Source organism: Catharus ustulatus, chromosome 2, assembly GCF_009819885.2.
Source record: "Catharus ustulatus isolate bCatUst1 chromosome 2, bCatUst1.pri.v2, whole genome shotgun sequence".
In the NCBI taxonomy this organism is placed as follows: domain Eukaryota; kingdom Metazoa; phylum Chordata; class Aves; order Passeriformes; family Turdidae; genus Catharus; species Catharus ustulatus.
Genome location: NC_046222.1, coordinates 74,354,231 through 74,426,319, shown reverse-complemented (window position 1 = coordinate 74,426,319; position 72,089 = coordinate 74,354,231). Strand labels below are relative to the sequence as shown.

Genomic DNA, 72,089 nt, shown 5'->3' with positions numbered 1-72,089 from the left:
TTTTGTGTGTCAGAATTCAGGTTGAGTGCCACCAGGAGGTGCAGCAAGTTGGGTCACTGTCATATAAGCTTTAGAAAACCTAGGGAAAATCAACAATATGGTCATACTTTTGTTTTTTATGTCATCTGTGTACCTACAAAGGAGGCTTTGCCTCAATCAGATGGAGCAAATGTGATTCAGCACCTTCTGCCCTTATACCCCACTTATCAGGGGTGACTCAGTGCCTCACTAGATTGAAGGGTATCTTTCCAGGGATGCACATGATCACATGTGCTAATGACCACAATCTTATATCTCACATATGGCTGAGGAATTAACAGATCATTAGAATGATGCTTTCATTACCAAAAATATGGTTCAAATTTTGGACTTCTGGGTTATTAAATCCTCTCTTGAACTGTTTCAGTTCTACACACCAGTTCAACCTTATGCATCTGTAATTCACCAGGGAGGAACTAATGCAGTTTATTCTTGCAAGGCATTGCACAGAATACATGTCTATGCAAACATGAATTCACAGTCATTAGGGCTGAAATTGCCACACAAATCCCATTCTGAACTGCTCTGCATTGCTACACCTTGCAGTATTTGCCAAGGAAAGCCCAATGTTTGCAAAAGATATGTAAAAGGAAGATTATTCTTACTGAATACTGGATAAGATAGGAATAAAGACAAAAAATGATCATACATGAAAAGGATTACTTACTGCAGTGGAGCCAATTTACTCAAGAGAACGGATGGAATTGCAAAGGGAATGCATTATTTCAAATAGGATTTGGAGGAAGGCTAACAGGTGCTGGGGAGCACTCAGGTCAGACGAAGACATCTGCTAGAGATGTCAAGAGCACAAAGGTAACTCTGTGTCTGGGAGTAGAGGGTAGGATAAAAATGACAACTGAACAGGAAATGTGGAAGACTGGGACTGCAGAGGTACATCCCAGCAAAGAAACAGGGTGTCAGATGGCAGAGTAAAATACAAACAGACACACAAAAACTGTGAATGCTGACACTTGTGAGGAGCCTGGGGGGAAAAAAAAGAAATTAAAAAGAAAAAAAAAAGAAACAGGTGCACTAGAAGGCTGGATGGCTGGCACAGAAGGATGGTGATAACCAAAAAGCATTTGTAAAATGTGACAGGATGGTAATATTAAGGTAGAATATCCTTCCATCAGTCTTTATAAGTGAATGAGATGTCTTTTCAGATGCTTTCAAGCTCCTGAACACATTATAGACTTTACTCTAAATGCAAGCTGACCTATTGGCTACATTGCAGAGGAGATCTGATAGGATGTTTTCAATGACTCTGTGACTAAAATATAGAAATGACCAGTATAATATAACACATGGGCAGATCAGCTTGCACAGATGAAGCAATTTATATCAGCAGTTCTGTGAGCTTTTAAGTCATTGAAAGCTGAACTTTTTTCTTCAACAAATGGGTGACTACATTTAGTAAAATTACAGTAAAAGCATACTGAAACATATGTATTCATACATTTAAATGAGTGAAAAAAGGAGTTAAAATATGAACTGCCAGAGCTTTCATGCAATATACTTTTGTTTAGTACAAAGACACAGAATCCTTTCAGTTAATTGCATGTTTGATCATCAATATCCTGTCTTTTGAAAGCAAATACTCCCACGTAAGAAATTCAAATAAGGTACTTCTGAGTATAGAAGCTTTCAGCTGCTTTCAATTTACTAATTTAGGTTAGTCCACGTGTTGGAGCTCATCTTTATCACAACAAGACTTAAAAATAACCCGTGTGATGAACTTTAATAAAATGCAATAAACAGAGCCAACAGTGTAAATTGAAAGTAAACACATAGGATCAGTACTAGTATCATATGATACAACAGGATTTATGAAACAGATCTCATCAAAACACTTGATTAGTTTCAAAACCATTCATATCTAGAACATGTGCAAATTCACACTGTCTACAAGAGAATTGCTTTTACAATAGGTGAGCACAATATTGCTCCTGATTTCTGTGCAAATAAAGATTCATAAGATAAGGATCCATTTCCACATATCCTGAAGCAAAAGTCCCATTTGTAGTAGTGGTACAGGACAAGGTGACCAACCAAACAGTCTCAAGGTACCCCAGACACCCTTCTCAGCTTACAAGCAGGGGTTCCTCCTTCCTGTAGGTGATTCTTGCTCTTTCCTTTGTCCACACAGGCAAAGGAACAGTGCTTCTAACCTTAGACACTTCTTGTGATTTCTGGTGCACTTAGGCTCCGGGTTTTGAGTCTGAACCACAGTATGCATCCCTCCATGTGAAATTCATGGCCAAGAACTGCCTCTAGGATGACTGCTATTAAACCAGCCATTTCTCACAAATGGGAGTCAAAACAGGAAAGAAAGGCCTCATATTCCTGGCATGTTCAGAGAATACTCTGCTGGCCTATATGAGAACAAGTGCAGCAAGGTTTATCCAGCTCTGGGATTTGTTTCATAGATGTGACCCCAATCAGCAGTAGACGTTTCACTTTCTGAAGTAGGGCCTAAACCACAATATCTCATAGGTACTTCCTTAAAGCTAGCTAAGCTTTTCCACTTTCTACTGACTTCTGTGGGTCTGCTTTCTGGCACTTTCTCTTCTTGTGGTTTGATTTCACTACTGACAGAGACACAGATTCCTCTAATCTAATGTCAGCAGGCAGAAAGATGAATGTGAAACCCAAGCTGGCCCTCCTCAGCTCCCTTCATGGTAAGCAGAGAGGTGTTTCCAGACAGAGCCACAGCCCTTACCACAACAGCCTCATCTCAAACGCCAGGCTGGATCAACTTTTAAAAGAAACTTATAAAAGAAATAAGGTAAAAGGAAATTCTGAAATATGGTGCCGTTAGAAATTTTCCTAGTTTCTACTCAACAACACAAAGAGGTTTTTAAATGCTTTACCTAGATCTTTAATACAAAGTGGATGTAAATCAGTTGGTTCCTGTGACTGTAGAATCTGAATACATTATCTTCCAGCTCAAGGCTATATAAGGCTTCCCAGTCCCAAACAATGAATATTAGAAATGGCAAGAGCCTCTGCAGCTCAGAGCCAAGCACTGACAATGTTTGAAATCAAGCTAAAAATACAGCCCCTGTCCAGATCCCAAACAAGGCAGGCAGGCAACAAATGCAGATGGTTATAGGGGATAGAATGGCATGGATGTACAAACAAGCAAGACACAACATTATGCACAACATTGCTTGTTTCTCATGCTGACGTGTTTCCCTCGTATTTCCTGGAATTTCTTACCATATTTTAGCCATTCTACATTCATTCTGAAAGAAGTTTTACCAAGTTCACAAATTCACGACAGACTGGGCTTGGCTGTCTTTTTTCAGGCTTGTGTCATGTAACTGATTAACTCAAACGGCTTTTCATCAGTCCTTGTTGAGTAATGTAGTGCCCTTTCAGGTTTCTGTTATAACCCCTTATTCACACATTCTTAGCACAATGTAAAAAGTTCCCCCATGTCCAGACTTATCAGAGCAGTCACTGCCCAGTTCTTTGTGAAACAGAGTCCTGCTTTGACTCTTCTTCCTCTGCAGAAGCAGTAGGAAGGAGACTTCAGTGCCCAGAGATCAGTGTTGGGAAATGCATTCTGTAACTTTGGAGCAAGTCCATCTTTCTTCAACTGGTCTTGTTTCTTTATATAAACTAAACTAAACTAAACTTTGTTTAACCTCTTATTCACAAACCTCTAGTGGTAGATTTCCATAGCCTCTAGTCTAGTTCAGCATTTAGTCACTCTTTATGTCAGAAAGGCTTTTGGCCAAAATAATTTACACTCTAGTTGAACAAAATTATCGAAATTATTATTTTCCAATGGAACTGAAAAGAGGACAAATTTCCTCCTTTTGGAGTTGAAATTTAAATGCTATAATCACTCTCCCCTCTTCCATTGCATCTTCTCATGTTATGCTGAGAATCAGCAAATAGCTGTAGCAAGTAAAAACTGTCACAGGTATTAAAGCCAGAAACACCATTCAGCATGTGAAGAAGTCCCACATGTGGTTTTGTTCTGTGGAATGTTCTGATAAACTGTTGCAAGTGTCTGTGTTAACCTGGTCACTGTCTGGGTACCTTGACTTTCAGCTGAGAACAACTTTTGCTTGCTCATGGTAGGATATGGCTTGTCTAAATATTAAGCGTCTAACATATAGTCAGCTAGCCTAAGCATACTGCTTTGGCTACCTCTGAATGAAGGAGGGAAGAATCCCTGGAGAGAGAGAACAATCCTTATTTCAGACCATTTCTCTTGAGTGGGATAAATCCATCACCCCTGACCACAGAGGAACCTTAAAGGACAAGTTTAATTTGGAGTGAGAGAGACTTTAAGCCTAGCAACCAACTCTGGGATCACAAATCATGCTTTGACATGTCTATTTCAGAAGGAAATAAAAAAAAAAAAGTGGTTTTCAAGTGTAGATTTTACAGGAGACACAAGAAAGTTTTTACAGTTTTCAATCCATGTTCTATGCATGTTTTATGTGTTGCTGTAGGACATCAGCAATACAGCCTGATCCTATCCAAAGTATGCTGGGGTCCCATCCTGTTTAAGCACTCTTTTTGCACAATTTTGCAAGCAGTACAAGTAGCACTTGTGGGAATTCATATGGCCTATATGGAAACAAGGAATGTGCCACATTAAGTCACAGGAAAATCTTGGACAAAACCTCAGGCTTAAAAAGCCAGAAAATAAAGCTTTTAATTTTTAATTTGCTCTGGCATGGTGAAGACCATAAGGTTAGAAAATGTTTGTATTGGTACATGGCTTGCTTCTTATAGTCTACATTGAAAAAAAAAAAAGAAAAGAAAAAAAAAAAGAAAAGCAGCCAAGCAGCTCAGCTCTTTCCAAGCCCAGAAGGATGGTGGTGGGGAGGATATTTTCCCTGCTGATGTTCAGATACACTTCCTGGCACTGCACCCTGCAATTTAATTTAGTGTGAAACTGTGCCTTAAAGCATCAGTCTATCTCTGAATAAAGAGTAGGGGATATGGTTTTGTAGCAGCACCAAGAGTTTCTTTCTTTTTTTCTTTCTTTCTTTCTTTTTCTTTATTTTCTTTTTTTTTCTTCTTCTTTTTTTCTTCCTAGTGCTTAATGCAGAGAGGAAAAGGCAGGCAGATGCATGTCATAAATAAACCCAAAGCGAACAAAGAACAGATGTCCCGAGGAACTTGCTGTCTCAGTATTTGGAGCACAAAGAAATGAAGTAAGCACAACCCTTCATAGAGGAAGTCCTTCACTTCCTCAAGAAGTTTGAACATGCCAAGAAAGCAAAACAATTTCACAAGACCAGAGTATACAGGCTTCTAATCCCATGGAAGTAGTAAACGTTCTGCCACAAATCCAGCGTCAACAGAGCTTTCCTTTAACACAGGTACAGTATAGTTAAATGATGGGCCTAATACCAGCAAGGTTGTTATCACTTTTGAATTCTGTAAGAAAGTTTTTTTGCAAGATTAAAGAAAAGATTAGAAAAAAATTATCTTGGTTGCTTCTTTTTTCTCCCCTAGCTAATTCAAGGCATTATAACATAGATGAATTTTAACATTCTGCAGACCTGGGCAAAAACACACAGAAATCCCATAAGTATTTCCAAGCACTGTCTGCTTCAAAACTCTGATTCATGGTTATTCATATACTGTAAAAAACCTGTAAAACAGAGTGAAAAAATATGCAGAGCTCACCGTACATCACAAAGAAAGATTGTAGGATCTGCTCTATATACTCTGCATTAAATGCAAGAGTTTTATTTCCCTTTCAGCAGATCCCCTGAAAACAGACCTGTGAGTGAATGCAGAATTACGGATGTGGAGCAGAGCCAGACACCTTTGTGATCCTGGGGCTGCTGCTGCCCAGCAGAGGGGCTGGAGGCCACAAGGAGACAACAGCTGGGCAGGCAGGAAACTGGAGGGAGAAACCGCTCCAAGCAGCACAGCTCCGGCCACAAATATTTACTGATAAGTGCTGCTGGAGTGATGATGGTCCGGGAACATAGACAAGGAAGGATCTGGAAGGAGACATCATATCTTTCATTAGACCTAACCACTGGAGAAAAAAAAAAAAAAAAAAAAAAAAGGCAACATTTCATGACCTAAAACTGAGCCATTACATCTGAAAGTTGCCTATTTTTTCAGAGGTATCAGTGTCTAAGTAAAAGACATTGCCTCTCCCTGCAACTCTTGGTTCATAAATATTTCCAGATCAGTGTTTTTTGCTGCTACATTTTTAATACAGCCTTCCAGAAAGCTGATGGGAATATGAAAATTAAGAAGCCACCAATCACAAGTTGGAGGGAGATGTAAATAAATAAATTGACTGGAAAGTTGTTATAAATCTAAGAACCACATGGTCCTTGCCAGTTGCAGATTTTGGACTCAGGCATACACCTGTTTTGACAGCTCTCAGTCTTGGCATGTGCTGAGGAAAAGAAAAAGGAGGGAGCTGGTAGCTGGAGTTCCTTGCTTGCCTGTCGTGGTGTCACAGCAGTTGACAGACTGGAATGCAGACAGAGCTGAATCCCACTTCCAACTTTGGTGGAAGGGGCCCAGGAAGGACAGTAGAGACATGGGATGTCCAGTGCACAGTAGAACCATGACTCCTCGATGTGTGAGTGCTACAGGCAGCATCTCTCCTTGCACTATATGTAGGGGCTCTGTTCTTATTGTCCCTAGACTGTCACTCATGTTTGTCACCGCACCTCATTTTTGATCTCTTTTTTATCTTGCCTTCTCTCTACGTCTGCTTGTGTGCTCCTCTGCACCTCCCTGCCCCAATGCATTCCAGAAACCCCTGCCCAGCTCTGCCCTTGTCCCTCTGTCTCTTCCTCAGCACATCCACCCCAGAGCCTTGTTAGCTCTTGCTCCAGCTCTGGACAAGAGCCATTGGGCCCATCCAGAGCTCCTTCCCCACCCACATGACAGCAAACTGTCCTAAAGGTGATGCTCCTGTGCCAGGGGACAGCGAAGGATGGCTTCTCATCTGCAGAGGACAGCTCCTGCCAGCCGCAGCTCCTGCTCCACCGCGCAGCCTCCTCGGGCATCACCAGTAGTGGTGAGAGGATGCAACCAGCAAAGGCAGACCTGTTGACTGGGACGTATTAGACCATAGACACCCATGCAACATTTTTTTTCCCTCACAGCCCAGATTTTCTCACAGCTAAAGGATCTCTCTCACATCACCATGAGCAGGGAGCAGTGTGCTGCAGTGGGAAGCAGAAGTGGGGAATCATGGGCGCCAATTCATTTCTCTGAGTGCAGGAGCAATGCAAGAGGCAGGAACATGCCTCAGTTTTGCGAAATGTCCAAGGAGAAACCCAAAGTACTCTGAAAAAATCAAAAACCTTTACTATATGACTTAATCTTTCCATTATTCAAGTCTCTGTATCATCTTTTCCCTATGCACACATCTTATGTGCTGTCACAGCTGAAATTATAGTTCTTTGCCCTACAAATGCCATAGAGAAAAGCTGCAAATACTGTTTGTTCTTAGAGCATGCTTTTATTTCTTCTGGTAGAATTTAAATATTTTCCTGCAATTAGATTTCAAAGGGTTAACTTACTATGATATGTAAAACAAAAAAATAAAAGCTTACAGCTCCTGAGATAGTATCAGCCCATTAAACATAGGTAAGAATATGAGAGGGAAAGAGAAGGGAACAGATATTATATATGTAAGGAAAATTAAAACTCAGGATGTTGGGCGTGGGGGGAATGTGCTTTGAAGTACAAAAGTTCCATTGTTAATGTGGGACAAAACCTCCCCAGTATGGGACAGAGATAAAAAGGAGGGAGTTTCTAACAGATCAAGGTCAACCAAGATATATGAATAACATAAATGCTATTAATCTCGTACAGCATGAATCAGAGGATTGCAGCGGGGTATAGCTGTGTGGCGGAGTTCATGGCATGAGTGTTTTATGCCACTTTGTATTAGATAATGAGTGTATTCATTACAGACTCCTACACATCATCCAAACTGGCACAGAAGGAGCTTTAAGGAGCTTGAGAGAACAAATCAAAGAGCTGGATCTAAAGCTTGGAAAGGTAATAGGGATGTTCAAATACTGCCCTAAGTTTAGATATTTGAAGGCATTCATACAATCTGACTCTGCAGGAAATAGCGTGAGAAAGAAGCCCTTGCTTGGAAAGCTTGCTGCTTACTATTTATCACACTGCCTCTGTCATAACAGCTGATTTTACCAATTAAAGAAAAAAAAAAAAAACAAACCATAGAGCAATACAGGAAAACACTGCACCAGAAAAAGTCTCCCTTTTTTTTTTTTTGTTTGTTTGTTTGTTTCTTATGGCTGAAAATTCAGAGACACAAAGAGAATCAATTTTCATCTTGGAGGGCTTAATCTAAACATTATTGGGAAGCAAGGGACTGAGCCATACTGAAGGCAAAAAAGTACATAACCAGATGTAATTCTGATTTCACGTGTTGCATTTCCACACATTTTAGTCCCCTGGAATTCCAGAGACACATGTGTTACACAGGAGAAGCTTAAAGAACAATTTATCTTGGGAAGGAAGGAAATGAAAATGCATACACGTGTGTATATAATTTTGACAACAACCTGCAACCAGATTGCTTGCAGTGGTTTGCACTTCCATTAATTTATTCCAAACAAACATTTAAGCTCAATGGCATGGATCTATGTAGCATGTTTTTCCTGATTGTTATGCTTTCAGATTTTTGAAATAAAGCTGAAATACAGTTGGGATCAAATTAAAATTCCAAAACCAACTAATTCTTTCTCCCTGAGGTTAGCAGGGTTTTCTCAGCATGAACCTAGACTTGCATTCAATTCTACATTTTGGTGCCATGTAATCAATGGAAAAGGGCAAGCCCTGTAATGGGGCCAGCACTCCACAGTGAGCACATCCAAACTTAAAAAAAAGAGATTTTCAAAGAGTGGTTAGTTGTTTGTATGCAGTAGCATCTAGAAGCTGTGCTGCATATGGAGCTCTTCTGCGGCACTCTATATATGCATATATATACATACAGATATATATATATACACACATACGTGATCTGTGTGTGTGCATGTGCTCTACCCATGCATATATATGAGCACTGTGCATATATATTCATACAATACACACTGCTTCTCTACCTGATCTTTAGGAGATACATTGTTTGATCTTCATGAAGTGAACCTGGAGCAGGGGAGGAGGGGAAAGAGAAAGAGAAGAAAGAGCTGAAATGGTTCAAGGTAAACTGCCTCTAAGGAAACATCTGAAGATTGCTCAGAGGCAATGCCAGTACTGTGATCCAGCTAATTTACAAAATGGGCTTAAACAGGACAAGAAGAATAATGGAAAATCAAAGGATAAGCAGCAGATGGGTTTCAAAACCGTCAGAAGAATTATCATTTTGTGTAGGGAAAATCAGGTGAAGGCAATAATCAGTCAAGATTTAGACCACCAAACTTTCATTGTGGCTACCTAAATCCAAGTAACCAGAGGATCCTGAAAGACTGTACTGGACAGTAGCACCAAAGCCTGAGGGTCCTACAGTCCCTCAGAGCCTCTCTGGTGAGCCTGGGATCTTTCAGAATACCTTGCCCTGCGCACAGTTCTCTCCATGAGGAGGCACCCATCTTCCACATGGGCTCTGCAAGCCGCTGCTTCCCATCCTGCAGACATTAGCTCTACTACTGAATATAACAGACCTGGGACATTAAAATGCTCTGCATCTTGAGAGAGGTGCTTGCTGCATCCAGGTCCCCACTGAGCATACCTCTGGTGTCCTTTGTGCACAATTTTAGTTCACAATTTTAGAGCATGGTGCTAATAATGCCAAGAATCCCTGTATGGGCCATTCACTAAAGACATGGTCTCATTAATCCATGTGGGTCCCTTCCAACACAGAATATTCTGTGACTTTGTGAATGTCTGTGGAGAAAGTGATTCACGCTTCACCTTCAAAGTTTACATAAAGAGTCCATGGTGAAATGAAGTACCTTGTCACTGGAAGTACCTTGCCCTGCTGCCTGGGCACCTTACCTGGCAAAGCAGGCTGCCAAGAGTGTGTGTTGGAGGAGGAGCAGTTGGGGGCAGAAAAATCTCTATTCTTCAGGCTCATTGTCAGGACATAAAGCTGAGAAGAGTGACTCAGAAATATCAGACCAGCTTCCACAGTTTTTGAGTCACTGCATTTCTTAGATAACATCCATCCCCAGTCTCCTTCCATTTCCTAAAAGTTCCTATTTAGCTACACGAAACAGGTACCCCCAGGGAGCTGCTGCTAAAACAGAGTTAGGCTGATCTAGTAAGGAAAACTAAAGCAACCTCTATTTCTGTAGAGGGAAGAAGCACCATGAGAGTAGGCACAAGAAATGGCACACTCCCGTGAAAAATTGAAGTGGGGCACAGCATCTTCTTTCCAGATCTGGAGAACAAAAATATGAATGCTTCACTTCTGACAGCAGCCCCACAAAGCTGGGAAGGCAGCAGGGGACAGCTGAACATTCACTCCTGCCCCACCATACACACACTCACCCAGAGCACAAGAACAAACAAACAAAAAAATTGTAATATTCATAGCTGCATGAATGTTTTCAGAGTTCTGAATGTAACATTTGGGGGTTTTCAGTGTAATTACTACATTACATTTATTTTGATTTGTTAGACTAAAAAACACCTCTCTCAGATGCTTTTACCTCATAGTTAAATATAGTGGAGAAGCAGTTAACATAGTTTTATGCATCACCGTGTTGGCATGGGGTTTTTATCTTTTATTGGCACCATTTTATCCCCGGAGACAATAGGAGATTGTTCTCACTGTGTGTAAAAAGATCTTGTTCTGGCAAGTAGGGTTTTCCCAGTCAACAAGTTTGGTAAGGGAGAAATAGGCTGTGTTGGGACTGGCCTGCTAAGCACCTCCTCACTGCAGCAATCACTGTGCCATTCACTGCTCACAGGGCTGCTGCAGCTCAGAGCCCCTGCCTGCAGCCCAAAGAGGTGAAGCATGGAGCACCAAACCCACAAGCCTCTTCTGTTCTGTTAGTACAAAGATGGGACAAAAGTCTAGATTGATCTGCTCTAGGCATAAACTACACCATAACTGCTAGAAACCATGTGGCAAGAAGAAAATATGTGTGCTTAGAAGCCTTTTTCTTGGCTAAAACCCACAAAATCCATATGAAAATAAAGGTTCTGGTTCCCTGATTTGGATGCTTTTGTGCACCCCTAAAAGACATACAGTATTTTTTTTTTTCACTCGTCTCTTCCTGGTTGTATAAATAGTGAAATACACAATTGGAACAGTCAGAAGCATTAGGGATAAGAAGGTATTTACATCAGAGATGTACATACGAGATTATGTGAGAATTGCAAAGTTTTATCTTCATCTTTAAATAAATATTATGCTTCTTCCACACCCAAAGTCTTGAAAGAAAGCTGCTTTAGTGTAAACAATTAACTTCCTGACCAATCATTCAATTTCTTTTGATGACTTGCTGCTGAGAAATTCAGATTCTGTGCTGTAGATTACACCTGACAAATTTTGATCAGTCAGATAATGCACCCCAAAATCACCCAGACACTGCAGTTTATTTGCTGTCATACCACAACATTTGGCAGGCCTGGTATTTCAGTTGTTCTTATTTGCAGAGGCTATAAAGTGATTTAGTTGCTACCAGGTTTGACAGCAATTAGGAACACAGGCATGACCGATGGCAGCCTCTGCTGTATATTTCATGAGTACCCACAGCTCAACCCTTCTGCAAAACATGCCTCAGATCTCAGATTACACTGGAAAATAAAGTCTAGAGCTGCAGTCAGCTTTCGAAATGTTTACTGAGTATAAGACAGAGCAAAAGTGATTACAAACCCAACCAAAGCCCCGGGCTCTGCGATGATAGGAACCGCCCAGAAGGTCAGAGCTGAACTGAGATCCTACAGCCATGACTATTTTCCAGATGAACTGAAATTCATCATCTTGCAGCAGACAGAAAATGAAAAGTTATCTCCTTGCCCTGCAGGGATCAACCTGCAGCTGCACTTCCCTCACTGCCTCTTCTCTACAAGGCCCAGCAAGCTATAGATGTGTCAATAAATTCCTTGGTTTTTTTCATTTTACTTGAGTCTTGAAAATAAACCACAGTGAGAAATTAAAAGGCATTTTTTCAAAGCAAAATGGGACTTGAAGAGGAGTGTCTTTAATGACATTGAAACAAATCAAACTGTTTTGGGGCATATGAAATGCTCAGGCAGCTGTGCCTCAGCATTATCTCCAAAATGAAGGCAGTAGTGCTTTTATTCAATAGCTAGTGTGCTGGATTTGGGAGATATGGGTTCAGGATGTGGAATCCTTAGCAGTCATCTCATGGGAGAGGATCCTGCTTGCCCTGACAAAGCAGTCCTGTTCTGCCAAGCTCTGCTCCTGGAGCTGTTCCACTCCTTTGTATAAAGTAATTACTTAAATATACATTGAACAAAGAGAGAGGGAAATTGCTTTAAGGCCTATCAGTTAGGGCACTCTGCTGGGAGGTAAAGTAAACCAGTAAATAATTCATTAATGATGTTGCTATTTGAGAGACCTAATAAATTTTTATTGGGTAAGAAAAAAGTCATCATCAGGGACTGAGAAATAGCCCCCAGACACCTTGTCGCATGGGGGTGCTGTTTTGGCATGGCATAACTGCCATGATTCAAATGGATACAGATCAAAAAAATTCCCTGCAGGTAAAGTGAGAATTGCATCTTCCCCTGGCAGGTGTTTTAGTGGCACAATTTTTGGACAAAATGGGAAGTGAAGTCTGTTTCAGAGCCTTGAAAAGGCTCCCATCTTAAAAGAAGACAGTTGCAACTAAGGCTTTTAGGGAGTTCAAGTCAGACCACATCTTTAATAAATTAAATAAACTGCAGAGTTCCTGAACTAATTGTTTTAAGTGCATCCTCCCTGCTTTATTTGGAGGCTCCAGACTCTGGGCAGGGTGTCTCCAGGTCCCACCAATGTCTGTTACAGTTCCTTTGCTTGATGGCACTGCAGCCCAGGAAGAGGTAGAGACAGACAAATGGTCTGAGAGCAACTTAGACACCACAAAAATTAATAATAAACTCCTACATTTCCTGAGATATTAGAAAGGAAAACAACTAAGATGCTCCACAATGCCACATCATATTCCCCAAGTCTTGCTGAAGCAGGAACCAGCAAACACAGCCTAATGAATCAAGTGTCATCAGGATTAATGATGTCACGGAACTTTATGCCCACAGTATTTTCAGCTTCAAACCACAGCAAAGAAAAGGAGGATGGCTAGCTCCAAAGGTAAGCTAATGCAACACAATGCACGCTGTTGGAGGATTTAGAAACTCCTGTTGTAGAAATTTGTGACAAGGTGCCCTGAGGAGATGTCCTTGTCCCATCTCTTTCCTGGCCATGGAGAAGTCTCCCTCTGACTTCCAGAGCCTGAAAACTTTGCCATCTGCTCTCACTTGAGAAAAATTCTCATTTTATCTTTTCCATTTGTATTAAATTGTTTTTAAACAGAAGAGACTTAACGTGCAGGCTGTGTGATAGTGTATGATAGTTAATTTCTCTCACCATCTAATGTTAACAACATATGGAGAGTGGCCTGAGCTGCCAAGGACATAAATCTATCCTTCCCTCCTGGTTTGTTCACTGAATCTCAATTTTTTATTACTGCACATTCCTCCACAGGACTTCATCAAAACACCTGGTGGGAACCTTCCAGAGGAAAGAATTTCACTCTTCTCAAAGAATAGCCTCCTCTTCACCCCACCCCCAGAAACAGCCTACCTCCCCCAAATCCAGATTCCCATTTCCATTGATAAAGCACATTCCATTAACAAAACTGATTCATATTTACAGTGTTGTATAAACGTCTACAATGTTTCTTTAATGTTGTTTGACTTGTGGGTGATTTCAGAGCTCCTGATGGCATGGGGCATTAGTACCAGCTGGAGCAAAACCAGTGGCAGGCAGGTATTGTGCCAGCTTCCTCACCATTTTGCCAGCTGACCTCACTCCTGACACGCCAGTTGGCTGCTGTTCTCTTCCCATGCCAAGCTATGCAGTGGTTTTGAGATGCATACAAATAAACTGTCCAACATGCTAAATAAACCGAGGTTTGAATTCAAGTTCCAGGATGAAGATATTTACACAAACCTTGAACTCTGCTGAAACCAAATTTAGGTATTTCAAGGACACTGGATACCACTCTTGTAGCTTTTATTACTTACTGTAGAGAAATAGCAGATGAAATACTGGGGATGCAAACTGTAATGACAATTTTCTGCAGAGCTGCAAATGGGCTCACAGAGCAGCTTGCTGGAAAACCATGCAAAAGGGAGCAATGCTGCAGACTTGAAATTGGCATTTTTCTTTCACTTTCCAAGTACAACTTCAAGACAAACATGGATGGTTTTGTCCTTCTCCCTGCACACAGCATTAAATGTTGCATTCTTAGGCATGTAGACATGAAAGATGGACTCTGCTTGCAATCAACCTATGCATCTGGTGTCTCACAAAGCCTGTATGTGAACAGTAAAGTGGAACCAAATCCAAGATGTGAAACCCACATCTGCCTCAGGTGAAACCAAATGTTAATCGATGCCTGCTTATTCTCCCCTTTATGTATCCTGTCTCTTTACAACATATGTAACATACGTATTTCGTCTTCACTGTAGCAGTATGAATATCTTTCAAGTCTTTCAGAGATGGAGGACTAAGCTGTCATCAGTATAGCCTATGAACTCCATTCTGTTAAAACAAAAACTTAGTATTTAAAGTCAACTGGTGGCATTTTCTTTTAAAAGTCTTTGTTGTCTATGGAACAAATCTGACCAGAGTTGCCTATGGAAGTTAACTCAGCACTATTTTTGTAAAAAATACCTGGCCTCATAACATTAAGCAATATTTGGAGTTTTTTGCAGTATTTACTGGAATATCAGATGATTAAGCGGATTATTCATTATAAATTCCTGCCATATTGTCTTGCATACTATGAACTCATCTGGATTTCAAAGAATGTACAAAGTTACATCTTCACTTTTTCAATCACTCTTATTAATTATTTTGCTTTGGATTTCAGGCTTCTCGCTCAGTTCTAGCTCTTGATCCCATTTTCAGGAATACATTATGCCTAAATAATATCAACATGCAAAACTATTATTTCAAGGAACTGTCTTTTCCTTTTATGGAGAAATTAATCCAGAGTTTGTGTTTGGAGAAAAAACCCCAAACCTGAGAGCAGCAGGTTGAGGAGGAGGAAGCAGGGCATGTTATGCCCCATCCAGACAGATGCTGGGATCTCTCCTTGCAAAGCATGACACACCAGATCCCAGTCCATAGCTTTTTCGGTGCTCGGGCGCATCTCACCTTTCACAAGCAGTGAAAGAAAGGACGCTGTATGGTGCAAAAGCGATTTTATCACTGTGTCAACATCAGTGTGGGCCCCAGCATGCAGCAAGAGATGTTTGCATTGGACCTGAGAAGTTTCTCATCAGCTAGGGCAGACAGCACACAGCACCAGTTTCACCACAAGGCCCCTGTTTGTTTTGGTGTCAATACAGCAAGGTGCAGAAATGCCGTGTCCAGCTGCTGTATTTCTCAGCTGGCGAGTTCAGGTCAAGCTCTCGCTGCCTCAGTTAGATCCCATAGAGAGGGCATGGGGAGGAGGGGGTGGCTGCAGGGCAGAGAGCACAAGGAGCTGCCTCCCATCCACACTGTTTGCCAATGTGGAAAGGAGCCTCACAAATAGGTCACTCACTAAAACTTCATACAGCTGAATTCAGGAAGCCTTCTCTCACTAGAACAATAGCAAAAGGGGAAAAAAAACCAACAAAACAGGTTTTTATTGAGCCTTCTGGGTGGGCAAAACCACCAGGGATGAAGACAAAGCTCATGTGAAGCGTTATCTCCCAGATACCCATCCAGCCACTCAGAGAGCAACTGATTATGATTGTGCCAACAGCTCTGCCATCCTTTCCATACCTCATTGCACAAAACCAAAGGAGGAAAAACATGACAAAATACTAAACAAGCCACGTATTCTGTGTTTGTTCCTTAACCAAAAACACTGATTGAGATTTTAAAAAAATCAGAGAAAACCTCAGTCCCACAAAGAAAAGTGTGTCTTCTAAACTCCCCCCTCTTCAAGAGCAAGGGGACCACTTACAAAGGCAAAGCGAAGGTTATGTGCTAACGTTGGCAGGATTTGAGGCCTTACAGCTTGTGAAACTACCCAAAGGGTGGTCTCCCTGCCTGGGCAAGGTGAGTGTATTTGGTAACACACCTTTCTTTCATGGTTGTTTGGACCCGAGGATATTTTCAGAGCTCCCTGAAACTTCCTTCCTTTGTGTGGAAACTGCTAGAAGATGGGGCATGGAGTGGAGGTGGAGCGGGCAGGCACTCCTATGTCACACAGAATGAAAATTAAATATTAACATGCTCCTTCTGCTACCTGACTGGAAGTCACACAGTCACAACATTTTAACTTGTATAGTGGTGGTGAGGATAAATTTGAGCTTACAAGTGGTGCTAGACTCTCCCATTCCCCATTTTGGATCACTTCTCATTTCATGCAACAGATTAAAACATTCAGACTTAACCTTCTAAATCACAAGAAAATCTTGCTTATTTTAGAGCAACTGATTCAGTTTTCCAGAGCTGAACAGAAGGAATCTCCACTATTTCTTAAACAATATGGAGGTTTTTCTCAGGCTTTACCTGACTGAGCTTGCAGCAAAGTAAATTTGTGGCGTCACAAAAATAGGTTTTTAGGTTATGCCCACATCGCTCAATGGAGCAGTCATGGACTGAAAGCAAGCACCAGAGCCCCAGTCTTCTGCACAGAGGAGTTTTAGGTCATTTTTGGTGCTATTTTGGACTGCTCTGGGTAAGTTCTCTCCCCCTTGACTGGACCTGGATGCAGTTCAGGCACAAAATTATTCTAGAAGAGGCTCCCAATAGGCAGTATGACTAACACAGCACCAGGTTTGACTCTATTTCATATTCTACTGTCTTGGTCCTCCAAAAGCTATCTCAGAAGTCCTAGGACAATTGAGCATTATATATATATATATATGCAGCATAGACACAGTCACTCTGCTGCAGGTCTGCTGTATCTGCACAAATGCAAAGTTGTTCTGCACCACTGGCCTGGGTGTCAAGGATCCCTTTCTGCAGCTACACTGCACTGAGTGCTGCCTTGGAAAATTAGCTTAATCCCTATTAGTGCAAGTCCCCAGGCCCCATCTGGAAAGGGTTGCCCAGCAGCTGAGCAGCACTCCTGCAACAGAATTGTTCTTTTTTGTGCCAAGTGTCTAACTAAAACTCAGAACTGGGGGAGCTCTTGCTGTTACAGAGGAAGGATTCAAGAATCAAACAGAGCTATAGCTTTAGAGGACTTGGGTGACCCCTCAAAATCTCAAAATTATTCAAGTAGCAAATAATCCCAAAATAACACCTAGAAGGATGGTTCATAAACTAAGTAAATGAGCTGGGAAAATGAAAATTTTTGACCAGTAGCTTGCTGTGTGGTACTCTTAAAACACCTTGTCAGCTCTATCATGGAAACATACAGCCCCCACAAGCCATACCAAAAAGCAGGCTGGCCATAGAAACTAGTTTATTTGGTCTTTGTAAAGAACACAGCCACTTTAATCACAACAAATACTAAAATACTGGGGGAAGGAGTCCCACAGCTCAATGGTATGTTTTGTGAAAAAAAATTTGACATCTGTATACTTGCTTCATTATGTCCTGACAATTCTTGGATCAGAAGGGAGCAAACAGCTGATCCTTATTTGCTTATGAAACAAAGTCTGTAGGAAAACAGGATTTCACAAAGCCCAAACTATTCCATTCGAAACACCACAGAGTGAAGTCGATTGCCAAATACAAGGCAGGATCCGGGAGGAACCCAGGGGACTGGCAATTCTGGAAGTTGTGGTATCCTCAGCCACAGGACAGATGTTCCCAAAGGGCAGGAACACTGAAAACCGTGGAAAATTGCACAACTGAATTTCACAGAAAGAAAAGCAATTTTCCTATAAATGAGGAACTCTTCAGCAAGTTCCAGTGAGACCAAAAGCTGTTGTTTTCTTAGGCACATTTTCTGAAAGGTACATTTTTTTGAAAGGTACTGAAAGGTACAGTTTACAGTCCCAATATTTTAAATGCTGATTCTATTGATACCAGTTTGGACACATGGCTTTGGGTGGAAAAAAGCATCATTTGACATTGCATTTCTTGATCTGGAGACAGAGTAATCCCTGGTAACTACCTTAGACTAGATGGTAAATGAATGCAAACTTTTAGGTAAATTAAATTAGATTACATGAGACCTGGGGCAAGTGATCCAAGCCCTTAAACCTACAGTTAGCTGGAAACAGGAATCATGGGAGAGTATCCAGATGCCATGTATTGAGGAGGAGGACTCATGAGGAAGATAATTTCAGGAGCAATTAAGAGTATTCACATCATCCAGTGCCCTGAGTGCTACAATGCTTAAACAAGCTAGCAGGAAATAGTAGGAGACCCACAATCCTTTTTTCAGTGTTTGAAATGTGAGCAATTAATTAGAGTTTGTACATTCTTTCCCTCCAAATGCTTTCTGCCATTTTCACTTGACAGCAGAGCAGTTTTCAGGGCTGCTCAGTAACCCAGAGACCTGGGTTACATTTCTCCTCGTGGCAGGCTTCCCCTGTTCAAGAGAGAGCTCGGAGCTCTGGGGTGCTGTGGAAGGAGGCACTGAGCACATCTCTCATCAATACTTGGTCAGTGATGACAACAAACGAGGACAATCAAGCACTGGGACAAGTCACGGTGTGGAAAACTGTTGTGCTCTGAGATTTTTAAGATCTGTCTGACAAAGTCTAAAGCAACGCAGTCTGACAGGGCTAGCTCTGCTTTGAACAGGAGATCACACCAGATTACCTCCTGTGGTCCCCTCTAATCTGAATGACTGACTGTCCAGAGAGTGTGGAAACCACTGGTCAAAAGGAAAGCAGGTAAGAAGCTGCCCAACCCTGTAAACTAGCTATAACACTCAGATAGGAATTAGGACTCTTGGGAAAGGTGACTTTAATTTATGCTAAATGTAGAAACAATCCTGAAAGCAGGAATTCAGGACAACCTGTTGTACAACCGGGCAATACACCTAAGTCTGGCTTCACAAAGGAACCTAAATGTAATACACAGCAGTCTGATACTAATTTCTCACTATCATTACTATCTCACTTGCATTACAACCAGTTATGTCAAACCTAAGCTGGTTCCACATCTATACTTCTGCATCATAATTCCCAGTAGTCCTGATGATACTAGTCACAGTCTAGGAAACTAAAGAGAGCTCTGGATGCAGCAGCCAGATCAGTTGCAAAGGATTTATTAGGTCAGGATCAGGGAGATTGGGTGCCTGTGGTAACTTTTCTAAACTCAAATCCAAAGCCAAGCTCGTAGCATGGTTGCTGTGACTAAACAGACCCAAGCACAGGCTTGGGTGCCAAACAAGACCAGGGCAGGAGTCAGTCTGTGGGATTCACCATGAAGATAAGCTGGCTCTCGATAGCTGAGAGTTAACAGTAAGGTATTATCATTTGAAGTGCAAAACAACTCTGTATTAATTAGGAGTACAAATAATACTGGACTGAATTCTATGCATTTCACAAGCCCCAAATCTGGATTAAATCACCCATGTGATTTGTAATGTGAGTTGTTTAATCACTTTTGTAACACAGATACTCTAAAATTAGAAATTCTGAAAAAGACGGGGAGTGGGACTGAGCTAAGCACTTGCACAAGTAGGAACACAGGCATCAAAAAAAGAATAAGGAAAAAATCCAAGGGAATAAGCATGCAAAAATCATCATTACTACTACTACAATTAAAAGTTTGGGGCTGAGATGCAGAAGTAATAAACAGTCGGCTGAAAGTTCTAAATCATAACAAAAGTGACTTCACTAGACTTTTTATTTTAAAAAAACCATAGCAGAAAAAACATCTTTTCTCTTGATAGCGTAAATGCATACTGCCCACACAAAAAATATAGGTAACTTTAAAAGAAGGGACCACAAAGATCAAATTCTATATATGGTACTTATTCAGCCTAAATACCATGAGTAAGTCTTTACAAAAGCTGCAGGGAAATAACAAGAAACACCAAAAATGCTGTGATAGCATTTACAAAGTTAGCTGTAAGAAACCTTTAAAGGTCATCTAGTACAACCACTCTGTATTAAGGAACATCCTCCAACCTGGCCTTGAACGTTTCAATATATGACACATTACCACCTCCCCAGGCAACCTTTCCAGTGGCTTGGCATCCTTAGATCGAGTCTAAATCTAATATCTTTCAATTTAAAACCATTATCCCTTGTTCTATCACAAGAGATGCTGCTAAAATAGTAATGTCTCATTGTTCCTGTAGGCCCCCTTCAAGCACTGGAAGGTTGCCATAAGGCAGCTGCAGAGACTTCTTTTCTCCAGGCTTAACAATCCAAATTTCTACAGCCTTTCCTCATAGGAGAGGTGTTTCATCCCTCTCATCACTTTGGCATCTCTCCCTTGGACTCACTCCAGCAGGTCCATGTCCTTCGTGTGCTGGGACCCCAGGTCTGGACACAGCACTACAGGTGGGGTCTCACAGAGCAGAAGGGCAGAATTCCCTCCCTCCCCTGCTGCCCACGCTACTTTGGATGCTGCCCAGGACACGTTTGGCTCTTTGGGTTGTGAATGCCCATGGCTGGGTCATGTCCAGCTCATCCACCAGCGCTCCCAAGCCCTTCTCTGCAGGGTTGTTCTCCATCTGCTCATTCTCCAACCTGTGCTGACACCAAGAGTTGCCCTAACCCAGGTACAAGACCTTTCACAGTTGACTTTTTGAAAGCAAAAAGTTAATAAAGAATAATGTATCTTGCCCTACTATCAAGTTATTAATTTTTCTATTACAGGATTTAAAAAGCTACAGGATATCTTCTTGCATTATGTGCCATTAAGAGAATTGAGGAAGGCAAGAATCATGTTAATGTCTTGCATAATACCTACTTGTCAGATTTAACAACTATAGCCAGCCTTAGGAATTGTACTGGCTTTATGACACCCCATTGAAGAGTCTGATCACAGAGGTAAAAAGAAAATCCCAAGAACACTTTACCCCAGACATTCCTTCAAATTAACAGCACATGCACAAAACTTCAAGTTTATTATTATCATAGAACAGATACCTTCTCAACTTACAAAATCATTAGTTTTCTTTTATATCATGAATTATATGTGTGCTCACTCTGGGAAGACTCCAGATACCAATTCAGCTGTAAGGGCATAATTGGAAGAACACTGTCTTCTGCTCAGTTCTCTATAAGGTAAACGACGATAGTGCAGAACTGAAGATACTTTTTAACCAGCAGCAATGATGAAAAGTAAAAAAGTTGACAGACTTACTTACTTATTTGGGGGACTGCACAGAACAACATACACTACGGCTTTTACTTTGTTTCTTGGGTAAACTTCCTTGATGAATTTGATTCTTAAATTCTTGACAATTCATTTTTCTTGAAACTTTCAGATTCACATCTCAAAGATGCATGAACAAAGTGACTCAGCCTCCGAGAACTGCAACATTCACCATTTAGATGTGTTCATCCTTCATTCATATTGAATGTGAAAATCAAAGTTAAATAACACGGCAACATAAATAATTTAACATGGTACTTGAAACTTTTCACTCACTGAAAAATGTATTCTATTAGATCTGATTAGTAAGAAGTGTTATTGTTCTGGTGTATGTCCCCTCTAGAGCTGTTGCTGTTACTGAAAAGCTAACATTTCCAGGAAGTAGCAGTTTTTCTTTAAAAAATGCAAGTCTTATGACTAAAATGCTAATTCCTAGTCAGTCTGTCACAAAATTTACTGACTCTTTGTATCAGGTAGCTGTAGAGAGGTCCTGCCAAAATCAGGAACAAGTGTTAGTGAATGCATTGTGTCCACCTCTGAGATTTTAAAGAGCATGGAGGGAGGGAACAACCCTTGTGTAGGTACCACACTAAGCAAAGGGTAAAGAAGGTACCAGCATCATGAGATTTGTGACGAAATACAAAGTTGAAAAGACAGATTTCTTCATTAATGTAAATGTCAGTGTTGAAAGAGTTGAATCCATGACATATCCAGAGCACAATGTGTGGCAGCACTCACTACTGTTATGAAGGAAGAACTAGACCTGAGCCCAGTCTCACATAACTGGCCCAGTCCAACCTGACATGATGTCAGCTTTCAGTCAGAATTCAGGAACATTTAACTCCTGAATGTGTAAACTTAGTTTTATAACCACAGGATTATGCTGTCAGTGTTTCTCGCACTAACATATCCAAGTTTACTACAAAAAACAAACAAACAAAAAAAACCCAACAAACAAAAAAACCCCACAAAAAACGCAAAAAAGACAAACTAAAAAACCCATCAAACAAAACAAATGTCACAAACTGACTTTTCAGGGAAAAAATAGCAGGACTTGAGAATCTAAAGCATAATAACACTACAACTGATTGACAGGAAATATTTACAACAGAAATTCATTTTTTTGCTTAACCACAGCATTATACTGTTCTCAAAGTAACAGCTTTTAAGTTGAGATCTGATTTACATTTCAGATAGAAATGGTTTATTGATTTAATTTGCAGATATTATTTCCATCATCTGTATACAGAAAAGTGACCCAATAGTGGTGTGTTCAGAAGTTCCTTGTTTCTAGAGGTAGAAGTAAATTTGATCCATCAAAAACAGCTTGTCATTCTGTAAAATAAAAATCCCTGTGAAGACTTTCTATGAAAATGGCAAGAGGTTGTTTCATATTAATTAATTAGAAGTCAAAGAATAATTATAGAATCATAAATGTTTTGGGTTGGAATGGACCTTAAAGATCATCCAATTTCCAACCCCCTTGACATGTGCAGGGATACCTTCTACTAGATCAGCTGGCTCAAAGTCCCACCCAACCTGGCCTTGAACATTTCCAGGGATAGGGCATCCACAGCTTCTCTGGGCAACCTATTCCAGTGATTCACTCCCCTCACAGTAAAGAATTTCTTCATAGTATCTTAATGAAACATGCTCTCTTTCAGTGTGAAGCCATTATCCCCACACCCCCTCATAAAAGGTACCCATCCAGCTCTCCTGTAGGGCTGCTTGATGTCAGCAATGGTCCCACAGGTGCTTATGCTATAAATTACATGATGATCAGCACTGGTTTTATCTCAGTAACATGTCTAACAGAAAGATCAGCAAACTGCTCAAACACCCAGACAAGATACATCTAAGACTTCAGACTTCAGGGGAAAGCTGTGTACAACAGAAGCAGAGGTGGACTAACCAGCAACACTACTGAAATTAAATTACCAGACTCAGTTAATTAATGCATCCAAGTGAAGCATGTTTCATAATTATTTAACTCATAGTTTATAGCAGCAGAGGTTCATGTTCCATGTGCACCTGGACATTTGGAAGTCATGAGACTACACCACTCTAGAAAATTAAGAAGGATGGGCATCTGTGCAGCCATGTATAACATCGTGTTTCTTTGCCACAAGAAAGATTAGGAGTGAAGACTAAAAGAACAGAAGTAGAAACATGGGAATAACTGTGAGCATCCCTCAACACGAAAGAAGCAAAACATTTTAAACTTTTTTTTGATAGATACCATTCTTGTTCCTAAAGGGAAAAAAGAAACAAGAGCTGGAGATCTGATACTGTTCTAAGCCTCACTGCATTCCAGTTACCTCAAGTAGAAAATATACCACACGTAAAAATCCAAGAAAGCTGACTGTTTCCTTTAAAAAGGGTTGAGGAGGAAAGGCAATTACATAGCAGAAATAATAAAATATGGATGTATGGGGATACAGACCATCACTGTAAGAAATAAAAAATACCCTTCAGAATTTCTAGGTGCTTTATTTATTAACTGCAGCCAACACACAGTAAAGCAGCCTTCTGCCTATCCTTGCAGGGACCATAGCAAGTGCACAGAGAAAGGAGAAGGGATGTGGAACTGAAAAGCATATGCTAAGTAGAGAACATACAGATGGTAAAAGTATACTCAGAACTACCTAGAAAAAAGATAAAGATAGTAGAAACAAACAACATACCTTGGAGAAACAATAGCCTGGACTCTGTTGTTTCCAGGCAGCTGTGTACATGTTAATCATGTTTTAGCATGATTAGAAAGATGGGGTTTTTTGGCCTTATTGAGAGATACTTACTTCCATATCAGAGGTTATTCATTTTCTCTTCAAAAGTCCAGGAAGTTATCTATTGCCATTTCATTAATGTTCTCTGCTCAAGTGAACAATGTAAGCAACCACACAGGACAGACTAATGCAGAGTATTATGGGAAAATATCCTCAAAAAGTGGAAGAGAGATTAAAAGCTTTCTGAAGTTATCATAACACACGAACAAAGCCACTTTTCCTCACCTGCTGTCATCATTCAAAAGGAGGGAAGCAGGTACAAAAAGAGAAGGATGTTGAAATCAGGTTAAAAGGTGCTGCAGAATGACGACTGTGTCCATACCTTAGGTGAGACAGCAAAGGCAGAAGCTAGGAGACAACCTCAGCTCTGTAAGGGGACTGAAAGTATGAGTGACTGACCGTTTTTGAAATGTGTAATAGAGTCTCACAGGCTACCTGAATTACATTCAACATGTCAGTCTTCCTGTAGTGCCTATATCAATAGAAGTAGATGACAAAACTAGAAACATTTCAATGTTCAAATAAGCCAGAATTTTCTCTCCTCACCTCCCCTCTCTTCAGCCCCAAGTTTCAAAGCCTTATTTGCATTCCTACAAAATCTGTTTACAGGCAACTTCACTGCAATACTGGAGCTTCTCCCCCGACACCCCCAAGACACAAAGCAAAGCTGGCTAGGTGTCTCTAAACCACAGAGACAGCTGCTCCAAACCAAGCTCACAGGAAATAGCAAGGAAAATATGCAGCATTTGACACATCTGGAATAGATTGCAGAGTCTTTGAAAATACTGTCCCAGTTCCCTTCCTCCTCTTGATGAGATTTCAGGCTTCTAAACTGATGCACCAACTATAGAGGATTAGCAAATGTGTACATTTTTAACCCTGTATATTCTTTCTGACCAAATGAGAACTCTTCCAAGATAGTACACAAAGTTCATGTATGAAGTTTCCTATAAAATATATGGGCCAAACAGAAGTAATTCTACCACAAGTTGCTACTTAATATGGGAAAACTTCTATAGTTGAAAAATAGTGCTAGTTGATTTTGGTAAGCACAGAAAATGAAGCAATACTGCCCGATTTGAATGGTTGCATTAACACCTTAAAAGAAATGTCCTTATAGTTTGTTGCCATGAAACAAGATGAGAAAGAATGGAGAAGATTGGTTAGTACCTATTTTGCCAAGTAATTTGTTTGTAATTCCACGTTGACACAAATAATGCAGTATACATTTATTGACATGAAGTGCAAAAAAAACCCCAAAAAGCATTAAGTCTAAATTAGCAAAACAAAGCAATGCTTTATTATTTGCTTCTTTTTCATCTGGACAATGAATGCAAAAGAACACAGAAACAAATAGAAGTTTAGAAGGAAATCCCAATAGGATATTGAACATAATACTTAACTTTCTTCTTTCCATAAAAAAGCTGAGAAGCAGAGGTGCCCCTAAAGTTTTACTTACTATCAGTTATCTCTGAAAGATTAGGAAAATGAAAATGTTTACATATTTATATTTTAAACATTAATTATAGATACAAAACTCAATACAGCACTAGCTTAACACAACATAAACCTCACTGGTTTTAATGTTAGTAATAAAAAAGCAGAATTCTAATTAAAAAGAAAAATTGAGGAAACTATTTGTACTTTTTTTCCTCAAAGGTGCAACCAACAGCCAATGTATTTTTGCAACTGAGATTCCAGTTGTACAAAGGACTGAGAGATGTCTCCTTCTATTTATAGAAGAAGCATAAATTTCACAAACTTTAAAAGAAACTACACATGCATGAACTGTAGACAGTACCCCTTAAAGAGATGATATTTATAAGAACATAATGGTATATCTTAAATGAATAAAGAGAGAGGTAAAACATTTTCTACTCTCAGAGCTTTAATTTGTTTTTTCCTTCATAGGATTACTTCCCAAATTACCTCGCATTTTAACTAGTTTGTTCTTATGAAATGGCCATGTATTTATTCTAAACAAGCATCATAAAGTAATTGTATGATATTTGAGAAGCACTCCATGTGGATGGTGAATTTATAGTGACCTCAAGAATGCAAACCTCCAAAAATTACATCTACTATTAACTAATCCTTTAATAGCCAATTAACAAAAAATATGTATATAGCTCCAAGATTAAACAAAATTTAGAGAATATGCTGTTACAAAATATATTTTGACATATTTCCTAAGAAGCAATTAAAACAGTCATTTATGCAGAGTTATTTACAGGGGACTCAAAGTGTATCAGTTTTAGCACAAACCAGTATATTGGCTTGAATTCAATAAAATATTGGCGATATAAGTTTGCGACAAGGAACTTTGGGGTTCAGTAAACTTAAAAAGTGTTCTATACAATCATTAGATGAATCTAAATTATATAAAAAAAACCTGTCTGAACTGGTTAATCTGAATCATTTAATGCATTTCATTTTACTCAGAAGTTCAGATCACCAAGTCTGTGGTACATACAAGCTGTGAAACAAGTTACCACTCAAATCTTTCAGATATAACAAGCACAGATTAACTGAGTCTGACTGTACCTAATCTATACTTACAGACAGTTTGTTCTTACTTCAATACTATCATTTTAACAAGCACATATACAAATGTGCTAAAACAAAAGGCAGCAATTATAAATATTGACTAGAATGACCAGAACTGGTACTTGATCATAAATGATCCTGTCATTCATTTTTGAAGCCATATTTTCAATTATTTGTCTTCTGGTTTTAGTAGTCTTCTATTTTATTAACTTGGAGAGTTACAGATCATCTGGAAGTTTCACACCAGCATAGGAAAGGAATGTCTGTTCGATGCAGTCTGGAGATAAAGAAGAAGTTGTACTTCAGTTCATCGCCATGACTTACCAGAAACAGCGTTGCTAAGTGACCAGCAAACCTGAACTGCAAGCAAAACAGCAGCATCCCCACCCCCCATGTCAGAGTGGGAGAAAAAAAATGCAAAATATTACTGTTATTTTGTTATTATTTCAAAAGAACACCTGAGAATATTCTCTAACTGTAGGGGTACTATTTGATATTAAAACTAATAATCAGTGTAGAGGAGTCACTTTAGAGGAGTTTACTTGTCTATGCAAGAACAAGGACATTTAAATACGATGGCAATTAATTTGAATTTCCTGTTTCAGTACTTAAGACTTAAATATAAATATTATGTTTTCATCTCTCTAAACACCCCACAGACCTTATGAGCCCACAGCCCACATGTCTCAGTGGTGCTTACAGGTAAAGAAAAGATTCAAAGCTACTGAACTATGATAGGATAGCTCATTAACTCCAGGAAGTCCTGGGTTAAACAGTGTTTTGTCCCAATGCAGAATTTTAACTGCAGAAGAGCAAGGAATCCCAGACTGCATTATACTACACTTTCACTATCCTCTCTTCTCACTACAATTCTCAAATACCATTTAGTCCTAACAACTGTTTTTAAAATAGTATTTTTAAACTTTACCATACTGAAAGCTAACATATTTTCAGTCATGTCTACAAATTTCAGTATTCTGAAGAGGTTACTATAACACTAAGAAAAGAAGCCGTATCTAACTATTGCAAAAAGGCAATGCTGCCATGCCTGCCAACTTAGATTTGTTGCTAAAAGGCAATATACACCTCAATAAATTGACTTACGGCATCGTTTGAAAAATAAAAATCACAGTTACAAGAAATATTAAGTCACAGGTTAACAGATTTTTTTCATAATCAAGTGTATATTGTATAGCACACATTCATCATTAGCTGTTTTTAAATGTATATCACTGTCTCTTATAAAAAGAAACAGGTTTTTTTTCCAGTCAAATACTGTCTCTGTTTTCAGGCTTCAAAAATGTGTTTTAACTTAATTCAAATTGATTCTGTTATCAATCCTGAAGAAAATTTATAATTTTTTTTTTTTTATTACAGCAAAAATAGCTTCTCACGTATGTCAAAAAAACAGTTTTTAAGCATTTTATGTGAAGTGCAGAGCAATGAAAATGCTGCAACACTTATTTCTAGGCTTAAACTTATCTCGCCATGCAATTTCATAAAAAGCCAGTCGAATGCAAATAAAGAACCCTGATTTAAGTTACATAGTAAAGTCCAATAAATCCACTTAACGGATAAATAGTATTTAAAAAAGTGGATATGTGCCAGACTGATTAGTCAGCTACCTGAAGGATGCATAAAGCACATTGTTCCATACACAATAATCATACTTGTACATGACTGTCTTAATCCAGTCATGTAAAAAGCGACAATACTCAACTATTGTTTGCATGTTCAGACCCATGTCAATCAGATTTAATATGCAGGCAGATTAGAGCTTCCTAACTTGCTGACAACAGGATGACTACTAAAGCCAGTTTTCCAGCACAAAGGACAGTATCCTGACAGCAGTAGACACTGTTTCTTAGGTAAAGCAACATGTTCCTCCTAATTTTTGTTGCTGAACATTAGTTCCAGGGAAGACTGGAGGCAATGAGGATGCATTATTTGCTTTCAAGTAAGAGACTTCACTCATCTCCAAGCCCAAGAAGAATATATATCAAATATTCATCACAGATGTTCAAAATCCATGCAACTTCTACTTCATGACAGAAGTTAGATTCTTTTTAATATTTCTTTCTTTTCCATTTTACTGGGAAAGATAACCTCCTCACTAAAATTGGCTTACCTTCAGTACAAGAAAAAAAATCTTGTTCTGTGAGCAGCTGCCATGCTTTCAGACATATTTCTGACTTTAAGATAATTAACAAAGCCCCGAAAGAACAGAAGGAGTCCTGAAAGTGTAGAAAATGCACAAAATTAAGGACATTACATAAATACACACTATCCCACATTATTCCATTATTCTTAGTAACACAGTTTTTAAACTCTAGCCTACAAAGTAAATTGAATTCTTTATTTATCATTCACATATTCAACAGGTAAGTCAGCTTTCATCTTGTAATACAAGGATTCAATTTTATGAAATATTTTTCACAAATTTTAGTGATCTTAAGTCCAAGTTTCATCTGCTAAAAAGACTGCAAGAAAACACTTAGAAAGAAAAAGTCCTGAAAAGCAAAAGAATCTTAATTGCAAATTCAAGTAGAATTCTCAAAACAAATTACTAGTGTGTTAGAAAAGTACCTGGTTTACAAAATGTACCTTTAGCAGTATGCACAATAAATGTACTGCCAATCAAAAGAAAAAAATAAAAGATAAGGTAAGGATTGCTCTAGCAAGAAGCCAGTAATGAATTATAGTAGATTATGACTTGGAATTTAACCATCTATTAAAAAACACCAGTCCAAGAGGAGGAAGAACAATTAAATTACTCAAAGAAAACTACTCAACATATGTCAATATTACAGTTTTTGTCAACTCCCAAATTTCAAAATCTTTTAAATTATCTACATTTCACTGTATTTGAAAGAATATTTCAGCTAAGAGGAAAAAGAAGCACACAATAGTCACAGAGAAGTTACATTTGCAATAATGGCACCTTGAAGATATATGTTTATGTGAATACACACATGTGCATTAAAACTCCAAAGGCACAAATGAAAATCTAAACTGAGGTTTCACAAGTTCAGCAAAGGATTTAATTATTTTTTTTTCCCACTTGATGCACTTTTCTTCCTGCTGTCTTGGATGAGCCCCTGATTTTTTCCAATTATCGTTTCTCCTCTAAATTATTTTTGTTTGTGATTTTTTAAGCTTTCCTTTTGCTTTTGTAAACCAAAGCTTCATTAGGACATGCATGCAAGCAAAGAAAAAATGACAACAGAACATTCTCCTAACCAGCAGAACTTCACCTAAGCCAGACACATTTCTGTGATTAAGGCAAATTCTCCATAGAGAAGAAAGCACTAAGATCTTGACCGCATGTCTACTACAAAACCTGCTACCCAAAGGCTACCAGACATAGTCCCCCTTTCAACTGAAAAGAAACTGAAATAGAAAAATGAGGGCAAGCAGCTCTTCAGGTGCTTGATAAGGATATTTTCTGTATTATACACATTGGAAAACCAGTCCAAGCTCAACCCATATTTAACATTTCTCTGTTAAGGGAAGAAAGAAAAACCACACCACTTTCCATTGCGTTCCTCAATAAGAAACATTGGCTAACATTTATATTTAAAATTTAGGATTCTCTCTCCAATTTTTTCACTGCACATGATGACTCCTTGGAAGTAGACCACTTTGCTTTTCCGTAACGCATAAGCAGATTTTTCCAGATGTTGAAAAGAGGAAAGTGAGTAGAGACAGATCAGTGAACACAGAAGAGAAGAGATGGCAGTAGGTGGGCTGAAGGATGTCAAAGGGCTATGCATAAGAAAGACTCCAACTCATTCACTTCTGGAGAGATGCTGGACATACTACTTTGTGTGCTCTAACAAAAGGTTATCCAAAACAACAAAACACAGATCTGGTTGGCAGTGTTCCCATGACATGATAATACTCCTCCATGTCCTGCTACGTAGCTTTTTTAGGTAGAATCCTCCTATGGTGTTCTAGCAATACCATACAGCCACTTTATCAATTTAAAAACACTGTTGGCATATCTCATGCAAAACATACACAAGACAAGGGAATGCTGACTGCCGGATGCACACTGTATGCTTCAGAGTGCTTTTCATTCCAAGTCATATTAAAAACTTTGTGATTTAAAGAAAAAATAAAAGAACTTAAAATACTTCAGACCAAAAATGAGGTTTTCCCAAATTAAAGTGAGCTACTTCCTGAATATGAACAAAAGACTAGTAAAAAGAAAATTACAGCTTTTTCCATAGAAAAAGAAGGGGCAGAGGGAGGGCTAGGGGAAGAACACTATTTTTATCTTAGTGAAAAAAGGTGCCAAACCTCAATCTCGGGCACCACAGGGCTTGGTTTTAATTAAAAATTTATCTGGAGATGTTTGTGCCTGCAAAGAGTCATTTCTCCTACTTCAATACAATAACCTCAAACAATAGAAAAACACTCAAGGGACCGATGCTGTGATGTGCTAAACATTTGCAGTTTTTTTGTATTCCAAGTGCACATCAGCAGAGCAAGGTGGGCCTTAGAAAGTCTGATGAATGCCCTTGAACAGTTCTAAAAGGTAGATAGAGAAATTTTTAGGAAATGTTGTGTAAGACTTTTGGTATTTCTTGCAAGGTAAGTAGCAAGTCACAAACAGTGAAGAGCTCAGAGTCAGAGTTTTTTTTCCTAACTCACTCAACACTTCATTCTAACACTTGCTGTTAGCCACTTGAATCAATTGACTCAAAGGGAAGAGTGCCACCTACTGAACCAGCAACAGTTTACCATGCTTCTAGAGCTGGAAACAGAAATTAAAATGCATAGCAGCATTCACTTCTGCAAAAGAAAATAATTCCATATTCAGAGTCCATATTCAAATTTAAAAATTTGGAGAAAATTTATAGTGGTTGGGGTTTGGTATACCTTCATTAAAAACAAACGGAAGAGCAGAATTTGATGTGCCTAAGACTTTAAACATGAGCAGGCAGAGCTCTTAAGAGAAAGCTGACATCATGGGACCACTGTGATCAGTAAGCATGAAGCCATTCTCTCATCCTACTGAGCAACTGCTGATGCAGTTTGCATTTCAAAGGCCTCAAAAAGGACATTCTGTGACCTGTGCACAAGACAGCAGACTCCACCCTTCCTGGGTTCAGTGACATTTCTTAAAATTTAATACTTGACATATAGGTTTATACATGTAAATACTACTTAGCACAAAAAAGCCAAAGTTTCACTCACAGTTCTGCACCCCTAGATCAGTAAAAGCAGCTTAAAAAGTGCAAGTTAAAACTCTCAGTTTTACACATAATCTCTTACGCAGAACAAAATTCTTTGAGTTGAAGGGTATTTGAATAGTCCACAGTTCACACAATAACACCACTATGGTAACCAATAGCCTCATTAATACTATATTAATACTAATATGGAAATAAAAACAACACACAAAACTATAAGCAGCTAAGTGGCTAAACATGTTACAAAACTCTCATTTACAGTATCACGATTCATCTTTTGAGTACTTCCACATCAAAACAGAAATTAATTCAACTGCTACTTACCAAGTACAAGAAATATCCACCAAAGCCAGTACTGTCCATTGAAATATCCAGTAAAATAATCTGAAAACTGAAATTCATACATGAGGCTTAGCTGCAGTAAGGTAGATGACCAAGACATAGTTAATGCACTATGCAAATAGAGAAAGCATGGAGGAAAAAGCAAGTTAAAATAAAAGTAATGAATTCTACGAAAATGCAAAAATAGCATATGCACTGCAGTTTAATACACAAATAAAATGCTTCTGTTTTCAGTTGGTTTTCAGGAAAGTAATTTAAAATCTCTAAAATATATGTGCATACCCATTAAAAAAAAATATATATATGAAAAACACCCTTGTATTACTTGCCAGTAATGTGCTGTTTTTTATTATAATGAATCACCACTTGCAGATTTTCCCTTTTTCCCCCCAGTGCCTGCCATCCCAAACACATTAAAGCAGCCTGCTGCTTTAGATATTAACACGAAAAGCCACATTAGTTTAATCTTATCAGACAGGGATGTTCTGCTGACCCCACAAAAGAAGAGCTTTTGACCTTCTGTACACCCCCTACTGTTAATCGCTGCCACGAATACCAGCCCCATAAAGACCCCCAACTCATTAAAGTCTTTTCATTTTCAAACCAGCATTCAGTTCCCAGCAGTGAGCTGAACGCAACTAAATGAACCTTGAAGTGCCATTTCAACTGTTCCTGCGAGTGACCATGGCAGACAGTTTTGTCCTCCCTGTGAAGTGGGAGGCAGCTGGAGGGCAGGGTGTGATCGTACTGGAGACAGGTATCTGTGCCTTTACCAGACTCCAGACTTCATGCTTCACTGATAAAAAGGCTAATCAAATGTCTCCAAAACCCACACAAAAAGTAGAAATGGGAGATGAGTGAAGAGTTGCCAGAAGGAGTAAAATAACCTACTTAGTAGCTTTGCACGTTTTCCATGCACTTCTACCCTGCTATCGTTCATTATGTTTACTGCATCCTGACTTTTGTGCTTAGTGTTTCCTGTTGGCCCTTCCTAGGACATTTCAGTATATCAACCAAGAAGTAATGCGGGGGGAGGGAATAAAAAGCTCTGAATGAACAAAAGAACCCCCCAAAAGCAACATAACAAAAAAATACCAACAAAACAAAAACCAACCAAAAGACACTGGGCCACATATGCAAACAGATGAAAATCTAAGACATTTTAAAAACTCTAGATAAAGTTGGTTTTTTTCTTCAATTAATCCATATGTTTTCTTCAGAATAAAGTCAGATCACGTGAATTTTTTGAGGGTTTAATCTTACATATTCATTTCTTTCATCAATCAAAGAAAAAAATAGCAAGAAACAGAATTGTTAAGTTGAACTAAAGAGTTGGTATTTACATTATCCCTAGGATTTTGACAACACATCGACATTGATCCCATCTCACTTGCTAGTCAGTATTTTCAATTCTCTAAACATTATATGTGTGTGCATATAAATATCTATATATACACACACAAACATATCAATATACTTTTCCAATAGTTACAATTTCATTTGATTGGAAAGAAAATTTACTAAAACCAACCAATCAAATACTTGCCCGTGTGCATTATTCTCCTCTCCTACTCTCCTTGGGCAGAATCAGTCATGGTTGCAGAATTTCCCCTATAGTAAAATTGTGCTTTTGCTCCCCCTACTCTTCCTTCTCCCCGGTAAAAACTTATACAGATCAAGCATATGTGAATTCAGGCTGTTTAGACACTAAAAAATTTTGTGCTACTGACCCTGAGTAAAAAAGGGCGATACAAGCCTTTAGAAGATCGTGAAAGAAAGGAACAGAACAATTTGGTGCACACAGTTCTGCTTGTGTGTCACCATATAAAATGACCGTGAACACACATCTCACGAGCTTTCTGCTCTTGTCTCTAGGAAGGGAGACAGCAGAGGAATATGATGATTTTCATTACAAAACATCCCCCCCAAGGTCTTGGAATTGGCCAGCTCTAGTATTTTTGAATTAGTAATGGATTACATGCAATAATGTAATTACAGTCTAGAACACAGTAATTCTGCAAGGAAGTTTAGCATATATTAAATTTTATATTTGTTTTGCGCACATTTTTCAGCAGAGAGGAATAATAAAATTGACATAATTAACAAGTTCTGCCCTCTGTTTAGTATGCCTTAAGGGAAGCTGAAAATACCCCAATGAACACATAGTTGAAAAATTTATGTCTTCTCTCTCCATTAAGATAAATTCCATCTCAGTCCCTGAATTCCAACAAATACACCAGAATCACATCTGGTCCCAGCCGCATTCCCCTACTCTGAACGACCAAAAAGGAAATTTTAAAAAATAACAAAAACCAAAAAGCTCTAAGAAGGATGCAGTACATGTCCAGGAAGCACCATGCAATTTTTCTATAGTTTTTTTACTATTGTGCTAAGACTAAATCAACACTAACACTCACATGAGGGGGTGGGGGAATTAAAAATTAATGGCAGAATATGAAAGATATCTAAGTTATCCAACATCTTTTTCTTCATTGAAAGGGATGGGATTTTAAATGTTATGTCTCACAGATAAACAGAATTCAAGTTCAGAAAGCAGCATTACATTTCATCTAGCATCCACTTAGCTAAGTAACTTCCATTTGGCAGCTGTGCCTTTCAGAAAAGTATCTAGTTTTGCAGTGAAAACATCAAGAATCAAGCATTTAAAAGCATGTAAAAATGCGACTAACCTTATAATTAAGTTGGACTTGATCCTATATGTATCTTAGAAGGAATAAAAGAATCAAATAGACGGAGGAAATGCATTCTTATATTCCCTTCCCAACAGGCAAGACATTTTATACAGGACACTATAATACCAGTGATATTTTAGGTACTTGCTCCACTTCTTCTGTAGCATTTTAAATATTTGCAAGGGATGAGTCATTTTGAATTTATCTTAGTGAAAATGCAAACATCAAATATTATGTCAGGTAAAAAAAGAAAAAACACTGGTTTTCAACTCCCTTATTATATCCTTGAATAAATTATTATGGGTTTGTTCTATAGCATTTGTATAGCGTGAATCAAGAAACATACCCGTACAATGAGAATCCATTTGATCAGGGAGAGACCAAATCCACAGATTGCACCATACCTTCCAGCTATGGTATTTGTTATACAGAAGGATAAACAAAATCCAATCCAGTTGAAAATAAACGCCACTATAAAATAAAAGAAACAGTAGCTTCTGTTAATCTGTATAGCTAAGCAAACAGACTTAACAGTAATTTCACTTTTAAACTAAGGACATGCTTACACAGTCAGTTAATTCCCTTCCGGTAATTCAGGCTTTCAGAGGTTGACTTTGAACCCAGACATTCCCCATGGTATAGTCACTTAATGACAAAGCAAATGGTAAACAGGCTGGAACCTACTAATTTACACAAGAGAAAATGCCAACAAAGTATTACACTGCAATAGATACCTAACCAGATTACACTGGAAATGAAAAGTAAATTCACAAAAAGGACTATAACATATAAGATTTGGATTGAACAAAAGAAAAACCCTTTCTACACTTTTATAAACAAAAAAATAGTTATATGCACGCATATGTGCATGTATCAAGGCTGCATATTCAGCTTTATCTAGTTTGGATAAAATGGAATAAAAGTATCCACTCTTGCTCCAAAAATTTAGTGTAGAAATTAAGGTAAATTGAGAAGCTGATGTTTCATGGGTCTCTTTTAGATCTATATTCATAAGACATAAGGAGTCTTGGAAGCTTTGCACAGAAGTTTAAAAAATTCAATGAACAAAAAGGAGCGTACTACCACTATTGCTTCAATTAACACTTTTACACAACCCTCAGTTCAACAACTTAAAGTTTCATATCTGCATATTCATTTGGCCATCAGCATCATCATCTGTATTAACTTCAGGTTGCATGCATTACATCAGAGTGTGAGAATTCACAATTAGGGGAATAGGCCAGCTTGGGAATCTGTGATGGTATCCAAAAACCAAACCACCAAATGGAAGAGCTGGAGGAACTGGTAGAAGAAGGTAACTTGGGAGTTCTGGAGAGGACATGACAGTGGAAAACTGGAAACATTTGGGAACTCCACAGTAAACACAAAAATCACAGAGGAAAGAAAGAGGGGAAGAAGGGCAGAGGGGAAGAAAACCCCTGCCCACAAATCCTTAATGTTTAAAATCCCAAACTTAGGTACATAAAATTCAGACATTAAATCATCAGAGGAAAAAAAAGTCTGTCTCTTCAGTTAAAGTTTGAACACACAACTAGGAACAGAAAATTGCTTACTAGTTCTCTTTAATTAAAGCATTTTGAAGTACTTTATACTATCTATAAAAACCAACTCTTTTTATACTTTAAAACCTTCTTACAACTCTCCCAATAATCCACATGAAGATGCAATGATATGCTCACAAATTAAAAATTAATCCATAAAATTGCAGTAGGATTTAATGACTTCAAAGAAACTGAAGTTCCAAGAAGTAGTTTTGGAAGGTTTCACATCAAAATAGTCATTTAGCACAAGCGAGAAAACATCTCTTGCACTGGTCAGAGACATGGGTAACAGATGGTGGCAACAAGAATTCTTACTTTTATATAAATTACTAATCTAAAAGGACCCCAAAAAACAACATTTTAAAAAACCCAGCAACTTTGAACAGATGCTGATCCAAACTGGCATATGCAGAGGAAACAAACAAAACCAATCCTACCCCCACTAAAAAAGAACCCTACAGAACAACACTGTGACCCTAGCATTCACCTATCTTTCCAAGACACATTTATGTTTGAGAAAGCCTAGATAAACTGTTTTGATTTCTCTAGTTTAAGAAAGCTCTTCAAACCCACCATCTTTTAACAGTAATCCATTTCACAAGCTCCTTATTCAATGCATTCTCTGATCCTGTCTCAGTGTAAGAGCTCATTGCTCTTTCTCCCCACTACTCAAGCTACAAAGACTGACTCAGATTATGGTTAGGTATACTTAAAGACAGGTATCTTAAATGGTTTTCTAATGGTTTATGAGGACTAGAGTAATTCTCAGAATATGTACAATTTTAATAGATTTTTTTAAACTACCTTAAATCATTTGTAAATGGGAAATCCATAATTTTTATAACGCAATCATAAATGCAGGAGGGGAAAAAATTGTTTTTATAATTAAAAAGGAACACTGACAATTTTACTTTCAACTTGAACTAAAGGAAAATTCAAAATAGAATCCACTGTCACTGCATAAGTATTTGATGGATATTTAACATGAAGGTACAGTAATTTCACAATTACAAGCCGCACGGATTATAAGCCGCATTTCCGGGGTGTCGGCAATGTTTAGGTCCTCATCCATACATAAGCCACAATGGATTATTAGCCGCACTTTCATTTGTAGCAAGGATCCGTGTGCAACTTTCACAAATTTGCCAATTAGTAACAGAATCGCGGCATAGCGGGGTTTACTGGCTCGGGTCGGGGCCAGGCAGGTTCAGCCAGCTCACGGTTGCTGACGGGGCTGGGTGGCCGAGCTCGGCGCTATGGCTTGGCGGGGCTGCTCGGGGCCAGCCAGGCGATGCTGCCGCTGCTGCCGCCGGGCTCGCAGCCCCCCCCTCCCGTCTGCACCGCCGCGTTTGCTCGCCCTGGCCGGCACTGCAGGCCCCCGCACGCCAGGCTCCCCCACGCTGCTGGCCTCAGTTCTGCTGAGCTTCCCAACACTGCTGGGTAGCCCCGCGTCGCCGGGCTGCCCCGCACTGCTAGCCTCGGTTCTGCTGGGCTCCCCTACACTGCTAGCCATGGTTCTGCTGGGCTTCCCCATGCCGCCGGGCTCCCCCGCCCTGCTGGCTCGGGCTCTGCCGCCCGCCCCCCACACCGCTGGCCCTGCCTCTGCCAGGTTTTCCCACCTCTACCGGGGCTGGTTGGACTCCAGCTTGGCTTGGGGCTGCCACGGGCTCTCACTTCCGTGTTGGCAACTTTTAGAATATTGTTCATATATTAGCCGCTTCGGATTACAGGCCGCACTTCCGGGTACGGACCAAAACTGTAGTCAAAATGGTGTGGTTTGTAATCGTGAAATTACTGTATTTGCCCAACTCTTGATAGTAAAAGCATCGGCATGTTCCAGTCTTGTTCACAGTAGGGGTTTTTTTCTCTCTAATCAGTCTGCTGCTCCATCAAGTTACAAAAGCAGCTAATGCAAACACAATAAACCTCCTAAGAGTTGTAAACTCTTCAAGTTCACGCATTCCAATAAAACTAAAGTACATACAGAAGAAAAATCTAATTATTTAAGTTTTTATCTGTAACCATTTGCTAGAAAACTTATACAGTAAGGATCTAATAGAAAAATCTATCTTCAGCAGCAGAAAGAACATGTTACTTCCACTCTCTAAAACTCAGGCAATGTACTAGGAGATTCTCCCAATACTGCCTTGGTGTTGCATCATTCTAACAAACTTAAGAAGGGCAGCAATAATGTCGACATGTTTTCCATCTCGCCCATTGCTTCTCTCTTACATGCCATGTCCTATTACTACTTTGAAAAATAATTCTCCTTGTCTCATTCTGGTTACAAAACACAGTATTTGCTTTCAGAAATGCATCTCCAGCTTCTGAGCAGACTGCAATTCTTGCCAATTGCTTTTCTCTGCATCAAGATCAGCCTCATTTGCCTATCTGTATATCTTTTTCCATCATGTGCATCCATGTGTATCTTCTGTCAGCCATGCAAGCTCTGAGCTTTACAGCTTACACTGCATCTGGTAAGAGTTACTGCAGTTTATTTCTGTATAATTCCTGTCTCAACTTATTATTGAAACGAAAATTATTTATAATTTTCATCCCTGTGTTGCCATAGAGAAGCCACAGCACAAGCTCCCTATCAAGCTGAGGGAGAAAACAGACCAGTGAGGGGAGTGACCAGTAAAAGGAATTATGTGCTAATTCCTCTAGAATTACCAACTTCCTTCTCTACTAGAGACAACTAAGTTGTTGCACAAGTTCCTTGCTGTAACAAACGCTATCCTCCACTATTTTTCTGCATCCACTCACTTTGTGAAATGCAAATGACACTGCTCTGCTGTTCCAGAGGTGACTTCATCCTTCATACCACATCAGCTTCCATGACAACCCTGCACAGACAATGTACCTGCCCATGACTCTAATAAACATGCTTTCATAAGGAAAGCCATTCCTAAAACTGAGGGGAAAAATCTGGTGAGCTGTTACAACCACATCATAATTCTAACTAAAAAAGAATTCTTAACTTCTGCTTGCCCATCTTCTTCATGCAGTCAAGTTGTGTGTGTATCCTGTAGATCTGCAGCACAAATCAAACCACAGTGCAACAAGAATTGTTTTCTATCCCAAAAGTGATTACATGCCTACTTGAGTCCAACTTTCAATTATTGTCAACTTTCTGTTAACAAATTTATGACATTTAGATGAACCTCATGACTGCAATGGGCTTCATGATTTCAGTATCTACTTTTAATACTCTAGCACCATTCAGAAGTGGGACTGATAAAAGTACGGTTTTTGAATTTTATAATTCCTGAGCTGATGACAAGAGGACAATGTCTATATAAATGTAATTCACATAAGAAGAATATAAACATTAGCCTTATCTCCGCATGACAACAAAACTCATCATAAAACACATAAGAAATTGGGTTTTGGGAGGAGGAGGATTGCACTAAAGGTCTTTTTTAATATAGAGTGTTTGTGATCCAAAGCAGTCCTGACATTTATGCTGTATTTCTCCTTAAACTTTTCAGTAAAATAATCACAGCCAAAATACAAAGTACAAGACTTTTGAGTTGTACATATTGAAATACATCGGATGAAACAATAATGACAAGTACATTACATTGTGATTTTTCCTCAGATGCTCCAGCACTTCACCTGCTGATCCTTTTTACTGAGCTTTCCACAACTACACATTAACCAGTTGTTTTAAGTTTATAAGTATCATGAAAAGAAGCCAGTAAATCTGATCGGAAGCCTTATGTTTCAAATTTTAGCCATAGCTCAAGCCTGTAAAAAGATTTTAATGGCAACTACATATACAAAAAGCAACTTATGCTCAGTTATAGCCTTTAGTCCACAATTTGTTTATTCATTTACTTACTATTTTCACATATACCAAACACCAAAGAGCTTAATGCTTTATACCTGGCCTAGACTTACTAAGCATACTGCAATAATAAATAATCCTCTCCAGGTCCTCATGCACCACCAGGAATTGTTCTTCCCCCTCCTGCATACAATTTTTCCATCCTTTAACTGGGATACATATCTTTGCTCCATCCTGAGGATTCTTTTATAGACTGATGATGATCATAAGAAGTGCTGGTTGTAAGCTTCCACAGAAAACAGATTTTTTTTTTTCTTAGTGATTAATGTTCAGTAACATTCTTTGGCAATTCTACTTCTTCATTACTCTTGTTGCTATGTTTTTCTTACTACTCAACTAGAAGCTTCTTCATTTCAATTTTTTTGTATTATATCTAATGCATACAGTAAAACTATGTAACTCAAATTGTTTCTACAGTAAGGAAGAAGTTAGGTGATTGTATATGAAGGTCAGTCAGCCTCTCCTAGTAACTAGAGAGAAATAAGAACTCAAAACAGTTTCTCTATCTCCCAACATTTAAAATTGTAATGAAGTAACTTCCCTTCAGCTCCTCTTGCATGACTAAGGGAAACCTGCATAACATTTGTGATGTAGACACAGAAGTCAGATTTCCTAAGGTTACACAGAGGAAGCCTCCTATGGGAAATTCAGCCATGCTTACCACTCCTCAGGAAGCATACACAAGGAGACTTCTCACCCTGAGCTTATGCTACAACTCTGCCTTCCAACCAGGGCCCCCTTGAAACCCCCAAAGTAGGTATCTGAGCTTGTGCGCAGTTAATTGACTGTTTGAAGAACTTAACAGTTTTGAAAACTGTACGAACATTAATTTACAAAACCTTGGTACACTTATTTTCTGTTCCAATCTACTGTCTAGGACACCATATACATTTACATTTCCCTATATAACAAGATTTTATTGTTGTGAGTTGTATACAGGGTTTAAATAGCTTAGATGTTCAAAAAGGTCAGATTTCTGTATAAGTATTTAATCTTTGGTTGTACTATTGAACACTTTACTCCATTTTTATGTCCTTATTAACCTATCAGTGAGTTCATTTTTCCCATGTTGTAGGGACAGTCCAAAACTCCTTTACATGGTTTCAAAGAATTCAGATAACCTTCACAACTCCTCTTGGGGCCCACCAGAAAAAAGGTTGTTTCTAAAGCATTCCCTAAATATAAAGGAAAACCCATATAAGCCTTTTAATAATGTCCAAAAGTACCTCCTTCAGATAACATACCAGTATGTGTTTATCAGACATAATTCAAAAGACTTCCACTACAGGCAGATTAAGCATGAAAACCAAACCCTTTGTTCATGATAGTTACTTGCTCTATCACAATTACACCTTGCTCAAAATGGAAAGATATAGCTCAGAAATTCCTCCCTTTCACTGTGCATATAAAAAAAATACTCTGAGAAACGTACCTACTAACTTTCTCTGGCATTCGAGAAAATTTCTACCATGCTGTATAAGGCACAGCTGACTTAAAATTTCAAAATACCAAAAAAAAATATTTAAGTGGTCTGATAGCAATTTTTTTCCATTTTGCCTTCATAGAAAAATGAATATATTCACATATACATTAATTTCCCTCAAAACAAGAAGCCAACAGACACCAGCCCCAAACATTAAAGAGCAGATTCTTAGCTCACCAAGATAAATCACAGACTAAGGGCAACACCAATTTCCTGAAACATGATTTTTATCATACATTAGAAATAAAATGTGTTGTTTTCCAAAGTCTTTCACCAAGTTTCTGGATCAAGCAAAAAAAAAAAAAATACACCTCTTCATGCAAAGGACTTCACTTCTTTAGTGTGCATTGTCTTATTCTGTTTAGTTCTGCTAAACAGAGTAACACTTAATATCTTAGATGGGAAACAGGTCTGTAAACTGGCATGCACCAGGTTCCTAAAAGAACCAAAATCCCCCGAAAAACAGATCTGGCCACTAGATGGCCTCGAGACAGCAATCTTATGCAACGCAGACAGCTACCACTAGATGGTGGCTACATATCACTAAGTGATTGCAATATGCAGGTAAGCTCAGTAAAAAATTAATTTTGCTACACTTCACTTGAATAAAATTAAATTAAGGAATTCTAATTACTGTTATACTTAAAGCTATCTGCCTCCACTTCCATACCCAAGATCTTCCAATGTTGTAGTTGACATTCAGGGAGGAGGTGGGAGAACACATCTGGAACAAGCCATTTGTTCACTCTCCTTCACTAGAGAACAGTTCCTGATACAATTATCTTACATTTTAACTCCGTGAGGGACTTCATTTGAGGCTTTCTGTGATCTGCCACCTCTACCTGCAGCATTTAAAGATATTCCACTCTGGGGAAAAAACCCAAAAGATAGCCTTACTGCAAATTGGATTTTAATTGCTACTCTCCTAAATCTATATTCATCAACTTTCTGGAGATTTTTATCTCCTTGTTGGACAAACGTGAATACATGACCCACATATAAAATATATACCCTCATTACGTTATGCTCATTTTTCATTTAATTCACCAATTTCCTAGTAGAAAAACTACTAAAAAGTAACATTAAAGGTATATTACTATCCATAACTGTGTTTTTGTGAACTCCTCATACTATGAGCACACAGAGCAAGTAAAGTCTATCAATTTCCCTATGTAACCAGAATCCATAATAACCAACACATTCCAATTAAACACACACTTGCTTAAATACCTTACAATGTGTAAGCACTCATTTGATGCATTTTCTTCATAGGCAAGCAAAGTTTGCAACAAAATAGTCTCAGAACAATCATGAAAAATTATGATCTACAGAGTATTTGTGTCCAATGTGTAAAAGCACCGTCTGTGCAGGCTAAATACCTATTTGCAGAGAAGGTTGCCAGTTTGTCCAAGTACATACTTGCACTCTTGAAGGTGGACACAAGGTTCTGGGAATGCAATTTTGGAAATCTGTGACCTAGAGGACTTAAGACATATTAAAGCCAACAATACTCTTGGCCTCCAAGTGCAGTGCTAATGAAGGCCTGAACCAGAATTTAAAAGGAAGAAAAAGTTCACACAATAAAGTATCTAAACAGGTTGAATAAAAAAAGTTATAGAACCTAGAAAAAGGAGAGGAAAATAAAGCAAAAGCGTCATACTTCCCTTTGCCCCCAAGAATATATTCTTTCTATGCTCCAACTGCAGAAACATCAGACTACAAAACTCACTTTGCTACTCTGTAAATATCTTTACAAATTTGCTTTGTGAGGCAGACACATTTTTAACCCAAGATGTAAACACAGCATCATACACCAACATGAAAAAAAGCTTATGTGAAACCATTGTAACCTGCATCTGCAACAGTTAAAGAGACTGCAAAAACATTACAGAAGAAAGAACTACTAGGAAACCTAGGCTGAAAGACACAATGGAGACTTTAGTGGATAATTAATCAGCTTTAATCCTGATGAATTTTCAGCAGAACACATATCCTCAACACCCAACTTCCATCCAGGTAACTAAAGACATTTATTTCAGAAAGGGAAAAAACTCTCAGAAATTAGAGAGAAATAAGCAATTGGTAAAACCAAAACAGTTTCCTCGTACAAACAGCTTCTAGTTGCTAAATTTGACTTTGCTTAATGCAGTACACAAGTTACAAGGCATGCACAGTGTGCACATGATGAAGAACTACAGGAGGGCTGGTTGAAATCAGAGGTTACCTGAAGACAATGCATTTTTATACAACAGTGGTTAGTTTAACCTGAAAATGAGTATGGTTGGATTTGTTCCATAAATCCACCCATGAGTGTTTAATTCATTACACTAACATCAGCAACTTTTATTCAGCACATCGTCTCTCGAAAATTTTTTTCTAGTTAAAAATCAATTACCAGATTCCTGTGATCTGGCCCTTAGGTCCAACTAGAAGATGATAGAACTTTCAGTGCTAGACCCTCAAGTTTTTACTATGACTTTGCTTTGTCCCCTTATCTGTGACAGATGCCACCAAAAAAAAGGCAACATATTTGCTGTATCTGGAACAGGAAGTGTTCATAATCTGTGCACAGGCAGAAAAATCTGTTCATTACAGTACATTAATGCAATTTATCACAGCTCTCTTTTATATTCCATAGGAAAAAGGTACAATTAAGATATACCTCAGTAGGTCTGGGATACAAGATAACTTACTGAAAAATGCCAACATGAAGATGCCATCATTGCCCACTCTAAGCTGATCTGCATCACTGAAATCATCCCGTGGTGGATACTCTTCTTCCTGGATTTACAGGTTAGTGATAATTTAGTGAAAAGTTTAGAAAACTATCTAAAGGATAAAGTATTAATCATGTTTCTAAACCTAGAAGAAAATTGACATTTCTGTAACATGTCCACATAAAGGAATTTTTAAAAAAATAATTTATAACTATAAAATAAGTCTTATTTGTTGCTTATATTGACAGAACGCAAATTTTCTGTAAAAGCTTCTATAGAATATATGTACATACTGTCTATTCATCTTAAATGAAACTAGAACTATTTCAGATTAGTGCTTTGACAATCAAAACCAACTTTTTTTTTTAATGTAACTATCTTGATACGTAGCCAAACTATTAAATTTTTTTTTGAAAAGTCATCACACAGTATGCGCTATATTTTTCCTGCTGGAAAGGTCTTCTAATAATTTCCTTAATAAAAAACAAAAGTTATAGAATAAGGTTAGTATCTTAAAATCAAGTGCTGATGCAACAGCACTACATGAACCAATTTTATAACCCACAGCAAAACATAAGCAAGGCAAAGAACACCTCCGGGGTCACTAGAGGGCGCGAGCACATTGGAAGTGTTTAAAAGGTTTCTAAAACTCAAAAAGCACAGCACTTGAAGTCAAACAAAAGCAAACAGAGACATCAGTCAAGACGATCCAAAGATTTCTTCCATCGTGTCAAAATGTTGGACCTTAAAATACTGAAAGTGAGAGTTGCTTTGATTCTCAGCACTCAATTTTCACTAGAACTTGGCAGGTATCATATATGCAGTTCTATGCACAGGTGAAACATTGCTCCAGCTGTAGACTGGCAAACACAAAAGTCTTCACAATGAATGACAGCACTTCCCAAAGATCCTGATGAAAACTAAAACCAATTAAACACCATTTTTGTACTTAAATGAATAATATCAAAACAACACAGGATGACACAAGTTAAATAATGCCGGCAGTAGCAGCAGTAAAATGGTCTAAACAGAAGCACAGGTAACATTGTTATCCTGATTCTTCCTCCTATTACCATAATGTATTGGAACTGACATAAGAAATTACCTATGAAAACAAATGAAATCAAGAGACATCAAATGAAATTTACTTGGCTGTTTCACCTGCAAGCATTTACTATGGAAATAATGTTTATAACTAAACAAGCACAGTGATCTAAAGCTCTGTCATATGTTCCCCTTTGTCAATAGAGCAAAATAATTCAACAGGGTATGGCAATTAGGTTAAAAAAGTGCTCGAACGACTGCTGTACCAACTCAGAGCAGTCACCTTCACCTTAGTAATACAGCCGTGAAATTCCAGCTGTGCTCTGTATTTCAGATTAATTAACCAAGACACTGTATCAGATAACTTACTTAAAAAACACTGCTATTCACACAGAAAATTCCAATGGACGCACAAAAACCCAGTTAAACAACAGTCCTTGGGGGCTATAATTCAACTCCACATCATTTCCTAAGTGGCCATCTTAAGTGACTAAGAAAGCATCAGTTTGTTAAGCTCAGCTTTGCTGCAGCTACAAGACTGATGGAGAGGAAGTGAATGGGAGGGAAGGAAGGGCTGAAAAGGCATTTTAAAAAGAGCTGCATTTGAATGTGTTTATCTCCGAAATGTATGCCATAAAACTTCCATTTTCAAGTCAGGACAAAAAAAAAGTATTTTCAATTTTAATTTCACAAGGTCTACAAAACCCCATACATCATAATTTTGGACTTTTTAAAATTTATCTGCTAACTACTATACTTCATACTGGCATTTCCAAGCAATTCGTGAATTATGCTCCACTTAAAGTTGCCTCAGAAAAAAGAAAATTTTGCTCAATGACAGTAACAAATTTAGCAGAGGCTTCTCTGAGGTTTACACATGCGATAAACACAGGTAAATAAAAACAGCTCAGGAACATGAGAGCAGGTATTTGCAAGAAGCACTGTTCTATTAAATGTGAACAAGTATTAATTTATCACACTCCACGTCAAAAAGGAAGATGAAACATTTCTCTCTACTGTCTCCAAAAAACAGCATACAAAAAATATGAGTGTTTAAGAAATTAAACACTTAGAATACGAAGAAATTAAATGAGCCTATATCTACATCATTTAGGATTATGAGGTTTTACGAGCAGTCCTGCAGACAGAAAACACTAATTGACCACTGCTCAAGTCCCACTAACACTGGTTTGCACAGCTCTCATTTGATCTGGTTGGTGTCAATTGCCCTAGCTTTCCTTTAAAATGCAATTGTTTGCCACCATGCAGTGAGGAATAAAAATGGGCAATGAAGAACAGCTGTCCTCTATGCTGATGCTTAAACATATTTTCACAAAATACTTCTGTTAGATTGTGACATTTTTATTAATGAGATATATATTTTATTTATATTTTTCTTTTTAATGAGAAGAATGTAATACAACACATGACAATCCATAAGACATGTAACGCTGTTCCAGTATGTCATTGATTTTTGACAAATTTAGCCAAGTTAAGGAAGATGGACAGCATTTCTTGGTTTCTAAATAAGCTGATATCTGTAGGAACAGAAAACTTACTGCTGTTATGACCAGAGAAACATCTGAACAGTAAATTATATTATCAACATAAACAGCATGTCACACAGTAATTTCTCTAAACAAAAGAACATTGAATGGTACACAAGATCTATTGAATCTATTAAAACCCCATAAACTACAGTGCTTTCTGTAGTATTCTGAAAAAGGAGGACTGTTTTCTCTCCTCGATGTTTTTTACTTTTTTTCAAACTGAAATCTAGCATGGCATATAGGGAGATAACCACCTTATTCAAGAAAAGAACCACTAAACTGATATAAGTCTTCCCAATGCAGTGTTTACAGAGAAAAACTTCTGAGGAAAGGATCAAATTACTTAATAAACCCCATAAATTATACCTTCAGCATACAAACCAATAGGGAGAAATTAATTGTTGGGGGGAAAAGGCACAATTAACCCCAGAAGCATTTGTTTGCCAGCAGGAAAATTCATAGCAAAGTCTAAACTAGAGAGAACTATACCATACCTCTGGACGACTGAGGAATATTTCATCAAACAGACTCCTAGATTCCCTAAACTGGGCGTGCTAAGCATGTAAAAACAGAAAAACATAAGACAAATGCAACTGAAAAGCATTAAGTAAAAGCCATTCATTGCAACATACAAACAAAGTTATTAAACTGTTAGCAGTATTTTTGTCCATTTAAATTGCCCTTTCAAAACTGATCTTGAAAAATTAAAAAGAGAAAGCCAGGATAACTAATGCTATCGCTATTGATGACACAGGACTAGCACAATTTCTTTGATTAAATGAGCTATCTGGGAGCATTTGAAAGGAATACATGTTTATGCACAATCTATTCCTGAAAGACAAGGCAACCAAAGTATTATTAAATTATTGAAAGTTTCAGTAAATGTTTAGATTGTTCATATTATCTGTTAACACAGGGCCTATGATGAAGTATTTAATATGATCACATTAAGGATCTTTTTAAGTGGCCTACATTATTTGGGGGGAAAAAAATACGAAAGTTGAGTAATAAGTATGCTGCCCTTCCATGTAATTTTCTTCGCTTTTGCTTAATGAATAGATTTGAACCTTTGCTGCACACTTTGGATCAGCTTCATGATCAGTTTCACACATCACTCAAGGTAGCATAAGGACATTTAACTTTTCCTAACTGTTCACATTATTGCTGTAAAGAGGCAATATATCCTCATTTACAAGGAAGAAACCAGAAGCTTAAAGCACAGCAGAGTTCACATTTGTAAGAGCACTAATTTCATAAGATTGAAAATAAAAACTGAAAAAATCTACATGTTAAATAATTTGTCTATGTTTTGCAAAGTGTGTAACATGCAGGTCAGATAATGTCTGCAGCTGTCACGTGTGAAAGTGAGAAAACAATTGAACTTTGCACTACTGTTACATAATTAAGTTACTTATCTGTTCTTCCCTGGGTATTCAGAGCTAAATCCTTCCCCTAAAGATGGCAAACCACCACTCAAACTGTAACAAGAGCTTTCTTTCTTATTCTGGCCATCTGCCACATTAAGACACTCTTATTACACAGTCTTAGTCTATCTCAGTGTAAGTCCAGAGGTATTAAATAAGGTAGGGATTTTGTGGCAGCATCACATGGTAAGATAATTAAAACAGGAGTAATTAAAACTGCACTGGCACATAATTTTAATATCATCTACAAAACTGAAACTCAGCTTCAGTGTTTCTTACTTCTTCCCAAATCCCAACTTTGCAACCTTAATGTTGTTTCTTTAGTATAGCTTGTGTGTGTGTACACATTTGCTAAAAAAAAAAAAAAAGAAAAAAAGAAAAAAACAGAAGCAAACTGAACAGAATTACTGTCAAATTTGAGCACTTCAGCAGTCAGCAAGAGTGTGACTTTCAGATACACTTCTGATACTTAGTACTGCCATAAGTCTAGAATCTTTCAGTCAACCTCTGCTTTGGGGGAATGATAGTGTGTTCCTACTGATTTTTTGTAAGTGAAATTCTCATGGCATCAGCATGTAGTTCTTGAATTTCAAGCTCTCCTGCATGTTCTAGCAAAGCAGACTGTGAAAAAGTTGATTTATCACTTCATTACTGTATCCAACTCTCTTGCCTCTTACCTCTAGCTTCCTTTTCCCTCCCTGGACTTTTCTCACACACCAGCTTCAGTTCCTTTCCCAGGACGACATTTTGTCCCCACTTGGGTTCCTTTCTCCGCCAATCTCAGTTAATCCCTTTCCCATCTGTTTCTCATTTAAGTCTTTCTACTCTGTCCACACCATTGTCCTCCATTCATCTTTGCATTTTCTTATTTTGACTTAGACCCATCCTCTTTGATCCCTGCTAGAGCCAGTTATCTCTCTGCTCAATCAAAACCAGACTTCACTTCCCACAACATGTAAGGTTCAGAGGCTCAGCCAATGTCCTTCTTCCCTCAACCCACCACTGAAGAGAGTTCAATCCAGTGCCTTTCCCTTCTAACTGAAGGCTAAGAAAAATAAAACTGCTTCAGGGCACACCAAAATTGCTATTTCTCAGGTCCAATGTTTTCACCAAAAGCAGTCAAGAGCAGCCATAAGGTGTATCTACTTTTAGTTCTGTAATTCTACTCTGATACAGAATATTTGAGAATGTTCTCTGGGAACAGCACATCTGAAGTCTCATCCCCTTCAGAGCTATGAGCAGCCTTAACTTTTTCATGCAAGACCATCTCCATGCATTTACAAAATGTGAAGCTGTATGTATCAACTGAGGAAACTAATTTTTAAAAAATTTGTCGTTTGACCAAAACCAGGCAGACTGTTGGAGAAAGGGCAAAAGAATTTTCTGTCACAGTGACCTGAACTTGTAAAAAAGAGTAAATAAAAGTTTAAAATGGCAAGACAAAAAATACTTATTTTATTATAGGGTATTGTTTATTTGTTTGGCTTAGCTTTATTCTAGAAATTGGCTGAACCTCAGGCTGAGTTCTCAAGGGAGATTGCTTGTATGTCTGAAATCTGCACTTCCTAGGATTCTAGATATAAGAACAAGTATCTTGTGTGAGCTGTACATCCTGTCTGCAATGTCACAAGTACTCTATAAGTCAAGGTTTGGGTTGTTAATGCTCCAAATTTGTAATTTCAGAATAAGGGTTAGATTCAGACCAGTATTTCAGCAAAAGTTTTACTGATGTGAAAAGCAGTAGGGACAAACTACAAAGAATCCATGCTCCTGTTAGAGCAGATAAAATGTGACAATGGAGAACATCCCCTCACTGCTAAAAATTGGCAAGTCAAATCTCCATGGTTTCCTACTGAATTCAGTCAAACAGATTTGTGTGACACTGTCACTGGTGATGTTACACAAACCCACTTTAACATGAGCTGTGCATACCTTAAAGTGAGCACACTTTGAGCACTGTGCAGCAGTCAAGGAAGCACCTGCCTCCTGCTGGGTGAGTAAATGTTTTTTCCAGTCACAAGCACACTGCAGCCAGTAAGATTCTAAGCGTATATCAAGTGTAATCACATTTGATCTCAAGGAGGAGATTTTTAGCGAAAGCACCTGAAGTCTTTTTTGGGTAAAGTATATTATGGTCAATACTACCAAGCAGCAGAATTTCCACATTCCAAAGCTTCAGAGAAAAGAAGTTTGCTCACAAAACTAACATTTACTACTAACTGCCTGTATCAATCTTCTATTTCAAAGACTGTACTCTTCATAAGGTTAATTCTTACAAAACTAGAAACATTGAATATATGCCTATGAATTGTTTACCACAACTCATGTAAGGGCTTTAAGTACTTGGGATATTTCTTTGAGCTTCAGTATTTAAATTGCCATGGATCAAACAACAGGAACTTTTCCTTTTAAAAACCATCTACATGATTTGGGGTCATGACCCTTCCAGACTGTTGAAATTCTCCCTTCCTCTCTAAAGGGTTTCAGTAATTCTTTTGGTTTTACATCCAAAACAGTACACATTAGTGATAACTCTACAAAATAACATTAGTAGGGGGTACCTAAATAAAAGTTGACCAAATACTGGATAAACTATGAAAACAGGGCAAAATTTGGCTTATAAAGCTGTTCAGACAACTATCTTTCAAAATACTAAATATTATGTGCTTTTTACAGAACTTAAAACTCACTTAACATTATCTATATAAATGTAAACATCCAAAATATTTAAATCATGAGCCCACCATTATTATAGTAGTGGGTCATACTATGGGCCCAATTGTTATAAATAATAAGCCTAACACATTTCACAAAACTGAAATACAGGAGAAGTGTATCACTTACTCGCTGGGCAACTTCAGCAGCAGCAGCTGCCATGGCTGCAGCTTTGGCCTTCTCTGCTTCATCATATGTAGGAAGAGAGGTAGCTACACTGTATGGAGGTGGTACAGGATAAAACTCATTGTGTGTGTCTGTTCAAAATAAAGAAGTTATTCATTTTTAAACCAGAAAGATGTCAAGAATATCAACCTTCACATGTACATAATAATTTACCCTTAAATTATATTTTTTTTACAGAGGCTGAAACTGAGGATACTTGCATTTTTAAGTTCTTATAAATATATTTTTTTAAAAAAAGACTTTTAACAGCTTGATGGTACTTTGAGCTGCTACCCAACGCAAAAACCTTAACATGCTGGTAAGGAATCAACAAATTTTTGAAGAAAAAGATCATATTAGGTTAGTAATATTCCCAGGCATTCCAACTAAATGTTTTTTATCCAATCATGCAAAAGATTTACATACAATAATCTTTAACAAAAAAAAAAGGTTTTAAATATCAGTATCAAATACTTCAGTCTGGTAACAGCCATGCTGTATTCTTATTAGTGTGGCCTTGTTGCTGACTCCAGTTGCTTTCTGAAAATCAGTTTTTCAAGATTTCAATTTCAACACATCCTTTTTAAAACTTTTCCTTCCATCAAAACGGACCACAGACTTCATTTTTCTGTGTTGTAACAGTAAGACATCACCTTATAGAATAGAATTATTAACAACATTAATTAAAAGGTCTTAAAATATGCCTTGAACTTCCTCCTATAGCCAGCAGTAGCTCATTAAAAGGCTGTTTACATGGTAAAGATTTGTCAGCACAGGTCACATGGTAAACAGATTTGTCAGCACACCAACACAAGGATGTTATATATAGGGATAATTCCACACAGCTATGTATTATACTTGCAAACACTGTCTCCAAGAACAGGGACAGGAAACTGCTCCTTTAACAAACATTAAAAAAATTAGGTTGGCAGTTACCCCTAAAATTTCATTTGGCACATGGGAGACACAAATCCATGTAACTTTACTTAAACAGGAACTTGGATGTCGCCTGCTGTTAAGCCTCCCATATCCCCAAGTCACAACCTTCTAAGAAAGGGAGCAGTGAATAAATGGATAAAGAGACCCATTACTCATTTTGCATGACAAGTATTATCAAGAGTCTTTAAAGTAAAATTAACCTTTTCATGGCAATATTTTCACCAAATCATGTAACACACTAAAGAATCTGAAGAATTTTTTATAAAGAGGTAATGCAAATTGCTAATGAAGTCTAATAATGGAGCCCTACTCAAAAATTTAGATTAAACATGAACTATAAGTAGACTTCAATAAAACCTATTAAAGTAATTAATGAACATCCATTTAGTCTAGCAATTTGGAATAATCAGTGCAATTTACAAGTGTGCTTCTGAACAAACCAAAGGGCTGCACATCAAAGGACAGCTTTTTACTGCAGTTGTGTGCAATTGTGGAAAAAAATACATGGCAGCATCAGACCACTTTGAACCAAGGGCTCATTCATACAGGCTCGTCCCTGACAAGCTGCTATTTGAGAAAAATACCTGAGGTTGTAGCTGCTTCCACAGCTATGCTGCAGTAAGGAGGAGGGGAAGTGTCTGCCTCAGGTAAGGCTGCTGTCTGCGGAGGCTGCGGAGTCTCTGCAGACGTCGAAGGCTGAGTCGAAGGCTGCTCAGCTGCTGAAGACTCTGGGAGGTCATCCTCATTGTGAAGCTTAGGAGAAAAACACACACATTTCAGAGGCATTCAGGGAATACTTCCCATGACAACCCAACTCTTGCAGAGACATGTTCAAAGAGAGACAAGATTGCTATCACCAACAAAACAAATTATTTACAAAACAGCATGTGACCACTTCAAGTAGTCCAGTTAAATTCTTTTAAGCAGTCACCTAAAGATTATCTTAACTACCTTGCCTTTTTTTCCCCAGGAATGTTTTTTTCTTCATCAGGGATTTTCAGGGAGTCTTAAAAAATCTGGAGTTTTCCATGTTTACTATATGGTAAAATACTATTATATGAATATTTTAATACTACTGTATTTTTGTTCTTATGTACAATCATAAAACGTACCAACCTATTTTAAAACTCACCAGGTGAGAAATACTATTGTTTATTGTATTTCTCTAGAATAAAAAGTATTAAGACATTTCTACTTCTGTAACTGGGACATTCATCCTCTTCCATCTTGTCAAAGAGCTTCTCCACGCAAGTTCTAAGACTTGTTAAAATATTCTGCTTTTCTTTACACTCTGGAAACAATCCTTCCCATACAAAACTTCAAAGTTGCTGGTTTGTTGTTGTTGTTTTTTTTTTCCCTCATTAAGATATAGTTTTAAAGACATGTTCAGTAAAGCATATACAGAAATAAGAATTTGTATAAGGAAGAATGTTGATTAAAACTACGCAATTCAGATCCAGCAGCTAATATCTTTTCTTAAAGAAGACATTTTGGATTATTTTAGCTAACTTGATAGTTCTTGGAATATATTAAACTTCTAAAAGGAAAGACTACTAGAATTAAAATGTGCTGGTTCCCAGTAGTATGAACTACAAGATAAGATGCCTAGAAGACAACAACTGAAGCACCAGATGTAAAACCAGACCAAAACAAAGATTTAATAAATATATCTAAAAGAATAATTCTATAACCTCAAATTGGTACTTTTTATAAATACCCTACAGAAAAATATTATTTTATTAATTATATAATATTAAGTGCATAATTACAATTATTTCCTATTAGGCAAAATACAAACAGACTACTGGAAAAAGTACCTTCTGAGAAGAAGGCTAAATTTCTTATCAAGCACTGTAACACTCACATCTAAATTGTTTTAATATGCAGATAATATCAAAGTTCACAGAATGGTTGAGGTTGAAAGGGACCTCTGAACCCATCTAGTTTAACCTCTCTGCTCAAGGAGAAGCACCTACAGCTGGATGCATGAGACCACATCCAAACACCTTTTGAATACCTTCAAGGATTAGAGACTATATGGGCTACGCAGAAAACCTGTTCCACTGCTCAGTCACCTTCACATTACTAAAAATAAGGAAAAAAGTTTCCTGATGTTCAGAGGTCACCTTCAATAGAAATGACAGGTGTTTTTGAGGGTTTCTGGGTCCTGAGCAATCAGGTCATTTAATGTCTAATCAGTGATCCAGAAGTAGCAGTAATATAAGAAATATTTTTAGCCATTTTGAGTAGTTAAATCCAAAGAAAACAAAAGCACTTCAAAAAAACCTCATAGATTCTGGGATACAGAAAGCAAGTGAGAATACAAACCACTCAACTCTAATAAGGTCAATCAGATCAGAAAAGCAAGCTGAGAGCTACAAACATGGTTCTAAATTAAGTACAATAATTCACAAGAAAAATCTAGTATTGCAATGGACATAGCCAAAATAAGCCCATTCTTAAATAAAACTAATTTGATTAACTGAGGTATAAAGAACAAACACTACTGGCATAGTTCTTACACTAATGGCTGGTACATTCACCCTCACTTGGGATGTGTGTGGAGTTCTGACTACCCCACCAAAACAACCTGGTCTTTGGGGAGGGAAAAAGTAAAGCAAACTTAAGTGGATCTCTGTTACTTCCATTCTTCCTCACCTGCCCTCCACCTCTTCAACCACTGCAACAATTTTTCCCTACCACACCACAGTAAATGCTGTCACTATTCTGAAGATACTGAGATCCACAAGCGCATCATTGGTCAAAGGGCATGTTATTCCTAAAAAAAAAAAACAAACAACCCAAAGAAAACCAACAAAACAAAAAACATTGCTATTCCCCAGAAATATAATTTTATGTCTTTGACATGTTTTCTTGAAAGCAGTTTTATTCCAAATTATCTGTAATATACTAACAGTGGAGTAATTTAGTAGATGATGCAGTTAGCATGAAGATCAGACAAGAACATGTACATGAGACTTCTTTGTCTTCAAAGACAAAGTTAATGAGTCATTCAATGGTTATAGCAACTGCAATTAGGAAACAGAAAAATTCCATCCTAAGGGTTCCATACAATAGAGGCCCATTATACCCTTTAGTGCCACTCAAAGTGCCTTTATTTTGTAAAACTTGCATTTAGAAATCAAGTCTTTCTTTTTATCCTCTCATCTGTTATCCCAAATTCTTCCCAAATTCTAAAAGGCACCAAGGTTATCCTAATGCAGCAACTTAAGGAAAAAATCTTCACCCCTTTTATTTAAAAAAAGAAGCCAAAAAACAACAACCCCACAATAATAGGATTAAGTAGTTCAGTGTTTACAGCTAGGATAATAAACACAAGTTGTGCCATGAGCACAAAATAGCTTTTGTTAGCTCTTGTTCAAGCATCCTGTATCCTACCCTCTCCTCAAGGCAGTAACATCAGCTCCTTTCAGAGGACTACATTGCTGGGTTAAAAAAAAACAAAAAAAACCCAAACAAAAAACAAACAGACAAAAACCAACAAAAAAAACCCAACTGCAGCAGAACTTGCCCCAGTAAACTGGAAATTTTGCCCACATCAGCAGGGTAAACAGCAGTGGTTATATCATTTTGTCTTGTAGCAACTCTGCCTTGTCTTCACAGAGCACTGACTCTCCCCTCTGGAATCACCAGTTTGCTTGAAACCAGTAGGAATCTGACTACCTTTGAGCCTCCCCCTTCACGTTTAATTTTGGCTTCTACCGGTGGTAAATTTAGAAGTTATTTTTGGAGACAAGGGAAGAAGAGACCTGACACTCTTCATAGGCTTCATTGCCATAGAAACCAAGCTAAAAACATCCAGAAGGGAACAGAAAATGTCTGTTTCAAGGCATTACTTATGCTATGTGCTTAAATGTCACCTGAAGCAGCATTTAACATTGACAGTATATAAATAGTATCCAAGACTTTCCAATAGTAAGAATGTTTTACCTAATTTTTAATTAGAGGACAAGAAATCACAGTTCATCATCTCGGCCCCTCCCAAGCCCCCAATGAACCATTATTTGGTAGTAGGCAATAGAGCTGCTTTTTTCAAGATTACGGTCAAAACAATTACCAAGACCTATTAAACCACAGACAACTCTAAATTAGTACCTTCCCTATTCCCTCCCTCATATTTTAAAAGTGGGTGACACTGAATTTTTTTTTCTTCATGTTTTAGTCTGCATTTGGGGTATTTGGCTGACTATATGGAGCTTCACTATAAAAAGAAAAAGTGAGTACTTTGCTATTAGATACATTACTTTTATACTGTTCATGCCACTATTTCAATCCCTGCTTTTGCAGCTCTCAAACTACAGTACATAACAGGCTCATATTCTCAAAAAGTATCTATGCTAGGACAGGTAAAATTCAAAGATCAGTTGAGGAGCAACAGTTGTTCTGCCAACAATGACTCAGTCTCATGGTAACTACAAAAGGGTGAACAGCACAGGAAAACAAAGTAGTTTCTTTCATATGATTTTTACCCTATACTATCTTCAGTTTCCTTCCCAGAAAAGATCTACAAAACAGTGATTCACTATTTCAAATAAATGCCAGACCTTTCAGCACCAAAATGTTGTATACAATACAGCTACTTTTATTTTCTACTTCTACATTAATATTTCTTTTAAAAAGAAATTATTCTTATACAATGTACACAAATATTCCTTCTACAATTGATTTCCTTAAGTCTGTTATTTTGTATAATTGTTTCCAAAGTAATCAGATACAATATCTGAAATCAGCTGACAGCTTACAAAGAAACATGACCCACGAGAAAGTGCTTAGAATAGAAGCTTTTACTGAGGGGATGGATGCAGATACTTTAAATGTTTAGGCTTATGAAAATAAAAGCTAAAAGTGGAGGATCCCATTCTCTACTTAACACTTTATATCTATCTGCAGATAGTAATTTTATCTGACCTACAGATGTTTGTTTTTCTGACTAAATGGAGTTTGCTTCATTTCTGATGAACTGATTGTGCAAGAGTGGCAATATAAGCAAGTTATCCAATTATGCCATTAAAAAAAATACCAGGGCAAAAGGATATAATAAGATATCTGTTGTCACCTGTACCAAAAATACATAAGGTTAGAATGATGCTCTCTGATAAAGTGCATTGAAGTAGCACATGCTAATTCTAGTCATAGTGTACAAACAATGCTCAAGTTCTGTTACCTGATTTTACATTTCAAAAGCTGATCTTTACTCCTTTCATAAAATATAATTTATGGAAACCAATACATTATAAAATTATTGCAACACAATTAACTTCAACAGCACACTGCACATTTTAAAAATTCTTTTTTATAAACATGTATTTTTTTTCACGCTGCTTTCTTTAGTGTAGCACAAAACTATGCAGGGAATACTGCCATACAAGTTAAAAACAAAACAAAACCCCAAGCAATTAGAAAGTTTTCTTTTCCTGTTTGCTTTAATACTTTATTACCAGCTCGGCAAAATATGACTTTTAGGTAAACTTTAACAATGATGGCTCTGTCTGGGGCACCACAGAGCTACACAAAATTCTCATCAGCAACCACAAATTACAAAACACTTTTAACATGCCCTTCTTTTTACCTTTCAAACGAAATTACATTTTTGAAGAAGCTTTGACTTTACCTTATACTGATGAGTTTATGGGTTCTTCCAAACTGTATTAAAACTAATACAATACACAGAAATTCCATGATATTGGACCTAATACTGTGCTTCAAGTAAAACTGTGGAGACAGCCAAGTAGATCATACAGGTTCAACCTCTGTATGCATAACAGTCCATCGATACACTTCCTTCACAAAAAGTAACACTCTCGGTAACTGAGATTTAGTTTCTTCACTTGGTAGTAGTTACTTTGGTCTTCTATTATCAATTTTTCAGATTATGACAAAAGGTCAACCAAAAACATCCTTTTATTGCAGCTTCTAGCATTGGAGGGAAAGGCATGACAGACTCAAGACAGCCAGTGCAGTGCAGAAAAAGAACTCTGACATTCCTGCATCAGATTCATGACATCTTCCATATTAGTATGCACGTATTTATTCAACAGAAATCATAACATTTTAAATATGAGAGTGCAACAAACAGTGGGTTAGGATGAAAGCTATCCTCTTTAAAAAGACAAGAATTTTTCACATCTGTGTTTCACCTGATCATTTCATTTGCTGAAAAAATCAAGTCCTTTCACACTTGCCTACTAGTAGTGATTTGTAAGTCTGCAATAGATTGTTCTCGACAAAAGAGGCATGAAAGCGGAGATCTCTTGTTATCTAATAAATTCAACAAATACAGGTTGCAAATTTAATGCTTCTTTTATAACCACACATTGCACTTTCCAACTTTACTAGTCTAAAAATAAGATTTATTTATCTGCAAACAGCAAAATCTTAATATTGGGATTTTCTAGGGAAAAAAAAAAGATCTTGAAACAAAATTTGATTCTGAACCTGTTAGAAAAACACTTCATGATTTTTTTTTCTGAATGCTACCTAATAGCATCAACAGCTTATACTACCAGTTATTATTTTTAGAAAAACACATAAAATCTGTATCATTAAAACAATCTCCATTAATAGAATCACAGAATGGTCTGTGTTGAAAGGGAGTTTAAAGATAACAGCGTTCCAATCTCCATACCATGGACAAGACCATCTTCCACTAGACTACGTTGCTCAATGCCCCCTCCAGTCTGGTCTTGAACACTTCCTCAGATGGGATGCTCACAGTTTCTCTGCACATGTTCCAGTGCTTCACACCCATCACAAGTAGCACAATTTCTTCCTATATCTAATATACACCTACTCTCTTCCAATTTGAAGCCATTCTCCTTTGTCCTATCACTGCATGTCCTTGTAAGAAGAAACTCCCTGGCATTCTTGCACAGCCCCTTTAGGCACTGGAAGGCTGCCATAAGGGCTCCACAGAGCCTTCTCTTCGCCAGGCTAAACAATCCCAATTCCTACAGCCTTTCCTCATGGGATAGGTGCTCCATCCCTCTAATCATGCTGGAGACCCTCCTGTGGACTCACTCCAGCAGGTCCATGTCCTTCCTGTGCTGGGACCCCAGGGCTGGATGCAGCCCTGCAGGTGGGGTCTCACAGAGCAGAGGGGCAGAATCCCCTCCCTGCCCTGCTGCCCACGCTGCTTTGGATGCAGCCCAGGACATGTTTGGCTTTCTGGGCTGGGAGTGCACAGTGCTGGGTCATGCACCAGCACCCCCAAGACCTTCTCAGCAGGGCTGCTCTCCATCTGTTCATTCTCCAAACTGTGTTTGTTCTTGGGATTGCCCCAGCCCAGGCACAGGACCTTATACACACTGGGCCTTCTTGAAATTCATGTTTGCACCCACCCACCTCTCAAGCTTGTCAAGGTCCTTCTGAATGGCATGCCCTTCCTCCAGCATGTCAACCACACCACACAGCTTGGTGTCATCAGCAAACTTGCTGAAGGCAAGTGATAAGATCAATCAGCTCTGATTTAGGTCACTAGTAGCCACTGAAAAATCAAAACTAAACCAATAGTCTGTAATTGTACTTAGAGAATAATTTTAAGATTAGAAGAGCTAAATAAATCTTTCTACAAAATAAATGTTTTCATTTTCTTGTTTGTTTGGAAAAAACCCACATCCACAATAGTTTTTTGAAAGAAATATTTCACAATTTTCTAGAATGCAAGGATTCTTGAGAAAATTCACCAAACAAACCACATTGCATTTCAACTTACTAGCTTTCTCCTCAATATCAGTTTTTTATCCTCCACAAATAACGTAGTTTACAACATGACTTTTTCTTCAAATGTGTGTTTTAACACCAACCTCCCATGAACCAGTTAAGACCAGCTAGCAGGAAGGTAACTATTTCCAGTTCTCTACCAAATGCATGCATGCTCTGCTACAATACAGTCCTGGCCACAGCCACAGTACCCCAGAGAAACACCATCTTCTAAAGACTAATGAGCCTTCAGACTATTAAACACTGAACTAATAAGCAATTAAGCTTATAAGGCACTTCAGTAAAATGCAGAAGCATAGAATTTTTCAGCTACTTTTTGCTTTTATGTATTCAAAACTAAGTGAGCAAATCTCATTAGAATTCCTGACTGCACAGAACAGATGCACATCATTTGCTTTTCCTCACCATCCCATCACTTGGCAAGCATCAACTATCCAACACCCAGATCTAGCAATATCCCTTCATGATAACAAAGTGGGTTGGTCTGCTGTTTTCTGTTTTTCTTTCATGAGGCATCTCTGCAGAAAATTTTCAAAAGTAGTTAATATGTCAGAAGGTCAAAGGTGTAAGATCTGCACTAGAAGCAGGAAAGCTGAACAGAAGCCCATTGCTGCCATTCCACAGCTGTGTAGAAATACCAAGTGTGTCTGTTAAACAGGGATTAGATACCATGGAAACCCAGAACCTCTGGAGGCAAACTTCAACTGAAAAGAATCCAGAGATTTATACTGAATGTTGTTGAAAAATAAGTTGCCAAAAGAATGGTTTTTCTGCCACAGTGAATTTCCTTGTGCAAAAATCATCTGTAGCAAGTGAGTGTCTCAATTGCATTTCAGTGATACTTAATTACCTTAGTTCTCTTTTAACTAGGGATCTTCAGGCTATAGAATTTTTCAAAGTTTTTAAAAAGAATCTTATAAATGTGATTTTAAACAAACACCAACCAAGTACAACAATGGTGATCAGGACTTTGTGAAGGAAAAGAGAATAAAAACATTATGTGTGTGTAGATAGATCTATATAGATGTCTCTGTTCATCCCAACAACTACCTCACATATAACATTCCACATACTCTTTCATTTTACATGGATTATAATTCAGATTTAACCAATTAATTACACATTTAGTGGCACAATATACACATTTATTACCTATGACATCTATTGAGATGTATTCCCTCCAATCCCTCCCAGTATCAGTAAAAGTAGAGATATTAGCGAATATGAAAACATATCTGGTGTAAATGTGCGAACTCTTCTGGAAAAATAACTATTCTAAGACTAATGATATTAGAAGTACAGTCTTATTCTTCAAAGTACATCCATTTTCCTTCTCCTTTTCTCAAAGGTTTCTTGTCTGCTAAAGAATTATGCCTCAATAATTTTGAATACTGGAATTATGATCCAAACAAATACATGCTTAATATTTATTGTAAAGTTATAAATTGGACATTGTTTCCTAGGGTTCTTCCTATTGCATAGTCATAGAAATTAACAGAGAAATTTGCCAACAAAAAACTGATGTCTCTAAATACTAACAACAACAGTGGCTGGGACCAACACTTCCAAATCTTCACAAGAGTGCAAAAAAATTCTAGGAAAAAAACATTGTTAAAAGCTTACTCTAAAGCTTGGTACACAATCAGATATCGCAACTCCAGGATGTAGAAGTTACTAAAAACATTATCACCTATCACATAGACTTCTGTTTGTCAAATAGTAACTTGAGGACAGCTTGAGGAACTGGTTTAAATTCTATAAACAAAGTATAAAATGACGTTTTCCTCCTTGAACACTTTCCAGATAGAAGAAACTCAGTAACAAAATAGAAGCACATTACCAAGACCAGAGGTCAGTATAAGGGCGTGCTCTGTCTCCAATACAATCATCAGCACAGGAGTCTTAATCACTTCTTTGACATCCATTTTCCTCAGAGTCCCCAGTATGAACAGCAGTTTCATCACAGTTGGTAAAATGTACATCTCTGCCTGTTCCACTAGCATCTGTTTCAGACTTGATGCATGTGAGTTTGCTTTCTTGAATGTGCTGATATAATCTCCCTGTATAACCTTGTGTATTGACAAACTACGTATGTTTGCCTCTCCTTGTGTACTTTCTATTCTAAATTAAACCTCAGTGAGCACTACACAATTTTAATATTGCACAATTTGGTGAATAACAGCTTCACAACTGCTTTACCCATTGCCTCTGTAAGTGTTGGTCACTTCCAACTCGCATCACCTATTTCAGACCACTGTTAAGAAGTCTATTTCCCCTTCCTTTCTGCAGCTCCCCTGTGAGCAACCAAAACTATGGACAGTACCCAACATACAGGCAGGTCCTGTGCTTCACACAATGATACTTCATGTTCATTCTCACAATATTCCCTAATGACAGACAATGTTGCATCAGGTTTTGTTGGCAGCTGTCACTAACAGCTTCAGTCACAGGTCATGTCTTTACTCAGAAGCAGCTTTATAAAATCAGTACACAAAGCAGGTACTGGCCCCTCTTAAGTCACATAGAACATACACAACACATAAATTGTAAAAGTAGAGGGAACAGGAAAGCCTGTAAAATCAGGAAATGTCACCAAGAGTAGACACAATATTCAACAGTTGGTTCCAGTTTCCATTTTAGTCTACATTCATTTGGGCTGCAAAATTCAACGTTGATTAAAAAAACCGAATATGTTATACTGTAAATGTTATACATATTTTAGTTAAAGTACAATGGGAAAGCTCAAGCACAAAAACTTCTTAAAGACAATGCGGAAGGATGTTAAAATGATAAATTTACTTTACAAAGAAAAATAACAAAAGATGAAGAGTTTCTTCCTGGAAATGTATTATGGAACCTGAACTGCAGAAGCAGCATGCAGTTTCACCTCAAACTCCCGATTTGAAAAAAGTAGGAAAAAAAGATTCAAGTTTGTGCCTCCTATATCATGTGTGTCATTGAAAATTCTTCAGAAAAACTATGACAAACTTAAAAAGTCTCAAGTTTATCGACAACCCAGGAATTTTATGGCATATGTGCTTAAATAAAGCACCCCCAGCAGAACAATTTCCTACTCAACAATATCACTCAGTAGCCCAAAATGAAATCATTAAATAAAATACAACTCAGAAGATACTATTAATCACTAAGAGCAAATTCTATTCTTATTAGCAGGCCAATCATGCTGGACTTTTTCAGTCTAACCCATTTTCTTAGTAACTGCAAATTGAGTAGTTCAGCTTATTGTGAATCACAAGAACAAGCTCTACTGAAAAGATTTTCATTTTGATTTGCAACTCACATAACACTTATAAACATTCAAGGTCCTTCCTTTAAAAGAGGCATTTTTAGGTCTCAACAGGTAGCTGGGAATTTTTTCAAAGCTAACGTTAAAGGGTGCTGACTGAGCATTTTAAAGCAATCTTACGAAATATGTGGCATAAAGGACAATTCTTGGGACCTCTCAATTGCCAGCAAGATGATGCACACACCTGAAAGTAGGCACTTTCCAGAACATTGGCTGATTATACGGCAGATAAACAAAACAAAAAAACAGCAGTCCAGGAAGATCACCTCTTTGGAAGACAGCAGAACATAACTAAATCAGTGCTGACACTAAATAGAAAGTATTCCCAGGAGGAAAATAGTAGATATTAAGGCACACAAGAAAGAAACAAGTCACACTGCTCAACATCAGCTGTGGCCCAGCACTGCAGGGTTTTAGGAGCCAGCCTCTTTATTTGAATTATGCACTCATTCTAGAATTTGGAACAGATTTTAAAGAGCAAACAGCTTGTGCAAGTCTTTCCTAACCATTTATTCCATGTATCGGATGCAAATCAATTTCATGACCACAACTCTGAAGATTTAATTAAGAGCCTTAATGCTCCAGAACATTTCTTGAAAAATACCTTAAGGACTGTTTCTGTTAAATTTCAAGATATAACAATTGATTCGTAAGTACTATGATCAAAATGAACAATTGGCCTCAGTATCATCCAAGACCCCTATCTCAACTGTTTCATGTTTTACCAAAGGCATCACTTATTCCTCAAAGATGACAAGTGTTAATTACACCAACCATTACCAAAGCAATGTTTAACCACAAGTTTGCACCACTTTAAAAGAACCCTAAGCTTCTTTCCTGCAGGAAGGAAACAACTGCTACTGTAAGTATTCTCTTTTCAATAACCTTTCCTCAAGGCTGCTATACATAACCTTTCCAGATTAATTAGGGAAAAGCAAAAGCATGTTCAATAGCTCAAGCTACATATACATTTTTACCAAGGACATGATTCTGACCTCCCCTAAAAGAGCAATCAGCGAACATTTATAGAATTACTTTCAACAGGTAAAATATTGTTCCAAGCTAAAATGCACAAACCCTGTTTGTGAATATGTTAAGTTACCCTGCAAGAGTAAGGAGACCAATTTTTTCTTCATTTTTTACAGGAAATCCACATTTTACAAGTAAAAAGGTGGCAAATCTCTGCCAAGCACCTAGTAATTAAAGAAAAAGAAAGATAAGTTTATAAAGAAAACTAGAGCAATATACAGCTTAATGCAGATTTTATTGTGTCTACCACTCAAAGTTCAGAGGACTTTTTTGTAATTGTTTGTGCGTTCCAAACACAGCTGGAGGCACAACCATGGATGAGATTGGGGGCATGACTCAGTATCTAATGTTTTGGCTATGGAGTGGTTGAGGAATAAGTTAGACTATCTCAGTTTTAGGCTAATCTTAGCCTATGAAAATGGAAACAGTACTTAAGCGGAATAAACAGTTATATGTTAAAATGGAAATATATTTTTCACTTTCACTGTCAATCAGACATGCTCCGAGTGCGGGCTGTGCCTGACAAGACTTAAGCACAAACCAGAAAAAGTTAGTCACACTCATTAAAAAACACAGCTGGTGAAGGGGGTGCCCAATTTACTAAAATCAGCTACTTGTGACAGTACTTGCCCAGGAAGTGGGAGACCTAAGGCTGAGGCAGCTGAAACCCAGTCTTGGCTCTGCAGTAGTTCAGTTTCAGTAGGAAAAGTTGGCAGTGCCTCGCCAACTTAACAAGTTGCCAATTTTTTTTTCATTCTTTTTTTTACTCAGTCTCTTAGGGTTGCTTTTCTTCTTCATTTGAAAATGGCTTCCCTGATTTGAATATACTGGTAAATTTTCATTCCCTGTTTCCAAACAGCTAGAAATCTAGATGGAAATTTGAGGCTATGAAACTAGAAAATACTGCAATCTGTGACTGTAAGTTGGACACTGAAGTCCCACAAAGTTAAGTGTGACGACATCACCAGTTGCCACATCTTCCTTGTTTTGTCAACATTGTCATAGGGAAGAAAGTTTCAAAATATGCCTGTAATTAGCCATTTGTCAAAAGTAACTCATTTCCCTCATCTAGAAAACTACTACTAACATTTTGTATTAATGCAGAGCTTGATTTCTGAGATTATCCTGATATGGTCCCTACACATTTTTCAGATACAAACAAGCCAAGAGAAGGCTTGCAGTTTCTCCTTTTAAAATGGAAAGAACATCGAGTTTGGCCATAACACAACTGACTCCCACTCAGAACCCTGCTATTTGAAGTAATTTTATTCATGTTACTGAACTTTCCTGATAGGATTAGAAGATTTACTAGATGTGACATGCATGCCACAGCCTGAAGCAGCCTTTTTACATTACATGACTTCATGCCACTGCACAGATCAGGTACATCTTTCTCCAGGCTTCATGCATCTTTCAAGAATCTAAAAATTGGCTAGTTTCACAAGATAGGCTCAGCCACACCAAGATCTCACTGCCACTAGAAAGGCCAGCCCAGTTCACAACCTCTCCTCCTGTATTACCCTTGCACAGATGCAACCTTAGATTCTGGACTAACAAAACCTTTGGTGAAAACCCTGAGTGAAGCAACCCAGGTACATTTTGCTGGCTTTACTTCTTTTTTTTTTTTTTTTTTTTTTTTTTTATGTGTGTGTATGTGTGAAATTGCTTAGGTCATTCTGTGTCCACACCAAAATAGAAAGAAAACTGCCCACATAAAACCCCATAAAGCTACTGTAACTACTGATATTCCTGAGGTACCAGTCAGCCAGGGTTTCCTCCTATGAATCAGCAGTAGAGCATGGTATTACGTCTGTGGCCCTCCAAGAGATGAAAAAATCAGATAGTAATAGCAACACACAAAACAACCCTGCTTCAAATTTATACAAAATATTGTACCTGTCCAATACCTCAGCACCTTTACTTAGGAGCAACATACAGAGAGATTTATTTCCTTGTTCATATAAAATGAGAAAGCTCATATGTTCACATTTCCTGTGCAGGTTGATTTTCTTGAGATTTACAAAGACAACTTGACTTTGAGCAAGACTTTTAACAAGCAACATTGAGAGTGTAAAGAGTCAACAACAATGGAGGTAACAGACACAGAAAAGCGTTATCTGAGTTTGTGTTCTGCTATAGTGTTTACAGAACAAATTTTCATCTCTTAGCCCCGTTTCTATAAGCAGGCACAACTTATACAAGACTAACAACCGTTTTAAAAACCACAATTTCTTTAGCCCTGTATAATGTCGTAAAACAGCAGGTTGCCATCAGAGTCTTGCCTCAACCATCACTTACAAACCCCACCAAAACCAAGTGCTACAGTGGCATGGCAAGTTCAGTAACAGCTGAATTGACATCCCTGTGGAGAGCTGCCTTTGGCTCCACCCAAATCGGTTTGTTACCTTTCCATTTTACCATTTACCTATTTAGCTCTGACCAAACCTTAAGTCAAAGACTCAAGACTACCTGACCCCAAACTGGTTACCCAAAACTTTAAACAAGAAAGACTGGTTATTATAATTCATGAGCAGTACAGCTTGTAAGTCCTGCAGCCTTCAATACAATTTCTGTGCCTAAAATCACTCACATGCATGTGAAGTCTTCCCTCATGACTCAGTTATCTGGAAAGCCACATTTCTAAGTAAAAAAGGCAATCTCAAGCTTTAATGCTTAGCTGCTCTCTCAGTTTTAGCTGCTGCGGAAAACAACTTCATTTCCTCCTCTTTGTTTCAGTACAGATTCACAAAGCATCATCCCAATCACTTTTTCTTGCAAACAGGTTGGACTAGAAGCAGACATTTCAGAAAGACAGTACTGCTATTGAAGTCAGATGACAAAGAACTAGAAGGTAAAAACAATCAAGAGAATAATTACTGAAGAATTTTATTATAATTTTCCTAAACTTGATGCCTTATCCAACAAAGAGTAGAACAAGGGAAGAAATAGAAAAAATACAGTAAGTAAATGATACAGCTGAACTAACTTATACCTGCAAGGAATGTCATCTGTAAAATTTAAGACACATTTACCAACAGGAATGCAGTCATTCAAGTAACTAAGGAAAAGAAAAAAGGAAGTAAAGCAAGACAACAAAGGTTGACTAATTTACTTCTAATGTCATACTCCTGCAGAGAAGCATGACAAATACTTACCCATCAATTTTTTTTTTCCCTACCAAGAGAGACAAAACAGGAGGGCCAGAAAGCAATACAAATCACACATGCCCACGGCAGATAGTTACGTAATGCTGACGTACTGCCTGCTCTTTGCTCACAACACTTTGCTGCAATTCCAAGTACCAGCTTTTAACAGTTACCCAGTTTGAATACTTTTAAACTGCTTTGTAAATAAAATGCAGGCACACAAAGAAGAACAAGATACAGAATGAAGCTTTAGAGCTATTTTCAACAAAGATAAAAATAAGAAAAGCTGAGAGTTAGCTTTATGATGAGACATTTTCTGTTTCATAAGAAGTCATAGAACTGGCTTTTCGTACTAAAACGCAAAACTAAGTTGCCTGCCAATCCAAAGTCTCTTAGTTTAACTTACTTGAAGAAACCACAAATAAAAAAAGAAAGATAGCTCCTTCATGTTAACTGAAGTGCTACTGCCAGGAACAGAAACACGAGTCAGTAATTCTTTTGATAATAATATACACCTAGAAATGTTATTATTTAGAAGAAAACTTCCCCGGAATAGAGTCAAACAGATCAGCTAGAAGTAAAGGCAGAATGGGTACAAGCAGGGCCAAAAATTATTTATTATTAATCATGGGAGAAAGAAGAAAAAACGAAACAAAAAAATACAGTGAACACAGCAGAACTGGCCAGATTGCACAAAACTAAATTCATAAAACATTCATAAAATGTGGCATTAGCCACATTAAGTCTTTTTTTCCTACATGTCATCTTTAAAAACTAGGACACAACCATAAAATTGGCAATAATCTATTGCTCAGTACCTATCATAGCCATTATGTAAGCAAATACATCACAACACTTAAGATCACATGCTTGAATAATCAGCTGCTAATCAAGTATATCTGCAATTGCCCTGTTCCTTCCTTTCTCTGACTCAAAACAGTAAGTAAACATTACAAAAATCTCAGTCTTCAGCAGTCAGATGTAACAAAGAAACTAAAACAATATACTCCTTCCCATGGGGCAGTAATCAGTAAGACTGTATTTCAAAGTCTGGAGCCCAGCAGACTGATTTGTAACAAATGACTACACAATTTAATATACACAGTAAACTGAGGAGGACAACCCCTTGCAGTCAAACACTAAGATAAGCCCTTTCGGAAGGCCACACCAAAGAGTGTTTACCCAAAGCTGGCATCAGCACCATCACTAGAAGTTCCTAACAAGCATAACATAAAATATTACAGAGACAAATTATTTCTTCATGTGCCTTTTTTTTGTACTCCTTTGAGTAACTAAATTAAAGTCTTTCTTCTACCTGTCTGACCTCTAATAACATCTCTTAAAATATTACCAGGTTACCTCAGGCCTAGAGGAAGACAGTGTTTGTAGGCTCTCAAGAAAATGCTCTGCCAGCATTTTCCTTCTCTGTTGCAGAGAAGGAGGAATGACTTTAGAAATTTTACTGATTTCAAGTTATGGAAGCAGAGTGCCAGAAAAGAAGTGTGCTGGAAAGCACTGACCCATAAAGCAGTTGGTGACCAACTACCATCCTAAAGGCATATGTCACAGCATGCTGGTGTGCTCATCACCTCTAGGACAATCCCTGTATCTAAGGGCCCAAAAGCATACAGAAATTTACAATGCCGTAAGACTATCAAAATAACTATTCCAAATACAATAAAAGCATTTCCTATTACTTTTTCTTAAATCATAACCTAGGAACAGTCTGAATAGAAATGTCAGAATTTACATATGCACAGAAGTAAGTGTGATTACTTCTGTGGACATTCTTTTCACTGCTTAAGCTGTAAAACACAAACACTAAGAAATAATTTAGGATTTAGCTAGAAGATTGCAGCAGCAATTTGAATCACAGAGAGTAACAACGATTTCAGACTTGCTTATCTTTACATCCATAGTAAAGCTATAAAGTACAAGGAACTCGACGATAAAATTTTAACTTTTGAGGAAACTGACTGCACCTAAGCCATTTTTACACCCAATAATCAGAAAAGTTTATATATTTTAAGTATTAATTGACCTTAAGCTAATGACTGCAAGATTTATGTAACTGACATGAAACTAATGGCTGCGAGAAACAAACAGGACAATCAATTCGGGCAGGATGAAAAGTCTTTGTATTCTGAATGATTTCTTCTGTGGTTAAGTTCAGGGCCGAAAGAAAAATTGGTCTCAGTGACCCACAAAGCTGCAGACCGTTCTTGAGAAGAGTGTGCTCGTGCCTGTGCATACACAGACACGCACACACACACACACACACACTGAAGGTCAGTCTCCTCCCTGCATTTCACACTTCCCTCTTTCTAATCTTCACACAGGCCTTGCACTCTATCCCTGTGCCAGAGTTGTCCCTTGTCAGGCTTCTAGAAGCCACAAGGTTCCAGAGGTTGGCTCCGCGGCCCGTACTCAGCACGGACGAGGACCGCCGTCCCTTCCTCCCCGGCCGCTCCGCCCCGGCGCGCCCCGCTCTGCTCCTCGGCCGCGCTCTCCCGGGAGCCGCCACCCGCTCCCGGCAGGGGGAGGCGCCGGGAAAACCGCCGAGCCCGGGCCGGCACCGGCCGCCGAGGCAGGGGAGAAGGAGGCGGGCAAAGCCGGCTTCCCGAGCAGGCCGGGCAGCCGCCCCCTCCGAGGCCGGGACAGCCGGGGGGTGCAGCCCCGCCGCCGAGCAAGGCCCGGCTGTCAGAGCTTCTCGGTGCGACGGGCCACGCTTGGCCCCAGTCCTGGTTCCTGCCAGACCCCCGCGCGTAGGAGCAGCCAGGCGGCGGCGGGGGAAGGGCGCTCCGGTCGCACCGTGCCCCGCTGCGCCGGCCCGAGGGGCGGGAGGAGGCGAGCGGGGCCTCGCCGGGGACGCCGCACTCACCACTTGGTAGCGGCTGACGGGCTGGTGGTGATCCATCCTGACCGCCCGCCGACACGCACGGGCGCGGCCGCAGCTCCTCCGACCTGGCGCCGCGTCGCTCGGTCTGTCGTTCCCTTCTTTCTTCCTTCCTTCCTTCCTTCCCCCGCCCGTTCGCCCGGCGCCGCCGCCGCCCGGCCCAGCCCCGCTGCGGCCGCCCCCCGCCCGCCCCCGTGGCGGCGGAGCCGGCCCAGGCCCCGCCCGCCCCGCCGGAGCCGCGCTCGCTCTGCCCGGGGCTGGGCGTGAGCGCCGCCGCCCCGACCGCGCTCAGCTCGGCTCTACCGGGGCTGCCGAGAGCGCGGCTGCTTCATCTTTCACCGCTCTACGCTCGGCAAAAGTGTTCTCTGAGGCTGCTACGTCCCAAGCCCAGGCCTCGCCTAAATATTTATCACTAGTGATCACCATGGGGCAAGAAGAAGTACAATATGGCACAGAAGACACCTTGGGCACCCGGAGAGTGATTTTGAATAGGCATCTACCTGCAGTGATTAAGAATCCTGAGCCCGTTTGCCCGCTGTTCCTATGAAGGCAAAGCACCGTTCTGTGGCAAGGAGATGTGATTTTCCTCTTCTCTCTTCCTCCTAAAACTAAGTGTTCAGATGTTTATGACCTCCTGGAGTAAAACCAGTTAAAAACGCTGCGCCCATAAAGGCGTATGGGATGAGGCTGACTCATTTCTAGGTTCCCGAGCTGCCAGATGTGTAGCTGCGGCACGCAACATTTTCAGCCAGCTGTAGATGCATCTCTTGGCTGCAGTGGAGTGTTCGCGTGTGCTGCTCTATAGCTGATCTGCAAGGCAAATGCTCTCACAAAAGTAGCTTCTCGCTATCACTGATGGCTGGCACGCAGAACTTTATCCTGCAGCTCAGGTCATCACCTTTCCGCAGCTGTTTGCTGACCTGAGCAGCAGGGTGAGTGTTTTTGTGCAGGCAGTCATCCCCGGTGAGCAGGGCGAGGACTTGCGGGAGTGCGGTAGGTGTGCGTGGGAGGGCAGGGAAGGGGAGAGCCAGCTCCATTATGGGAGTGATGTATCTAGGTGGGGGTGGGAGTGAAGATAGGATTGTAAGTGAGTCTGCGTGTGTGTGCCTGGCACCTTGCTTGCAGCCCATACCTGGCTAATGCAGCAGGTACTAAAGCTATCCAAATGAAAAGAAAAACATACTTGGAAAGTTCGGGCCTGTTCTGTTTGTTGCATTTGTTTTGTTTCTTGTACAACTCTGTTGCACTTCAAAAGCCCCAGCAGTTAGGAAACAAAGTTGCCAGAGACATATAGTTCAGATCTGGATTAATATTATTTTCCTGACAGGATTTTCTCCTTTTTCTTCATTATACATATCGAATGTTTAATTATTCTGTCCTAAAAGGAATAGTTATTAATAAAGGTCATCTTGAGTTTAAAAAAGTTTGTACTGAGTATTGCAGTGTGTTTCAGTTACCAAAACCTTTTAATTATATTTCCAGATTTCATGGAACATGGAAATTGGACCACTTTGTAA

At 38.5% G+C, this 72,089-nt stretch overlaps 1 protein-coding gene across 2 annotated transcripts; it reads right to left on the bottom strand.

The window, feature by feature from the left end:
• Positions 1-26,091: 26,091 nt before the first annotated feature.
• On the bottom strand, positions 26,092-70,735 carry NDFIP2 (Nedd4 family interacting protein 2). Of its 2 annotated transcripts, XM_033051536.1 has the most exons (9): positions 70,558-70,735; positions 53,039-53,207; positions 51,480-51,607; positions 47,706-47,765; positions 44,594-44,681; positions 35,352-35,476; positions 32,295-32,361; positions 28,901-29,006; positions 26,092-27,049 (listed from the first exon to the last, which is right to left on the bottom strand). In XM_033051536.1, exons 1-8 carry the CDS (start codon positions 70,591-70,593, stop codon positions 28,903-28,905), a joined length of 777 nt encoding a protein of 258 aa, XP_032907427.1. In that variant the 5' UTR covers positions 70,594-70,735; the 3' UTR covers positions 26,092-27,049; positions 28,901-28,902. The 2 variants fall into 2 exon arrangements, with proteins under 2 accessions (XP_032907427.1, XP_032907428.1); XM_033051537.1 differs by lacking the exon at positions 47,706-47,765.
• Between the last annotated feature and the right edge of the window lie 1,354 nt (positions 70,736-72,089).

Coding starts and splice junctions, on each gene's coding strand:
- NDFIP2 (XM_033051536.1), bottom strand. CDS start 70,593: ATGGATCACCACCAGCCCGTCAGCCGCTACCAAGTG. Junction 51,608..53,038: donor GGAAGCAGCTACAACCTCAG/GTATTTTTCTCA, acceptor TATTTTGAACAG/ACACACACAATGAGTTTTAT. Junction 35,477..44,593: donor CTTCATGTTGGCATTTTTCA/GTAAGTTATCTT, acceptor TTTATTTTATAG/TGGCGTTTATTTTCAACTGG.